The sequence below is a fragment of the Lepus europaeus genome, chromosome 4, assembly GCF_033115175.1.
Source record: "Lepus europaeus isolate LE1 chromosome 4, mLepTim1.pri, whole genome shotgun sequence".
Lineage (NCBI taxonomy): Eukaryota > Metazoa > Chordata > Mammalia > Lagomorpha > Leporidae > Lepus > Lepus europaeus.
Window position 1 is genome coordinate 65,601,988 of NC_084830.1, and position 72,089 is coordinate 65,674,076.

Sequence of the window (72,089 nt, forward strand, 5' to 3'; positions counted from 1 at the left end):
AATTTTGTATTCCCCAAAATAATTATTTCAACTTGAAATGCTAATAAAGGGCTGAATTAGATATAGCAGAAGTCAAAAAAATGAACAAGTCTCTACCTGCTAGGAATTTACACTTTTTCAGAAAAGACTTTTCAAATGAAACTTGCTATAATTATTTAGTCTGTGGATTAGAGAACCAAGCAAGAAATTCAGGCTCTGAGGAGTCAAAATGAAAATTTTTATAAACCTTTGATCCTAACAAGATACATTAACTGCCAAGTGTCTTCTCTGTAGCTAGTAACAACCTTCTTCTATAAACTGTTACTTTATTTTCTGATCAAAATGAAGTAATTGGTGAATTCTATTACCAGTAATGACAGCACAGCTTGTGTTGTGCCAATCTCCTAGTAAAAACAACTCGAAAACTTAATAAGTACAGAAAAAAGGAAAAAAAAATCTTCTATGTTTGAAGGTATTAGAGATTCACTGACACAACAGGGTTCAAGAATTAAGATTCAGAAAACCAGAAACCCACAGAGAGGTGAGCCACATATTTGATACTGAAACACACACACACACACACACACACCAGAAAATTAAAAATGTATACTTTGAAACTGAATCACATTACCAGAATTATAGATGAACACAACAAGGACATTAAAATTATTATTACCGTATTTAATATGATAAAAAAAGCTTAAGAGAGAGAAAGATTCTCAGTATAAAATGAATACATAAATCTCTAGAAACTAGATTTCTGAGATGAAAAAGACAAAAATGCTTGAACTTAATGGGAGAAAGCATTGTGGAAAAAATTTGGTTAACTTGAAGATACAGAAGTAAGAATTATGTAAAATGAAATGCAGAAATTAAGAGTAGTGATGGGCCAGTGTCATGGGTTAAGTTGCCAGTTGAGACGCTAACATCCCAAATAGAGCCCTAGATATTCTCCTGATTAGCTTCCTGCTAATGTACCTGGGAAGATAGCAGAAGTCAGTTCAGGTATTTGAGTCCTTGCCACCCATATGGGAGAGCTGGATGGATTTCTTGGGTCTGGCCCAGATCTGGCTGCTGCAACTATAACTTTGCCACAAAAACTCCAAACAAAATTTTAGTAAATTAAGTTTGTAATGTGATTGTTTCTGATGAAAAAGAAAAAAAAAATGGACTCATCATAATACATGATTTCAAGACATGGACAGAGCTATAGTAACCAAAATAACATCATATTGGCATAAAAAAAAAAAAACCAGTCATATAGACTAATGGAGCAAAAAAAAAAAATCCAGATAAACCTATACATCAGTATCCAACTGATTCATGGCAAATGCACCAACAAACAACATATAAAGGTGAAAAGACAGTGTGTTCAAGAAATAGTGTTGAGAAAACTGGATGTCCATATGAGAAGATTGAACCTTGAAATACTTCTCATCCCTATAGAATATCAAGTCAGAATTTTGAAAATCAAATATCCAAATAAGGTTTAAAAATAATAAACTACTCATTGAAAATATTAGGAAAACACTTCAAGATATGGACATTCACAATGAGTTAGATGGGAAAAACTTAGGCAACCAAAGCAAAAATTGACGAATACAATTGTATCAAACTAAGAAGCTTATGTACAGCAAAAGAAAATCAACAAAATAGAAAGACAACATACAGAAGGTGATAAAATATTTACAAAACGTTTATTTGACAAAGAATTAGTACCCAGAATATATAAGCAACTCAAAAAACTCAATAAAATAACAAACAATGCAATTAGGAAATGTGTAAAAGATCTAAATAGATATTTCTCAGAAGAAACACAATTAACCAATGAATACACAGAAAAAAAAAATGCTTACTATCACTAGTTATCAGGGGATGGCAAATCAAAATCACCTCACCAGAATTAGAATGCTTATTGACAAAAATATTTTTAAAATGCTGGTGTGGATGTAAGAAATGGAAATCTTCATGCACTTTTGGTGGACATAGGAATGCAAATTAGTACAGCCATTATGGAGAACAGTATGAAGGTTACTCCAAAATAAAAATAGATCTGCCATATGACCCAGTTGTCTCACTGTTGGTTAACATTTCAAGGAAGCAAAATCAACAAATGAAACAGATACCTAGACTCCCATATTAATTGCTGCATTGACTACAATATCCAAGATAAGAAATCAAACTTGATTCCCTTATATAGATATAAGGAAATGTGACCTCTCTCTCTCTCTCTCTCTCTCTCTCACACACACACACACACACAATGAAACACTATTTATTCATATAAAACAATGAAATTCTGATGTCTGCAACAAAATAGATGGAATTAGAAATCTTCATGTTAAAAAAAAGGTCAGAGACCTACAAGAACTTTATGTCCTATCTCATATAGAAGTTAAGACAAACTAGCCAATTTGAATTTAGAATAGTGATTTATAGATTTTTGGAAGGTTAGGAGGAGGGGATCAAGGGAGGTTGGATAACAGGTAACAAAACATATATACATAGAAGCAACAAGTTCTAATGTTCTGTACCATAGTGGAATAATTGTAGTTCACAATAAGTATCATGTACTCTGTAGAGAATGGGAAGAGAGGAACTGGTAAGTTTCAAACACAAAGAAAACGTGATACAACAGATAGTTGCCCAGTTTCATTTGTTAACACATTGTATATGTATTTGAAATATTTTTTTTACACTTCATTCCACAATAATGTACAACTATTGCATTTAGTTAAAACGTTTTAAAGAATAAATGTTTTTAAGGAAAAAAGCTTTTGTCAAACAAACTAGCCAACAAAAAGCTATCTTAATGCTAGGCATTCTTAATGAAATGAACCTAAAAATAAGCATGAAACAATACCAATATCACAAAATATCTTCCAGAAAAATTGAAAAAGCAAGTACTTTTGAATTCATTTCATGAGGTCACATTATCCTTAAACCAAAACCAATGGCATTGCCAAGTAAAGAAAACTACTGACCACTGTTTCTCATGAACTTTGACACAAAAACTCCAAACAAAATTTTATCATAGTAAATGTATAATGTGATTGTGCCTCAATATCAAGAGCTATTTATTCCAGAAATATAATTTTCATTTAGCATTTGAAAGTAAATTGAAATAATTAACTGCATAAACTGATTTATTAAGAGAAAGTTCAGGTCATCTCAATAGATACAGAAAAATTATTTGATAAAAACCAATATTCGTTCATTTTAGAAACTTTTAGTAAATTGATAATTGAAGTAAATTTCTTTACTTTGATTACTCATATAAGAATATATAGATAGATTCCTATTTAATAGTGAAGTATTTAATGCTTTCCCTATGGATTAGGAACAATACAAGAATGTCCAATCTTATTGTCTATCCAACATTGTACCAAGAGTAGAGAAAGCAGAAAAACACATATTCATGGAGATTACAGGATGGTAGAAAAGGAATAGAGCTTAGTGCTCTAGTCTAAAAAAAAAACTTTTTAATGAAATGGAGAGAGTGCAATCTCAGGGAAGAGTTAAGAAGAAAGCTGCAGTGGAAATTCCATGCAGAGGGAAGCTGTGGATCTATGCAGACGGTGTGGTTGCATAACATGAATATGGACACAACACAGGACCCAGCAGCTGAGAACCTCTGCAGGAGAGTGAGATGAAAACAAACTGTAGCAGCCCAAGTCACTGGTGATAAAGCTTCAGGGATAGCCTGGCATGAATCTGGCTTGAAACCCTATGGAAGATAGTAAACCTGCCAAGCTAGAGGAAAAACAGAGGCATGCTTCTCTCTCCCTAACTACCAGACAATGGCATTCTGTAAATAGCTGAAGGAGGGCAGGTACAATTTTTGACATATGTAATAGCTGTGCCAGCTTGTGTCCATGCTCCCAGCAACCAGCTGAGTTGAGACATCTGAATCTGACTGGGAAAACTGATAAGGGACTGGGTGCCCACGTAAAACTGTTAGCTGCCACCAGCTTCCAAGCATGTCACAGGCTCTGGAATTTAGGATGCTTGCATGAAATACCCACAGGAATCTGGCTCTAGGAACATCTGCACCTTTCTGTAGGTGGGATGGACTGGCAGGGAAGACTGGATCCTTGGTGCCCCGTGACTGTGGGAGCTTTGTGTGCTGGGACTGTGAAAACACAATGGCTTCATTAAAGGGTACAGGGTGTGGCTGGGTCTCTGGGCATTCACTGTGGGCAGCTCCATACACTTGGGGCTCCCTGATTTCCTGGGGTATGTCATTGCTGTGGGATCAAATCTCACATTGAGGATGTCACAGATCCTTTTTGTTATTCTTTTGTCAGCTTGGATGGATATTGTACCCACCTAGTGCTCAGGAAATTGGTCACCTTGGAAGAGAGGAGGTGAGTGTGAGACTTCGCTAAGAGAGCTGATCAAACCATCCCTCTGATTAAAAACAAAAGAGGAAGTTTACCACACCCAACTTTGGTTTCACTTTGTACCCTCTCCTTACAATGGAGCAATGAACAGAGCTCCCTGGCAACACACAGCACATGCCTCTGGGTATTCACCAAAAGAGCAGACACTCCATTAAGCCACAGAGGAATAGTTCGAAGGTAAAAGCAACCGTAGGGTGGGGTTGGGGAGACAACAACAACTATTCCCACAACTGTCTAAAAATAAACACATAAATTCAAGAGAAAAGAATAAGGAAGACAGCATGAAGCCTTCAAGGAACACAGCAACACTTCAATGCTAGAGTGTGAAGATGAAGAGATTGATGAAATGACAGAAATGGAATTCAAAAAACTAATCATAGAATTACTTAGAAGTAATGAGAAGAAAACTCACAAATTAAAGAAATTCCTAAGTGACAAGAATGAAAATTTTTCCCATGAAATTGAAATGTTAAGGGGAAATCAAAATGAAATATTAAAATGAAGAATTTAATAGATCAAACAACAAAGGCATGGAAAGCATTAACAGCAGACTTGGTGAGGCAGAAGAAAGCATATCCAAGTTAGAAGAAAAATCTGGAAATTTTACAGTCAGATTAAAAAAAAAGTAAAAGAAATTAGAAAAATTAAAAGTGGTGTTGGAGATTTATAGAATACTATCAAATGACCCAACTTATGGGTCTTAGGAGTTTCTAAAGGTATAGAGAGAATGGATTAGAAGGTCTTTTTAGTGAAATTATTACAGAAAACTTCCCCAATTTAGAGAAAGAAAGAAACTTCCAAGTGCAGAAAACAGATATAATTCCTCAACAAATTCAAAACCATGAAATCATACCATTCATTCTCTCTGACCACAATGGAATGAAGCTGGAAATCAACAACTCAATTATCTCTAGATATGGAGACTGAGCAACATGCTCCCAGTGGATCACAAAAGAAATCAAAAGATAAATCAAAAAAATTCTGGACACGAATGATGACAATGATACAATATATATATTTTTTCCAGTGAAAGACAATATATATATATATATATATATTTGGAGGTAGAAATAGTTACAAAAATACTGACATTTCTAAAGCATTAGCATATTTGTTACAAACAATCACCAACTAATCCCCATTCAGAAAACTGCTTTGTAAAACGATTATTCAACATCTTCAGGACTACATATTTGTGGCTTTTTACAAAATTTCATGTGTGAGCATCTGGAGAGTTCAGTTAGTGGCAAAAAAGTTGTCCATACTATGAGAAATGCAATATGGAAATTATAAAAAGGTATAAATGTTCATAAACCCCATGGTCATCATAATGTAAATGTCCTTGAGTGCACCAAGTTGATATTTCCTTATCACTTAGGAATCTGCAGTTCTGATTCACAGGCCCATTGATGTTTTTAGTAATGTGGCTATATCTGCTGGCAATGATACAATATATTAAAACTTATGGGATATAGTAAAAGCAGTATTAGGAGGAAAATTTCCAGAAATTGATGCCTACATCAAAAATTGGAAAGGCACCAAATAAATGAGCTAAATGCATCTCAAAGTCATAGAAAAAAACAACAAATCAACCCCAAAATTAGTAGGAGAAAATACATAATGAAAATTAGTGGAAAAATAAGCAAAACTGAAAAAAAATTAAAAACATCAGCAAAACGAAGAGCTAGGTTTTTTTGAAAAAATAAACAAATTTGATAAACAATTGGCCCAACTAATTTAAAAAAAGAGAGAGTGAGAGAAGATCCAAATTAATAAAATTAGAGATGGAAAAGGAAATATAACAACAGATACCACAGAGATAAAAAAGAATCATGAGGAATTACTACAAAGAGCTGTATGTCAACACATCTGGAAACCTAGAAATCAATAGATTCCTAGATTCCTGGAAACATACAACCTACCTAAATTGATTCATGAAGACATAGAAAACCTAACCAGACCAATAACCAAGACAAATTGAATCAATAATAAAGACCCTCTCAACAACCCCAAAATGGACCACATGGCTTCACTGCTGAATTCCACCAGACATTTAAAGAAAAACTAATTCTTCTCAAGCTATTCAACACAATTGAAAGGAAGGGAATCCTACCAAACTCCTGCTATGAAGCCACCATCACCTTAATTCCTGAACCTGAAAAAGATACAAAAGAGCAGGCCAAATTCCCTGATGAACATAGACACAAAAATCCTCAACAACATACTAGCTAATTGAATCCAACAACACATGAGAAAGATCAATCACGCAGATCAAGTGAGATTTATCCCTGGTATGCAGGGATGATTCAACATTTGCAAATCAATTAATGTGATACACTACATTAATAAACTGAAAAATAAAAGCCATCAGATTATTTCAATAGATGCAGAGAAAGCATCTGGTAAAATACAACATCCTTTCATAATGAAAACCTTAAGCAAATTGAGTATAGGAGTCACATTGTACAACACAATCTAGGCAATTTATGACGAACACACAACCAGCATCTTATTGAATGGGGAATAGCTGGAAGTATTCCCACTAAGAACCAGAGCCAGACAAGGGTGCCAACTCTTACCATTGCTATTCAATATAGTCCTAGAAGGTCTAGCCAAAGCTACTAGGAAAGAAAAAAAAATCAATATGATACAAATTGGGCAGGAGGAAATCAAAATATCCCTATTTGCAGATGACATGATTCTATATATAGGGGATCCAAAAGTCTCCACTAAGAAGCTATTGGAACTCAAAAAGAGTTTAATAAAGCAGAAGTATATAAAATTAACACAAAAAATTAATAGCATTTGTAAATACAGACAGCACCATGGCTGAGAAAGAACTCCTAAGAACAATCTCAATCACAATAGCTGCAAAAAAATTAAATCCCTTGGAATAAATTTAACCAAGGACCTCAATGACCTCTACAAGGAAAATTACAAAATATTAAAGAAATAGAAGAAGATATCAAAAAATGGAAAAACCTTCCATGTTCATGGATTGGGAGAATCAATATTATTAAAATGTCCATACTACTGAAAACAATTTACAGATTCAATGTGATACCAATGAAATTCCAAGGATATTCTCAGATATAGAAAATCAGTGCTCGGGGCCAGTGCCATGACTCACTTGGTTAATCCTCCTCCTGTGGTACTGTCATCCCATGTGGGCACCGGGTTCAAGTCCTGGTTGCTCCTCTTCCAGTCCAGCTCTCTGCTGTGGCCCAGGAGGGCAGTGGAGGATAGCCCTAGTGCTTGGGTGCCTGCACCCGCATGGGAGACCAGGAAGAAGCACCTGGCTCCTGGCTTCAGATCAGCACAGCGCCGGCTGTAGCAGCCACTTGGGGACCTTTCAGCCATTTTGAGAGACCTTTCTCTCTGTCTCTCTCTCTCTCTCTCTCTCACTGTCTATAACTCTACCTGTAAAATAAATAAATAAAAAAGAAAACCAATGCTGAAATTCATATGGAAGGCTCCAGTACTGTGGCGTAGCGGGTAAAGCTGCTGCCTGCAGTGCTGGTATTCCATATGTGCAGGGGTTCGAGTCCCAGCTGCCCCACTTCTGATCCAGCTCTCTGCTATGTCCTGTGAAAGCAGTAGAAGATGGCTCAAGTCCTTGGGCCCTGAACCCATGTGGGAGACCTGGAAAAATCTCCTGGCTCCTGGCTTTGGGTAAGCATAGCTTTTGTCGTTGTGTCCATCTGGGGCATGAACCAGTGGATGGAAGACCTCTCTCTCTCTCTTTCTCTCTCTCTCTCTGTCTCTGCCTCTGTGTAACTCTGACTTTGAGATAAATCAATAAGTCTTTAAAAAGGAAATTCATGTAAACACAAGAGAACTCAGATAGCTAAAACAATCTTACACAGCAAAAAAGCTGGAGACATCACATTACCAGATTTCAAGACATACTACAGGACAGTTATAATCAAAATGGCCTAGTACTGGCACAAAAACAAATGTGTAGACCAAAGGAACAGAATAGAAACTCCAGAAATTAATCCATGCATCTACAACTAGCTTATGTTTGACAGAGGAGCTAAAATCAATCCATGGACAGTCCCTTCAACAAATGGAGCTGGAAAAAATGGATCTCCACATGCATAAGTATAAAGCAAGAACCCTACCTTACACCTTACACAAAAATCCACTCAAAGTGGATGAAAGGCCTAAATCTACAACCCAATACCATCAAATTATTAGAGAACATTGAGGAAACCCTGCAAGGCAATGACATAGGAGGGGCAAGCACTGTGGCACAGCGGGTTAACACCATGGCCTGAAGCGCCAGCATCCCATATGGGTGCCAGTTCAAGACCTGGTTGCTCCACTTCCCATCCAGCTTGCTGCTATGGCCTGGGATAGCAGTAGAAGGTGGCCCAAGTCCTTGGGCCCTTGCATCTGCGTGGGAGACCCAGAGGAAGCTCCTGGCTCCTGGCTTCAGGTTGGCACAGTTTCAGTCGTTGTGGCTAGTTGGGGAGTAAATCATTGGATGGAAGACCTCTCTCCCTCTCTCTGCCTCTCCTCTCTCCCTGTAACTCTGACTTTCAAAGTAAAATTTATAAATCTTTAAAAACAAATAACATGGGAAAAGACTTCTTGGAAAAGACCCCAGAAGCACAAGATATCAAAACCAAAATTGACAAATGAGATTACATCAAACTGAGAAGCTTCTGTAGTACAAATAAAGTACTCAACAAAATAAACAGGCAACTGACAGAATGGGAGAAAGTATTTGTGAAATACACAACTGATAAAGAATTTATATCCAGTATCCAGAATCTACAATGAGCTGAAGAAACTCAGCAACAAAAAATAATCCAGCTATAAAATGGGCAAAGGACTTGAACAGTTTTCAAAAGAGAAAATCCAAATGGCCAACAGATACATGAAACAATGCTAAGGATCTCTAACCACCACGTAAATACAAATCAAAGCCACAATGAAGTTTCACCTCACCTCTGTTAGCTGTCATAGACATCAATAGACAACAAAAACTGGTTAGGATGTAGCAAGAAAGGTACCTTAATCCACTGTTGGTGGGAATCTAAACTGGAACAGCCACTGTGGAAGACAGTATGGATGGCTACATATTAGTAACAATCAGAAGTTGAAATTTTTATAACATAATTTTAATACTATAAAAATATTAAATATTGTTAGAAAACATGACTATAATTTGTCACTAAAAAGATTCTATAAAGTTGTGTTTTTGTAAGTAGTAATAGATGATTCTAAATTAAAAAAATAGCCCAGACAACTTTTTGTTAAATAAGAATGAAGTCCAAATACTAAGATACCTGATATCAAGAGCTACTACAGAAGTGTAGCAAGCAAGACACTGTAATCTTAGCTACAGACATAAAAAACAGACCAATGAACAAACTCACATAGTTGATTGATTTTGAGAAGTCTACAAATACAATTTTATCCAGTGCAATAAGGCAAGAAAAATGAAATTTATGAATATTGAAATGAAAGAGTAAAACTACCCTTATTCAAATGTATATATTGTATGAAAAACTTTTGTCAGAAATATTATTGCAATGAATAAGTAAATGTATCTATATTGCAGTATGCAATATAGATTTTTCCTTTAAATAAGACTTAAATATGTGTATAACCATATCATGTTTTGAGATTGAAGCTATAATATTCTCAGTATAACAAATCTCACCAAATTCTGTTTTTTTTTTTAAAAAAAAGATTTGTTTATTTATTTATTTGAAAAGCAGAGTGACAGAGAGGCAGAGGCAGAGGCAGAGAGAAAGAGAGAGAGAGAGAGAGAGAGAAAGAGAGAGGTGTTCCATCCTTTGGTTCATTACCCAAATTTCCACAATGGCCTGAGCAGGGCCTATCCAAAGCCAGGAGCCAGGAGCTTCATCCATGTCTCCCACTGGAGTGCAGGAGCCCAAGAACTAGGGCTATCCCTACTGCTTCCCCAGAGAACTGGACTGGAAGTGAAGCAGCTGGGACTTGAACTGGCACTGATATGGCATGCCGAGAACATTGGCGGCAGCTTTACCCGCTACATCACAGCACCAGCCCCACCAAATTCAAAGAAATCTAATATAATTCCAATTGATTTTATATATGCTGGAAAGTTAATTCAAAAATGTATATGGAAATGAAAAGGATATAGAATCTAGTTTAGAAAACGCAAGTTTAAGAACAAAACTGTAGTTTTTACAATGCCAGCTATAAAGCATTTTAAAATTACAGCAATTTATGTAGTGGCACTACTACATTTAGTAACATGATTTATGACAGCCAGGGCCACAATTCAATGAAGGGAAATGATCACATTTTCAATAAATTGTGGTGGGTCAATTGAAATTCCATATGGAAATATGAAAAAAGAACCCAGACACTACATTACACTGTACACAGAAATTAATTCTAGATAGATCATATAATAGTCATAAATGTAAGATCTAAAACAAAAAACAAAACTTTAAATGGAGAACAGAATATTTTCTTTAATTTAGCGTAAGTAATAAGGAGTATACTACAGTATTATCATCAACCTAACAAGTAAATTGTTTTTACATGAAATACACATTGAAAGGGGAAGACAATACAGAGTTAGTGAATATATTTGCAATATATATATTCAACAATATATTCTAGAGTATGTAAAATCTTGTAAGTTTTTGAAAGACAAAATAAGATTGTTAAAATATTGAAAAGTACTTTATAAAAGAGAGTATGCAAACTTTAGTAGTCATAAAAACATACTTTTAAAACATTGGTTGTCAATAAAATAACACAACCATAATGCTGTATCACTACATACCTGTCAGAATAGCAACAGAATACCAATTTTGTCTAAGATGTGAAGCAACTGAAACTCTCACATTTTTGTAAGAGTGTTGATTGTAGCCCACTTTCAAAAATGGTATAGACAGTAATTACTGTATCTTAATATGTACTTATCTTATGATCAAGTACTTTCCCTCCTAGCTAAAATCTGAATAGAAGCGAGTGTATACACTTATTCCATAGAATTTTACTACCAAGAGAAAGACAGTAGAAATAATTCAAATGTGTATCAAGGACACAATGGAAAAATAAGTCCTGGAAATTTATGGATTATATTCTACTTGTTCATTTTTTGGGGTATGAAATTTGTGGGAAAAATAGTGGCTTTCTGGAATATTGAAACTTATATTCTTGATCTGGATGATGGTTACAAAATTGTATATACAGGATGCATATCCCTTACCAAAATGCTTGGGACTAGAAATGTTTGGTATTTTGGACTTTTTTGAATATTTGCATCTGCATAATGAGATAACTTGGGAATAGGGCTCAAGTTTGAAAAGAAATTCATTTATATTTCATAATACTTTATATCTGTAGACCAAAGGTAATTTTATGTGATATTTTTAGTGTTTCTACATTTTACTGCAATTCATTTTCACCTGAGGCCAGATTTTTAAATCTCAAAAAATTTCAAATTTTGGAGTTTTGCCAATTTTGGATTTTCAGATTAGGAATGTTCAACCTATATACATAGAATTCAATTAGACTTATTCACCTTATTCAATGTTATTGGTATATATCCAAGAAAAGTCTTATCCAAGAAAAATATAAGAGAATATTGAAAGCAACCTTAAATGTTTATCACTGGAAAAACAAAAATATTCTTGCATATTTTAAATGTGTAGTAAATATAAAAATAGATGGGAATTGTGTGTATCAGAAACATGAATGTAGGCCATAAAGATGTGAGTTTGACAGCTGCAGAAGAATATCTGTGCTGTGATAGCACTTGTAATACCACTTAAATAAAAGGGCCATGCTATACTGAATTACACACTTGCATAATAAAAGCATAAAGCAATGAATAGTAAGCGACATGATCAAATTTACATTTTGGAATGCTATTTTGAGGAGACTTAGAGGATGAATATTGCATAGGACAGATTACTAAAAAGAACTGGAAAGAAACATTGAAAGATTGTTCTACTAGAAAATTTGATGAGAAAGAGATAGATGATAAGAGCTTACTCAAAAGAAATGGAAAGAAAAACTCAAAAAATATTTCAGGCACAGATCAATAGATCTGTTAATCCATTTGAAATGGAAGGCAAGAAAAGAAGTAATGTATATTTATGAAATACAAATATTTTGTATATGCAGCACAATGCCATATGTTTTACATATGCTATGCCATTTAATCCTGATAATAGCCATGTGTGATACACATATTTATTTCTATTTTACAAATAAAAAAAAATGAGATTCTTGTGGCTTATTTAATTTGCCCAAGGTCAGATGGCAAGGAAATGGAGATGCCCGATTTGAATCCAGGTGTGTTTGATTCAAAGGTCATACTCTTTTCATTTCAGAGTGAATCCTAATACATCACATAGCATTTGAACATTTTGTTTTGGTGAATAGTGATGCCTTTAACTAAAATAGGAAATTCAAAAAAGTAGCAGCTTCCATATAAAAAGAGGAATTTAGTGTTTAGGCATTTAATAAATTTGCTAACATAACAATTTGGAAGAAGTTGAAAATAAAACTCTAGAGCTGTATTGTCCATTATAACAACTGCTGGTCATATACATTTACATTTATACTAATTAAAATTAAAGCTAAAATTATAGATTTTTTTTTTTTTTTGGACAGGCAGTTAGGCAGTGAGAGAGAGAGAGTCAGAGCGAAAGGTCTTCCTTCTGTTGTGGGTTTTTTTTTTTTTTTAAAGATTTATTTATTTGAAAGTCAGAGTTACACAGAGAGAGAAGCAGAGACAGAGAGAGAGAGATGTCTTCCATCTGCTGGTTCATTTCCAGTTGTCCACATGGGCTGGAGCTGCACTGATCTGAAGCCAGGAGCCAGGAGTTTCCTCCTGGTCTCCCATATGGGTGCAGGGGCCCAAGGACTTGGACCATCTTCTACTGCTTTCCCAGGTCACAACAGAGAACTAGATCAAAAATGGAGTAGCCAGGACACAAACCAGCTCCCATATGGGATGCTGGCACTGCAGGCCGTGGCTTTCATCTGCTACACCACAGCACCAGCCCCCAGATGTTTTTTCATAGTAGCCACATTTCAAAGATTTCAATAGCCATACGTGAAGAATGGTTACCATATTAGATAGCAGATATGAATATATTCAACATATTAAAAGTTTTTGTTATTTATAGAAGGTGAACAAATTTCATGCATTTCATATATTCAATTTTAGGAACATAGTGATACTTCTCACCCTACGCTCCCTCCTGCCCATGTTCCCCCCCTCCCTCCTCCTTCCTTTCTCATTTTTTTTTAAATTTTTACAATGACATACTCTCATAATTTATTTGAAAGGCAGAGAAACAGAGACGGAAGGAGAGGCAGAGAAAGAGATCTGCCATCCTCTGGTTCACTTCCCAGATGGCTGCAACAGCCCTGTCTGGACCTGTAAGAAAGCAGGAGCCACGGACATTTTGGTCTCCTGTATGCATGGCAGCATCCCAAGTATTTGATCCTTCTGCTGCTCACCTCAGCACATTATATGGGAGTTGGGTAATAAACAAAGCACCCAGAGATAAAACTGACACTCTGTTTTTAGATGGCAGTGTCCTGAGTGGCAGTTTAATCTGCTGCACCACAATGCCGATCCTAATGTACAACATTTTCACTATCATAGAGGTCTGTCAGATAGTGCTGGTATAGAACTTAAATTCTGCAGTTATCAGAGCATTAGACTAGAATGTAATATTATGAAAAGTTATAATTACACTACCATCTACCATTCATTATTTATAAGCTCTGTCACCACCAAAATTGCTATACGAGTTATCTCAATTTGATTTTCATTATAACCCTACGTTATAAGTCCATACAATAGTTATCTTCATTAAGCATTTGCACACTTTACGGCTCAGAGAACCACTTTCTCTGAGTTATACAGAAGTAAACAGCAGCCTCAGAATTCAGAGGATGTCTGATTACAAGCCTTGACCATATTAAGGTGATAAGTACAATGAAAGAATGTGAAGAACATAAAAAAACAAGAGGGTATGCCAACTTTTTCTTGTATTTTGTATTTACATAACGTGAACAAATTTCATGTATTTCATATATTCAGATTTAGGAGCATAGTGATACTTCCCACCTTAACTTCCCTCCCGTCCACACTCAGCCTCCCTACTCCTTCCTTTCTTACTCTTCCGTTTTATTTATTTATTTATTTATTTATTATTTAATTATTCAATTTAATTAATAAAACACTTTCAGTTTATTAACTGAAACTAAGTAAAGAATTCAATAAATAGTAAGATGAAAAAAATGTCAATTTTTCTCATATATATTACATTTTTTTGTATTCTATTAATTACCACAGTTCAGGGAAAACATATTTGCCTTTTGGGGACTGGGTTATTTCACCAAGTATAATGGTTTCTAGTTGCATCCATTTTGTTGCAAAAGACAGGATTTCATTCTTTTTTTAAGCTAAGTAGGATTCCGTAGTGTATATACACCACATTTTCTTTGTCCAGTCATCAGCTGATGGACATATGTGTGGATCCCATATCTTAGGTATTGTGAATTGTGCTGCAATAAACGTGGGGGTGCAGATCACTCTCATTTGATTTGAGTAAATTCACAGGAGTAGGATGGCTGAGTAATATGTTAGATCTATGTTCAGATTTCTGAGGAACGTCGATTCTATCTTCCACAATGGCTTTACTAGTTTACATTCTCCAATAACAGTGAGATTACATCAACTTCAAGGAAAGCATGTAGGAACAATAGCCTATATTATAAACATGCTCAAGCTGAGTTGCCCCAAATGGTAGAGTTACAAATGTGCCAGGGGATTCCAATACAATCCCATCAAGGTGGTATGTACCAATGGTACATGGCAGATGTCCTAAAAAACACTCTTGCCTCAGAATCAGCCCTTAAGGCATTTGGATATGGCTGAAGAGCCCATGAGAGTATTATAGGCATGGAAAGCCAAGACACTCTGGGAAAAAAAAAAAAAAAAAGAAGACCTAAATGAAAGATCTCTGCGAGTGAGATCCCAGTAGAAAGAATGGGCCATCAAAAAAGGAGGTACCTTTCTCTGAAGGGAAGAGAGAACTTCCACTTTGACTATGACCTTGTCTAAATAAGATCAAAGTTGGTGAACTCAAAAGGCTTCCATAGCCTTGGCAACTCATGACAAGAGCCTAGGGAGATTACTGACGCCTTAAACAAGAGTGTCAATTTGTTAAGTCTGTCCTTAATGTGTTGTCCAATGTGAAGTAATGCTATAACAAGTACTCAAACAGTATTTTACACTTTATGTTCTGTGTGGTTGCAAACTGATGAAATCTTTACTTAATATATACTAAATTGATCTTCTGTATATAAAGATAATTGAAAATGAATCAATGTGAATGGAATGGGAGAGGGAGTGGGAGAAGGGAGGGTTGTGGGTGGGAGGGAAGTTATGGGGGGAAAAAGCCATTGTAATCCATAAACTGTACTTTCGAAATTTATATTTACTAAATAAAAGTTAAAAAATAAATATAAATAAGTAACTAAAGGAGACTAATACGAATAAAACAAAACAATAAATTCTTTTTTATTTTTTGATGAGGAGATGGTCCTCAATTCAAGCATTACAGAGGGTTCAAGTTGGTATTAGATAGAGCATGAGTCATTGCATTTGATATTCAAGGATCTGAATTGACCTTGGCAAGAGTCCACCAGTAAAAGTCAGAGCAAGCTTATAGCATATATGGTATACCCTAAGAAGTTTGTCCTGAAGTAAGAAAGAGAAGGTGTCTTCGATAACAAGGACATTGGAAGACAGCTTTTTTTTTTTTAATGCATGGAAATACAAGTTGAAATCTGTAGAAAATAAGAGGACTAACCATTAAATATGGAGCTAATTATTACTATAGGTTATGTGGGGAACTAGAATTGGCAACAATAGGAGAGCTGAGTTAGGAAGAGAATAAACACATCAAATTTAGGGCAAAGGTGGAAAGTGTGGGTATGCTAGAAAGATAAGGTTTTGTTTTTTATGAATGTATTCTCAGTGATTTTTACATGGAGAGTCTCTTTGTAGGGCATTTAGCAACTGTCTCTCCATTATATAATCTGTAATAAATCTTCCCTGTCCTTTCCCAAAAGGACATTTATACATCCTCTGCTTGCTTACAGCACAGAGGAGCATCCTAGTTACTTTTACAATACTAGCAATAAATATTATTTTAATGAAGGAATAAATGATTTTTAGTGGATAAAGATTGGATTTTATTATTTGTCACTTCCATGATGTAAAGCAGGTAATGAAGAATTCTCTTTGTCTCATCTCACCACAACACTCTTATGTTAGGCCAAGAACTAAAGCGGAATGAGAAAGGGCACATTTCAAGTGGGATAGCATTCATTTGGCCAGAGAAAAGCTAAGTTAATTTGTGATCCTAGGTTATGTTAATATTACCCAAGTTAAGGCAAATAATATTTTAAAATGGAAAAACAGGGGCTGGTATTTGGATGACATTTTTATTATATTGACCTCACCTTTTTTTCTCAATAAATTCATTGTTTTTGTTTCTTGTCCTTTTCTCTCCCTTACAAAGAAGCATGAAAAGCTATGAAATAATTCTTCCTTTATAGGCTCCTAAATAAACAATATCTAAATGTCTGAATTTTTATTTCTTTTTCAGGATCTAAAGGGTAGATTTCATGTTCTTTGTTTTTTACAATAAGAAAAAGAAATCAAATCTAACTTTTTCATAAAAAAAAAACTCTTCTACTTACTTTCAAGAAAAATCAATTTTCATTCACTGTTACTTAATCAAGAATAGTCAAACTTTTCAATGTAACCTTACATTATTCTTAAAATGTGAGAAACAAGTTTAAAAAGTTAGATGTTCTTGATACTATCATATCTAAATAAATAATGTAAACCACTCTAAATTTACAGGTATATCTTTATTTAATAGTAATAACACCTTCAAATTTTTATAATTCTTATGAACGGAAATGCTCCATATGTTGCTCAACAATTGGGATACAGTCTGAGAAACATGTCAATAGGAGATTTTGCTGTGTGATTCAACATAGAGCACAGTTACACAAAACTAGATGGTGTAAATCAATCAGTTGATGTGGTCCCTTTATGTAATCAAGATATAAACATGAGATATTACAGGCTGCTGCAGGCATAACACTGAATGTGGTTTTAGAGTAAACTATTTTGTAAGTAGGAATCCACTCTAAAATATTATAAAAAGTTTAGTATAGTAAGTACCTAAACTAATAACACTCATTTATTGTCATTGCAAGTATGTGCTGTACATAATTGGACGTTATATACTTTTACATGGTGAACAGCCCTTGGGTTTGCTTACATCGGCATCACCATAAACATGTGAGTATTGCCCTGTTCCACAATATTACAACAGTTTCAAAATCATTAAGCTATTTGACAACGATCTTGAACAATGTGGGTAGGTCTCATCTAATCTGTTGGGGGACCTGATTGAACCAATGTCTTGCTCTTTTTGAGTTAGGACACCCAACTTTTCCTGGTGTTGGACATCAGAATTCCTGGTTCTCAGCCCTTTCAACTCCATAACATACATCAGCATCCTCCTTCCATGATTCTTAGACTCTCGGGCTCAGATAGGGAGTTACACAATTAGCTCCACTGGTGCTCAAGCCTGTAGAGTTGGATTAAGCTACCCACTGTCTTTACTGCATCTCCACATCCTGGGGGACAGATCACAGAACCTCTTGGCCTCCATAATGAGGTGAGCCTATTCCTATAAGTCCTCTCTTCTATATCCATATCTAGATCTATCTATATCCTATTGGTTCTGTTTTCTGGTGAATTCTAACAACATTGAACCAATTAATGTCTCTGGGATAAGATGTTTACAGATAATCTACTTCAATCTCTTTCTTTCATATGACTGGTGTAAGATACATAGGTGTTTTGTTTTTAAGATTTATTTGAATAGCAGAGTTATAGAGAGGGGGAGAGAGAGAAAGAGAGAGAGAGAATATTCCATCTGCTGGTTCAAATGGCCGCAATAGCCAGGCCTGGCTCAGATCGGAACCAGGAGCAAGGAATTTCTTCTGGGTCTCTGATGTGAGTGCAAGGCCCAAGCGCTTGGGCCATCTCCTGCTGCCTTCCCACGTGCATTACAGGGAGCTGGGTCAGAAGGAGATCAGCTGGGACTTGAATCAGCCCCTGCTGAGTAGTTTGTTGAAATGTCCTACAGGCAGTTGATTGCTCTGTAAACCTGGGTCTTTGCGTGACACTTGTCACAGAGTCCCATGTCCACATATGAAATCTAATAGACTATTTAATGGGTGATTGTTACTAATAATTTTTTTCTAAAATGGTCATGAGTTGTTGTAGTTTATTTTTAGCCATATCTTTCTTGATTGAAATCCTCTTTTGCCCTTAAAATATGAGAGGTTTTTGAAGATGTATTCATTTATTTTGAAAGAGTTGCCGAGGGAGAGGGAGAACATACATGGGGCAAGGGGGAGATCTTTCATCCACAGACTGACTCTCCAGATGGCTGCATTGGCCAGTGCTATGCCAGGGCATAACCAGGAGCCAGGAGCTGCATCTGCATCTCCCACATGGGTGGCAGTGGCTCAAGTTCTTGGGCCATCTTCTGCTCTTCCCAGGCTATTAGCAGGGAGCTGGATTCGAAGTGGAGTAGCTGGGTCACAAACCAACACACATATGGAATGCCAGCGTTGCAGACAGTGGCTTTACCCACTATACCATGATGCCAGGTCATTTAGGCTTCATTTCTGGCTGGGTGAAAGTTAAAAATTCAAATCTAAACCTCTAAAGAACAGAGCATATTATCTGACAATCTAAAAGTGCTGAGAAAAAGTATCAAATTCAAGTCACCCTGGCAGGAGGAGTTTGGTAAAAGAAATAAGGTATCATCTGAAATCTCCAAAGAGCTTTGCTTTAAGAACAGAGCAAACCAAAAACAATAGAATCATAGCCTACTTTCATAATTCATAATCTGATTAAGCAGAACAGCTCACATACCCATCTGCCTAGTGAAGAAAATGATGAGCCCTCTCCAGAGGAAAGTACGTTATTTGGACCCTCTACTTTTTTATACAGAACATGTGGCATTCAATGAAAATTACAACTCAATTGCATGTCTTATTATTCAATAAAAATGTCAAAAGACGAGACTAACTTTCTCTAATGTAAGAGCAAAACAAGCGATGAAAAAATAGGGGTTATCAAAAGGAATTTTCAAATAATGATTGGTATATTCAAAAATTGGAGGTTAATAGGGATTTTTTTTAAATGGAAAAATTTACCAGATAAGTAGAAACTATTAAAAAATCAAAGGAAAATTCTAGAACTGAAAAAAAAAGTAATTGAAATTGAGAACTCCATATATGACGTTAACAGAAATTAAGACAAATAAAGTTAAATTTAAAGATGGGTCAATATAAAATATGCATATTACAAACAGGGAGAAAAATGGGAAATAGAGAAAAAGATATATAGAGGATAATGTCAATTGGTCTGTGTATATTGTATGTATGGTTAGATAGATGATAGATGATAGAGAGATAGATAGATAGATGATAGATTCCAAGAGGAGGGTAGAGAAATGAGTTAGAATCATTATCTGAAAAATAAATCAGTGATTTTGAAGACTAATGAAATATATAAACCACAGATAAACTGGATAAAAACAAAAAACAACACACAACCATAGCTAATCTGTTGAAACATAAAAACAGAAAATGCCAAAGAAAAATGAGAAATGATGAGACTGAAAGCTGACTTTTCACCAAAAACAATGAAAGGCAGGAAAAAAATGATACATTTAAAGCAATGAAACCAATAACTGCTAATATAGCACTATATACTCTGTGAAAATATGTTAAAAAAAGAAAATAAAGACACATTCAAGAAAACCACAACTGTGAGAAACCATCGTTAAAAAGAATCTTCACTCTAAAGAACAATGATCTCAGAGAAAAAAAAATCTATAACACAGAGCATAAGATATTTTGATTTTAAAAAAATAATGATACTATTTCCTACAGTTTAAAATATAGGAGAACAAACAGGCATATAACAATCACAATCCCTGAGCTCAGAAATGCAAAATATAGAAATTAAATAACTAGAGCTGAAATATTCTAAGGAAAAGCAACATTGGGAAAGCAGTAAAATAACAAGGTTCACAAGGGCTGTCACTGTGGTGCGGAGGATCAAGCTGCCATCTGTGAGGCTCCCATCCCATATGAGAGCACTGGTTCATTCCCTGCCACTGTGCCTATGGAAACAGCAGAAGATGGCCCAAGTACTTGGACCTGCAGGAGACTCAGATGGAGTTCCAAGCTCCTGGCTTCCACGTGGTATAGCCCAGGCTGTTGAGGCCACTTGGCGAATGAACAAGCAGGTGGATAATCTCTCTCTCTCTCTCTCCCTCTACTTTACAAATAAATGAAAATGAATCTTTAAAAAGCTTCCTGATTCTTCATGAGTCACAAATGCATGCTTAACATAAAAGATAAGCTTTAAAATAATAATAAAAATACATATAAGTGGCATGCTAATAGAAGAAAAGCACAGAATGCTGTATTTGTGTGTGTAAAACACAAAAAGAGCAAGAAAACAGACATAAAGGAGCATAAAAAAGATGGGGAAAATACAAATCAAATAGCAAGATCACTGCTGTTAATCCAAATATATTGATGACTGTTGGTACATTTATTAACTATTCCAAATAAAAAATAAAGATTGCCTTACTAGATAAAATTCAACTTTTCAATACTGACAAAAACATGTTAATTATAGTTATAGATCCTGGTTATTAATAATTATGTATTAAATATGATTGACATAGAAATATAATAGACACTGGTGACTAGTCATTTAGATAATTTTAGAGAAAGATAACTTACAGAAAAGAAACATAGAGAGTAAAAATAGACGTTTTTCAAGATGTATTTATTTATTTGAAAGAAAGAATTACAGAGAGTGAAAGAGGGGCAGAGAGAGAGAAAAAGAAGAAGGAGAAAGAAGAAAAAGAGAAAGAGAGAGAGAGAGAGATCTTCCACCTTCTGGTTCATTCCATATGCATAGTAGGGGCTCAAGTACTCCAGCCATCTTTTGCTTCTTTTCCAGGAGTATTAACAGGCAACTGGACTGAAGAGGTGCAGCCCCAGGACTTGGACTGACTAATATATGGGATGCCAAGCATTGCAAGTGGTGGCTTAACCCACTGTGCCACAATACCCAGCCCCAAGAGAACGTTTCATAATGATCTTTCATCCACCAGGAAGATATCAAAGTCGAAAATCCATATGCAACATATAACAGTTCCATAGTAGATGAAAAAATAATAGAGATTCCTAAGAGGGAAATAGACAAATCTACAATCAACTACAGCTTACTTGACAGCTAATAGAATAACTTTAAAAATAAAACATACAAAGTAATTACAGAAAATCAGAAAACTCTATCATCAACTGTCCTACTTGAATTGTACAGAAAATATATTAATTTGGAGTACACATTGGCTAGCTAGAAACATTAACATATGCAAACTTGATTACTATGTGTCTTACTGTAAATCTCATCAAATATCAAAGATTAAAAACTCATAGAATGTGAAACATGGTGTAATCAGGACGAAGTGAATAATAGCTTGTAAATAGCTTTTTAAAATGAGAAATTCACAACCTCTAAAAAACTTTCTAGATTAAAAAAGAAATCAGATCATAAATTACAAAATATTTTGAACTGTATGTTAAAAAGTATAAGCCATGACAAACTTGTAAGAAGTAGCAATGATAATACTGAGACCACCTAAAGTAGGTGGCAAACCACAAATTAGGACATTCAACCTTCACCTGTTTTTGATGGAAGTGTAAGTACTAACCTTTTTACAAATGAGTATTTGTAATTGTCTTGACAACAGGGAACAGTTGTTTTGAACTCTAATTAATCAAAATATTATCTCCATTAAAATCTTCATTCTCAGATTAGGTGCTTCACCTGGTAGTTGAGATGCTTGCATTCCATATTGGAGTGCCTGGGTTCAAGTCCTTTCTCTGCTGCCAACTCCAGCTTCCTGCTAATGTGCACACTGGGAAGCAGAAGTTGACGGTTCAAGTAGTTAAGTCCATGACAACTACAAAGAAGATCTGGATTAAGGTCCTGGCTCCTAATTTTGTCATGACCCAGACCCAGTATTTGTGGGCATTTAGGAAATGAACTATTTTTGTCCATTTCTCTCCCTCTGGGTCTCTCAAATATATAAAATTCAGAGGGCCCAGGGCGGGCGCCATGGCTCACTTGGTTGATCCGCCACCTGTGGCGCCAGTATCCCATATGGGCACTGGGTTCTAGTTCCAGTTGCTCCTCTTCCAATCCAGCTCTCTGCTGTGGCCCAGAAGGGCAGTGGAGGATGGTCCAAGTGCTTGGGCCCCTGCACCTGCATGGGAGACCAGGAAGAAGCATCTGGCTCCTGGCTTCGGATCGGTGCGGTGCCGGCGATAGTGGCCATTTGGGGAGTGAACCAACGGAAGGAAGACCTTTTTCTCTGTCTCTCTCTCTTTCACTGTCTATAACTCTACCTGTCAAATAATAATAAAAAAAATTGGAGGCCCTGCATTGTGGCACAGTGGATTATGCCACTGCCTGCATTGCAGGCATCCCATGTGAGTGCTGGTTTTAGTCCAATTGCTCCACTTCCTTTCTAGCTTCCTGATAACATGCCTGGGAACACAGCAGAAGGTGCCCCTGAACTTGGGTGCCTCCTACCCATGTGGGAGACCCAGATGGTGTTCTAGGCTCCTTTTGTGGCCTTGTCCAGCCTTGGCCATTGCAGCAATTTGGAGAGTAAACCAGTAGATAGAAGATTTCTCTCTATTTCTCTTTCTCTTTCTGCAACTGTTAAAAAACAATAGGTAAAATTTTTAAAAGTTTTAAAAAATTCCATTCTCTTTAGCTGACTTCTATTACCAAAGTTGTACTCAATTAATACAATACTTTGAAGTTCATCTATAAGAGTATTAAGAAAATCTATTTTCTCTTTTGTTATTAAAGTACACTTATAATATTCTTGATATTGCTGCTTGAGTTGAAAAGCCTGAAATATTTATTATTTGGTCTTTTGCAAGGAGTTTGCTTACTATGGATTTCAGAAAACAGAATCTAAGCTTCTAGAAAATATACAGTGTGACTTTCCTGAACTTACCTTGCAAAAGAACTTTTCCTAATATAACCCCAGGAAAAAGTACTCTAAAATGGAGATAAAGAACTCGATGGTCTTTGTTTTTTATTTGAGAGGCATTGAGACAGAGACACATAGACAGGAGAAAGAGCTCCCAACCACGGGTTTACTCACCAAGTGTCCACAACAGCAGGGAATGTGCAGGAGCAAAGAACAAAATCAGGTTCTCCCAGGTGGGCTGCAGTAACTCAATGGTGATTTGCCCCTGCTTCCCAGGGTCTCCATTAGCAGGAAGCTGCAGTCAAGAGCCAGAGCTGTATATTAAACTCAGGCACTCTAATATGGGACATCATTGTCTTAACAACTGAGCTAAACATCTGCTCCTATGCTCTCACTAATTTTAATTAATAAAACAATTAGTTTAGATTTATCTTTTAATTGGAACTCCCTAAATCAATGCTGATATGGGTTTCTTATCATATGATAACCAAAAGCTACAGTAATAGTGTTTTCTTTAAATTAGGAAAAAGATTTCAGAACAGGTTTTAAGAAAATGCACTGAACAAAATATTATGAAAGTGGATAAAATCATAGAACATTCACGACACTCAGAAAGTGTTGTTATGCTCTGGGAAGTATAAGTTTAAAAGGTCAATGCTATAACCAAATTTGCCCTATACATTTCCCAAAAGATTTTTTAATGAAGCAAATTCTAAGTTATATAGTTTAACACCAAATAGTTATTCCAGTTTTTCTGAGCTTCAAGTTACTTTCACATACACAACCACTCCAACTTGGTTGAAGGCCTGGCATGCAAGAATTATGCAAAAGATGGTACCTGATTTTGAGATTCATTGATAAAAGAGGAACTCATTAGGACTCAGATCACACTTCCATTTTTTCACCAAGTAGTAGTTGTATGCCTGTTATCCTCAGCAGATGGTGGACTTGTAGAAGAAACATCTGCATTTTATTTTTTTGCCAGTGCACATCATATATATTTAAAAAGCACAGGTAAATTCATATGATGGTATCTTATGCTATGCAATTTATATATGAATGCTATATAAGGAAATAATAAGTAACTATTAATATTATTAATGTTCCAAGTCTTATCACAAAGTCTAGTATATTTCAATTAGTCAATGATATTTGTCATGAAATTTGTTATTAGCATAGTATAGCAAACTATTTTTCCTTTTTATATATTGATTATTAATGCACTGTAAGAGTTCCCCTAAGACTGTATGTATATAAATGCAGGCAATGTGGAAATCTCCAGTAGAACTTTCACATGGTATGTTTATACTTAATAATGACACTAAGTATAATCTAAAAGTTACTACTCTGGGGCTGGTGCTGTGGCGCAGCGGGTTAACACCCTGGCCTGAAGCGCCGGCATCCCATACGGGCACCGGTTCTAGTCCCGGCTGCTCCTCTTCCGATCCAGCTCTCTGCTATGGGTTGGCAAAGCAGTGGGAGATGGCCCAAGTCTCTGGGCCCCTGCACCCACATTGGGTACCCGGAGAAAGCTCCTGGCTCCTGGTTTTGGATCAGCGCAGCTCCGGCCATTGCAGCCAATTGGGGAGTGAACCTTTGGATGGAAGACCTCTCTCTCTCTCTCTCTCTCTCTCTCTCTTTTTCTCTGCCTCTCCTCTCTCTGTGTAACTCTGGCTTTCAAATAAATAAATAAATCTTAAAAAAAGTTACTGCTTTGACATTTTTCTTATGGTGTTATGGTAAAGTTGATAAATTTAAGAGTTCATATAGTTATTTTTATTTTTCTTTATGTGAACTTTGTAATTTATAAAGTTGAAATTTGAATCCATGAAATTTGGAGATTTATACAAAAGAAAAATGTAAACACTTAATTAAAAGCACCATTGAAAAATGATTAGCTTTCACATCATCAATACTGTGAAGAAACTTTGTACATCCTTAGTCCATTCTCCAAGAGTCAGTTAAATAATACTTTACTTTATTATGCTTTTGTTGTAGTTTGAGAAAAGTCAACAGGTGTAGTTGTTTGGCATAACAGATAAGATGCCGCTTGGTACACCCACTTCCTATAACAGAGTGCCTAGCTTCAAGTTCTAGCTCTTTCCCAATTCCAGCTTCAGACTAATGTGTACCTTGATATGTAGCAGTGATGGCTCAATTAGTTGAGTCACTGATGTGGGAGACCTTGATTGAGTTCCTGGCTTCTAATCCATATTCAGCTTTTGTGGGCCTTTGAGGTTTGAACCAATGGGTGGGAGCTCCTTCACTCTGTCGATCTCTCTAAAAGGAGAATCAGCATTCCTATTTTATCACTCTTTTCTTGATGCCCGTAGTAATCATTGTTATATGGAAGATGCTTACAGTATTTGTTGACGCTGAAGCCTATAATAATCAATTTACTATTATTGTACAGAACTCTTTTCAGGAACTTGGTACTGAAAAGCTTTCTAAGGGTGAAAAAAAGATTTTTAATAGTCTTGATCATATTACATTTTATGATTTGCACATTTAAGTTAAATATACATTCATTAAAAATGCATTTACATTCTACAGCTGAAACAGACTATATGTGAATTAGAGATGTGTTCCTGCCTCTGCTTCAACCCTACCTACCAAAGAGGTTTTTGCTGCTCATGATTACCTGGTATCAAAAGACAGTTTAATGTAACCTTCTGCCATTACCTTATTTAAGTTATCTCATTTCTTTGCACTTCAATGTCTTCATCAGCAAGAAAGAAATTTCTAGATGAGTTCCATGCATCGAGTACCAAATGAAATATTACTGTTGATGGCACTTAATGAAATTGTATATGTTAAAGTTTTAATTATCATGCTATCAATTGCATTGGCCCAGCATCAGATTTATTTCTTAATTATGGTTTTTCTGAGTTGTTTTATCATTGAAAGGTGAGGCTGTTTAATAGTTGACATTTTAAAGTAGATCGTTTGATAGCCTAAGTCTAAGTAGATGAGACTCACAGTTTTAAGACTAAAAAAAGTTTCAAATATATGTAATTTATTTGCAGAATAAACAAAGGATCTCCTCTAAATTTGATTTATATTTGATAATGATGGGTGACCATCGGGAATACTGTGGTACTCTACAAAATCTCCTCTTCAGGAATAAACAGCTATCTCCCAGGTGCTAGAAATACCTATCAATGGCTGAGAGCTCCTCACTAGGAATTGTAAAAAATTATGTCCCCTTTCAGGAGACAAAGCTCCCTTTTATGAAACTATAGAGGCTCGGCCTCTTTTCTTCAATTTGAGACTTCAGAATTCCACCAGGGTTTGTTTGGATAATGTCTTGTGGCTATTGAGATTGGAGTTAGCTGATCAGCTTCTCCCCATGACAACCCTTTGCATCCCTGCCTCTCTGTATCTCCCAAGAGTGACCCCTATAAACCTTCATAGAACTTTTCATTGCAGAATCTTGTTTCAAGGGAATATAAATTCAAGATGGTTGATTTTGTAAAGATATCATTGTGAGTAATTAGGTTTAACTTGGTTTCAAAACACCATTTATTATGTCATTTGAAAAAAGAAAAACAGAAAAAAATTATTTGCATGTTTATGATGTGCAATTTTTTATGTGATGGTTGCATCTTGAAAAATCTCCTGCACCAAATAGAAATATGAATGCCAGCAGGATTCAGGACCAATACCTGGAGAAACATGGCACTTTGAGGACTTTCAAAGTAAACCATTATGGAAACTTTTCAAAATTAAAGGAGACTCTCTGGTCCAGATTTAAAATATTTTGATATATAATTTTACTGCATAAAGTGCATTTCCCTTGCAAAATTCATCACAAATAGAAATAGATAACTGTATTTTATTTATGTCTGTCTCCTTAGTTTGATGTAAGCTCTGTAAGGAAAGGAATGTTTTTGTCTGTTTGGTTTCCTGCTATATCCCTCCAGGGTTTTTAAAGGGGCCTGGCACATAGCAAGGGTCAATGAATATATGTATACTATTTTAAGAAGCAATATTTGCAAATGTATATATTTCTCACAGTCATTGAATAAGGTGCTATAATTTATCTAATGATATCAATAACTTAGTAGCAAATGCATTTTATAGATATTCAGATAAACAAGCATAACTGTATTGTATAGATATTAATGAGAAAAAATGTGGGTTAGCTAGTTTTAAGAAAATATCTAATTCACCTGCACTTATAGAAATATTCAGTTTTCTACTGATTTTCTACTCAAACTAGGCAGAACGTATTTGCAGTTAGCAGCTCATGCATGAACTGAATTCTATAATTATCAGGATCTAGACTATCTTTAGGTAAATGATAAATGTTAGACTCATCTGTATTAAAAACTTTTTAGTCATTTACTAGTATTACTGATTTGTTAATATTATTGACAAGTAATATATGGAGGATTTATATCTTGACTATATTTTTTTAAAAAATATGATATGGTTATTTATTTTTCATTTTTTTTAAACTTTTATTTAATGAATATAAATTTCCAAAGTATAGCTTATGGGTTACAATGGCTTCCCCCCTCCCATAACTTCCCTCCCGCCCGCAACCCTCCCTTTTCCCGCTCCCTTTCCCCTTCCATTCATGTAAAGATTCATTTTCAATTCTCTTTGTATACAGAAGATCAGTTTAGTATATATTAGGTAAAGATTTCAACATTTTGCCCATATAGCAACATAAAGTGAAAAAACTACCATTGGATTACTAATTATAGCATTAAATAGCAATGTACAGCACATTAAAGACAGAGATCCTACATAATTTTTTTTTCAAATTAATTTTCTATGCCATTTCCATTTTAACACCAGGTTGTTTTTTTTCATTTCCAATTCTCTTTATATACAGAAGATCACTTCAGTATATAATTAGTAAAGACCTCATCAGTTTGTGCCCACACAGAAACGCAAAGTATAAAAATACTGTTTCAGTACTAGTTATAGCATCACTTCGCTTTAAATTTTATAAAATTAAAAATTAATTTCTTAGATTTAGATTAAATTAAGATCTTAGATTTCTTGGATTTTTCTCTGCAATTTTTATTGTGAGTTTTTAATTCTTAGCTTTATACTGTAAAACACCACAGTATATTTAGAGTACAGTATAAAGAATAAACATTCTTTATTATCAGAATGTCTCAAGTCTTACTGTAACTTAATTAGTATTTCCTTAATTCAACTCCAAAGGTAAAGAAGGAAATGTGAAATTATAACTCATGGAAATATATGGATAATGTCAGAGTATATATATATATATATATATATATGAACAAGCTCAATATGTTTTGTCGAAACATTTACTATGGCCTGCTTTATGGCATAATTGATTAAGCTGTAGCCTGAAACCCAAATCCCATATGGGTGCATGTTCAGGTCTTGGTGTCTCTAATTCTGATCCAACTTCCTGCTAATGCATCTGGGAAAGCAACAGAAGATAGCCCAAGTGAATGGACCCCTATACCCACGTGGAAGATCCAGATGAAGCTCCTGGCTCCTAGCTTGGGCTTGGCCCAGCTTTGGCTATTGTCATTTGAGGAGTCAACCAGCAGATGAAAAAATCTTTCTAATTTCTCTCTCTTCTCTCTCTGCCTTTCTAATTAACAAATCTTTTAAAAAATTTCCTGGTAAGATCATTTAAAAAGAGAAAAAAATAAAACCTGATACCTTAAAATGAAACAGAAACAGGAAACCTTACAACTGAGTGAATCGACATTTCCATTTCTGGAAAAATTAAGTATTAATTAGATATGCTTTGTGGTGACAACAACCTGGGGTTTGGCATATATTTGGTTTGAAGAGCAAACATCTGTCAACAATCACAGGATGAATACTCCTGCACACTAGAAGCTGAGAATGTACAGAGAAGACAGATGATCCTTGTCCTTGAAGAACTTACTAAATGAATCTTTGATTGTAGCAATTGAGGAGGAAGACTAAGACTAGAGAAGCATATGCAATTTTTATTTTTTTTTCTAAGGGACACATATGAGGTTATTAAAGTCAAATGCAACATAATTGAAAAACTAGTGACCTTGAAGTTAGAAATCCTGGATTAGAACTATAACATCAGCCTTGTGACTTTAGTGGGGTTCAGTCATCTCTCTTAATGCTGTGTTCAGTTGGAAAATGATGGCACCAGGATTATATTGCATAATATATGAAAGCTTTCAATAACATTATTTTAAGACATATTGAGTGCTTAATTTAACAAATGTCCAGTTGTGTATATAATATGTACTCAATTATTCTAGAAATATAATAGATGAAATCAATGTTCGTAGAAAGTAGTTGACAAGATGAGTCTGAATTGAACTTGTCCCGTACAACTGTCAGGTTGATAATTCTGTTTTTAGGTAGGATTAATTTCTTGTACTAACCATTGCATTATTTTTTTTTCTATGCTGTGCAGAAAAATATATTGAGAAGTACCTGATTAAAATTTTCTTTTTTTCTGAAGATTTATTTATTTATTTTGAAAGCCAGCATTACAGAGAGAAAAGGAAAGACAGAGACAGAGAGAGATCATCTGCTAGTTCACTCCCTAGATAGATGGCTTCAATGACTAGTGCTGGACTAGGTGGAAGCTGGGTCTCCTATTGAGGGTACCATGGGCCCAAGCACTTACGCATCTTCCACGACCATTAGCAGGGAGCTGAATAGGAAGTGAGCAGCCAGGACATGAACCAACTCCCATATGGAATTCTGGCATTGCAGGTAATGGCTTCACCTGCTGCTACACCACAATGCTAGAACAAGAGATTTTATTTCTAAAGAGAAGAAATGAAAACTAAAGACAATTAAACCAAATGCATAAAATTCAAAAATTAAAATTTTTCAAGAGTTCAATTTCTCAAAGCCTTCTAGCAGCAATTTAAAGGGAAAATACATATAACTGAAATTATAATGAGCCCTGTCTTGGTGGTTTTCTGGGAATGTGGGTAATATTACAACATGACTTAAACTTACTAAGTTAATGTGGAGATCATGGAATTTTCATTTTAATTAGCTTTAAATATGTAATATTTTTAAATTGTATCTCATTTATGTAATTGTGTTCCATTTATCTTCATTCAATTACTATTTATAATATTTTAGCATTTAAACTATAACCAGGAAATTTCTTTTTCCTTCAAAATCTCCATTCGTACATTCATACATCTGGGCAAAATATTCTGGCTTTATAGCCAGAGACCCAATGAACAAAGCAAATAAGTTTGAAAGAGAGTGTTTAAATAATTCAACCATTTATCATTAGATGACAAATATCACACTTCATATGGAGACAATAATTCAGACCTATCTCAGGAAATTTGAGAACAAGCCTAAAGCATAGAACTGCATGCTTACAAAATATGAAGCAGCTCTACTGATATATATGGAATGAGGCTGGTATGTGTATGTGTAGACTTCAATTTCTAAGTCTCCTCTTCCTGTACTCTTCGATGATTGGCCTAAAACACATACTCAGTCTCAGAAAATAATAGAGCAGTGTAGGGAAAGGCAATTAGATTGTAAGTAGAACCACGTTCAGAATAGGAAGCAGATGCATCCTTTGAGAAAAACAAAAAGAATGTGAACTCTTGTCAGCAGCAAATTAATCAATTTCTTTCTTCTTACAAGGGTTATGTTAAAACTATACCTAACATAGTTTGCACAATAGTAAATTTGAAGAGACTGCAGATTTAAAAGGAATACTTCTAGACAATACTAAGAGAACCAGATTTTCTTTTTCTCTCAAGATTCATAACATTGCAAATATGATGTTGCTGGGCTTTGGAGAAAAAGCCTGTCTGTTTGAGGGCTAATGGCAGGCAATAATCCATGTGTTGTTGAAATTTACAAAAAATACATCTGTGGGAGTATACAGACACTACATTCATTTATCCACTTAGAAAGGTACAAGTAAAGGCAATGCCCTTTAAATACACTTGTATGTTTATTCTTGTGTCTGTCATATTCCAATGCAGAAATCAATGGTAATGTTATTGTTATTAGAAAATGTATAGCGTACTTTACCTGACAACAAACAATTTGTAGGTGGTTAATGTCTACCAATTAATTATTGAGAACCACAGCTATGTCAGGTACAGTTTATGCCCTCTCCAAAGCTGACTGTCATAACATTCCAATAAGAAAGACATGTTATCTCCAAATTACAGATGAAAATACTGAGTCTTATAAATTAAGTAATTTGTTCAAGGTAGTGATCGCTTATAAGGATGCAAACGCAGGGCAGTCTGCCTCCACAGTTTGTCATCAAGTGCCTCTCAACTACTTGAAGTCTTTCTCCATGGTTTCTAAAGAAAAGAAGTCATTTGTTCAGTGTATTAATTTTAATCCTTTTTAATAACCCATACATATTATTTACAGGTGAGTCTAGGAAAAGCCATTTAAGAGTATTTCCTATATTAATAATAAAAAAGAACATTCTTCGTTCATCTTTTGTCTACTTTCCATATGAGTAGTTGAGTGCTCTGTTCATTTATCTGATCAGAACTAAGAACATCTGAGTCTAGACATCTAAGAGCCTCTTTTGTGTAAGCCAGCATTTCTCCTGAGCTCAGTCAAGCTCAGTTTTGAGTATGACTGGGTAATTTGCATGCTCTGGCATTTAAAAAGGGGGAAAATTAACTATGTGATAACATTCATTTCAGAAAAAATAAATAATTCTTTGGAGAAATGAATCTACATTAACAAGTACTTTATCTTACTACTCAGCGATTTTGATTCCTCAGGGCCACTTATTAATTATCTAAAAGGAACATAATACACTACATTTTACCTAAGCAGAATTTACTTCTTACATGTGCAAAAATCTATTTTAACCTAGAGAACAGAATAATGTGTTTGAAAAAATCACCTGAGGGTAAGAATTGTTTTGTGCTTTACATTTTTGCTGTTTATCTTCTAAACTTCAGGTCTCACACTCAGACTCTATCAAACACAGCAGAAATACAGAATTCTTTTCTAATGATATATTTTAAAAACTCAAATTTAATTTAACAAAACTTTTAGTTAGAAGAATATCCCAGACTAATCAGAAGAATTGTGTCCTCATTGTTGATCTATCCCTAGATCTACAGTAGTTCACAAAATATCCTTACTTGATTTCTTCTGAAACTTAAAAAAAGGAAAGTAAACAGACCCTGTTTTAAGGCTAAATCAATAATCCATATTAATTTTCTACTTGGGTAATAAGAAGTAAAATTCCTATATATATACTAACTCATATATGTATATATGAGACTAGAATACAATAGAAATCCACATACAATTTGTTGTTTGATTTTCTTTCAGCCTCAATGTCTCCTTTTCTTCATTTAATGTATGCTAGTGTAAGTGTTGTATAACGATGGGAACAGTACTGTGGACTGTTTGCTTGTCAGGAAGGATAGAATTGAGTTTAAAAGTAGCTTTAGATTTCTATTTACATAAAAAATTAAGGTATTCCAAAGGCAGGTGTTTGGCGTAGTGGTTAAAATGCCCATGTGCTACACTGGAGTGCCTGTACTTGATGATCATTGTTGGATCCTGACTACAGCTTCCTGCTAATGCAGGTTCTGAGACACAGCTCAAGTAGCTGGGTCCCTGTCACCTGCGTGGCAGACCTGGGTTAGGTACCTGGCTTTCACCTTTGGTCCCAGATACTGCAGGTATTTGGAGGGTGAAGTAGTGGATGCAGATTTTTTCTGTGTGTCTCTCTTTGCCTCTGTCTCTCATTCTCTCTCTCTCTCTCTCTCTCTCTCTCTCTCTGTATGTGTGTGTGTGTGCTTGTCTTTTTCTGCCCTTTGCTTATAAAATAAATAAAATTTAAAAATGAAGTCATTCTGTAGGAAGTACTCTTCTCCAATAATAACTTCTGTAAAGCATAAAAAGTGAACATGATTCTCTCTGAGCACAAGCATGTTGAAGTCAGAGTAGAGGAGACATTACAAATACAAAGTAACTCATTCATTCCTGTGACAGGGGGAGGATTTTATTCACAAATTAATTTTGTTTATCAATAAAATGCTATTCACAATAAACATTAGACTAGAAGTGTTAACTAATATGTTAGCGTGAAAAACCAATCAAGAAAAAGCAATGTATATTTATTAAAGTGCATGATATGAGATTAAAAATGAGTTTTTTAAAACACTTTTAGAGAAAAAAATGAGTCCCATCTTTTAAGATAATAAAGGCAGCACAGATCTTTTAACATTTCAATAAAGCAAGGCCCATGTTACCTGTTTACTCTCAAACAGTAAAGGCTAATAATTTTATACAACTATTCTGCCTTTTTAAATATTCCTATTCCCTTTTTCTGTCAGTGGGGTGCTCATCCTTTATTTTTTTTAAAGATTTATTTACTTATTTGAAAGTGAGAGTTACACAGAGAGGAGAGGCAGAGAAAGAGAGAGGTCTTCCATCCCCTGGTTCACTACCCAGATGGCTGCAACAGCCAGAGCTGTGCTGATCTGAACCAGGAGCCAGATGCTTCTTCCAGGTCTCCCACGTGGATGCAGGGGTCCAAGGACTTGGGCCATCCTCTACTGCTTTCCCAGGCCATAGCAGAGAGCTTGATCAGAAGAGGAGCAGCCAGGACTAGAACTGGAGCCCATATGGGATGCCTGTGCTTCAGGCCAGGGCTTTAACCCACTGCACCACAGCGCAGGCCCCTCATTCTTTTACAAAACACATCATGGGGCCCGCGCTGTGGCACAGGGGGTTAATGCCCTGGTCTTAAGTGCTGGCATCCCATAAGGACTCTGGTTCCAGACACGGGTGCTCCACTTCCTATCCAGCTCTCTGCTGTGGCCTGGGAAAGCAGTAGAAGATGGCCCAAGTCCTTGGGCCCCTGCACCCATGTGGGAGACACAGAAGAAGCTCCTGGCTCCTGGCTTCAGATTGGCACAGTGCAGGCCGCTGATGGCCTATTGGAGAGTGAAGCAGTGGATGGGAGACCTCTCTCTCTCTCTCTCTCTCTCTGCCTCTCCTCTCTTTGTGTAACTCTGCCTTTCAAATAAATAAATAAATCTTTTTTTAAAAAAAAATCATGTCTGCATTGCAATCTGAGAAGTGGCAACTTTAGCAGTTGGTGTTTTGGCATAGTGGAATAAGTTGCCACTTGTCACACTGGCTGTCTTTTAAATAAATAAAAATAAATAAATAAATCTTTAAAATGTAGGAACCGGGGGTTGGTGCTGTGGTGTAGAGTATTAACCCACCACCTGCAGCACCAGCATCCCATATGGACACTGATTCAAGTGTAGGTGCTTCACTTCCAATCCAGCTCCCTTCTAATGTGTCTGGGGAAGCCACAGAGAATGATGGCCCAAGTGTTTGGGCCCTTACACCCATGTGCAAGACCCAGAAGAGGCTCCTGGCTCCTGGCTTCAGATTGCTCAGCTCCAGACATTGTGGCCATTTTTCTCCTTGTGTATCTCTGCCTTTCAGAAAAAAATAAATAATTAAATCTTTATAAAAAAGTAGCAACTTTAGTCAGTATGATGGAATGGAATGACTCCTCTTTTCTTATAGTTTCCCATCTCAGTAGTACAGGTTCTCTGTAAATCCCTTCTCAATAACAAAATTCCAGAATACTCAATTCAATTACCAGGCACACTGCATTTCAGTTTTAGTGTCAATTTACTGATGTCATTTGCACACACGCAATTATTTCCACAGTTAGCTTCACTCATGTAATTACTGTGCTCTTTTCTTACTTTTGCCTTGTTCTTTTTGTTTCCTTTTCATGGTTTCCTATTGGGAAAAGCAAGTTTTAGTTTTTAGCCACCTCTAATTCTTCTTACTAGTCTTAATATAAATTTTATATTTTGAAAACATTCATGATTATCATTTTACTCCTGAAGAAAATTATAGTCAACTTTCTTATACATACGATTTATACATACTTTTTATATATATGTACGGCTTTATACAAAAACTTATGCATACATTCAGTACTTGTCTTTCTATGTTCGGTTTATTGCATTTAATATAATAAGTGTCAGTTTTATGTAATTTATCATGATGACAGGATTTTGTCATTTTTGTATTTTGTCATTTTTACATCTCAGTAATATTACATTGTATATGTATAGCACATTTTCTTTATCCATTCATCCATTAATGGGCAGCCATGTTATTTCCATTTTTTTACTATTGTGAGTAGTGCTGTAGCAAATATGGAGGTACAGATGTCCCTCTGATTTCATTTCCTTTAGATGGTATACCCAATAGTGGGGTTGCTGGGTCATATGATAGTTCTATTTCTATTGTTTTTAGGAATCTCCATACTGCTTTCCACATGGCTATATTAATTTACATTCACATATATTTTCACCTACATTGGTTATCTTTTGTCTATTCTATAATAGTCAACCTAATTGGAGTAGGTGATACGTCATGATCCCATAGAAGTAAAAAATAGAATGGAAGTTACCAGAGGCCAAGGAGAATAGAGGAAGAGAGGAATGGTAAAGGTTGATTAGCAGGTACAAATTATAGCTAGGTAGGAGGAAGAAGTTTCTGTACCCTATTGCAGAGTACGGTGACTATAGATAATGATAATGTACTGTATACCATTCCTTTTTTTTAAAAGATTTATTTTATTTATTTGAAAGATAGTTACAGAGAGAACTAGAGACAGAGAGATAGGTCTTCCATCTGCTGGTTCACTCCCCAGATGGCCACGATGGCCGGAGCTGTGCCAATCTGAAGACAGGAGCTTTTCCAGGTCTCCCACGTGGATGCAGAGGCCCAATTACTTGGACCATATTCTACTGCTTTCCCAGGCCATAGCAGAGAGCTTGATCAGAAGAGGAGCAGCCGGGACTAGAACAGGCGCCCATATGGGATGCCAGTGCTTCAGGCCAGGGCTTTAACCTGCTGTGCCACAGCGCTGGCCCCACCATTCCTTTTTAAAAGGCTAGAAGAAAAGATTCTAAATATTTTAACCATGAAGAAGTGACAAACATTTGAGAGAGAGATGGTATCTGATTTGGACATTGAACAAATCATGCGTAAAACATCATAAGATACCCCATTTACATGCATACTTTTATGTATCAGCTAAAACAAGAAATAAAATTAGAGAAACCTCAAGAGAGTAAGTATGACAATTTTCTCCCAAAAACTTCATAGAATCTCAATTGTGTTAAATGTCAAATAAATATGTAGACAACAACTTCCAAAGCTAAGGTAATTCTTAAGCTTCTACAATTGCAATGGCTGCTTTATTAAAACTACATTAGTGTAGTTGTATATGGCATGCATGTTTTGAAATAAATAAGCAAATAGATTAAGCCCATCATTAAATTCAAAATGTTTTTAATTGTATCATTCTTATCCATTGACCAGAATTGTTTGATTTGTCATTAAAGTTTTATTCTAGTATTATAATGGATATTCTGTAATCTCCTACTTGTGTTTAGACTTTATTTTTGTAGTATTAGTATAATGCATGAATCTTGAAGTGAATGCTGTGACTCTAGAATCTACTATTTTTTTTTTAAGATTTATTTACTTATTTGAAAGTCAATGTTACATAGAGAGAAAAGGAGGAGCAGAGAGAGAGAGAGAGAGAGAGGTCTTCTACCCGCTGGTTCACTCTCCAATTGGCCACAATGGCTGGAGCTGCGCATGCCTATCCAAAGCCAGGAAATTCTTCTGGGTCTCCCACACGGGTGCAGGGGCCCAAGAACCTGAGCCATCTTCCATTGCTTTCCCAGGCCATAGCAGAGAGCTGGATCAGAAGTGGAGCAGCTGGGACTCCAACCAGCGCCCATATGGGATCCTGGCACTGAGGCGGTGGCTTTACCTGCCATGCCACAACGCCAGCCCCCAGAATCTATTATTAACAGATATTTGGCATTGTCTCCACTCATCAACTCAGTTTTCTTTATTCACTATGAATCTGTAATATTAAATTGCTATAGTTTATTAAATGGCCGTGCATTTAAATTTGAGGGTCCATTTACATAAGTTAAATTTCAGATATGGATACACAAGAAAATTCTTTATTCACTTCAGGCCAAAGTTTACTTATCTGAAAAGTGATGATAATGATAATTATTTTAATCAACTTATATGCACACAACAAGAAACAATGCATGTTAAAAATAGTATAAATGGATAAAACATCAGTTAGTGGGGATGGGGAATGGCTGGCCCACGGGCTATATGAAGCCTACCAAATCATTTGGTCTGGCTCTGGCAATGAAAACGCAGGTGGGGCTTGAAATTCAATAAATCTTTAGCAAGCTAATTTTTAAGTTGATAATTTTGTATGGCCAACTAATGATGCTATAAATATCTCAATGTATCTTGACAGAAAAAAATTCCTCTCCCCTGGTGTAGAGTATGGCACATACCATACCCTATATTGAGTTCACTAAGTGACAAGCATTATCTTTAATTATCATGTAATTTTAATTCTCATTAGAACCTCTCTTGTTCACTCATTTCACTTTAGTCCATACTTAACTTAAATATAGCCTCTTCTACAAAATATGGTTACTTGCTTATTCAAATGTCTTCAGTATATTTTTTGCTTCCACACTCAGATTCATTAATGGGTAACATAAGATTTTCTTATGACATTTCACCTTTTCAAGATTATATTTTGTTAACTTATTCTTGTATCCTCTGACCTGTAATTTCTAGAAGCAAGTAATTGTGATACCCTGGATGAATATCTACAGTTATGTATGTGATTGATTTTCTCTTACTTTTGAAGAATTTGAATAGTTCTGAGACCTTTGACCCAGCTTGGGTAGTAATCAATTAATGCTCAAGTAAGTTTAGGATTGGAAGAAAATAGGTACATTTCTGGGCTAATTAATAAAAAGACATATCAGGCTGTAGATTGAGGGAGAGGAAACACAAAGCAAACAAACAAAAATTTATAGGCTATATAAATTAGTTATATAATTAGTTATATTAGTGACTAAATACATAGCTTCAACAAATGGATGGGTTAGTCAATATGTTGTAGAAACATGCATTCTTGACTATGCCTGACTATGTAGATTAAGTACAAAGACTTTCTAAGGTCTGAATTTGTTGTTTTATTCCCTTTAAATAGGATTTATTTATTTATTTAGTATTTGAAAGGCACAGTTACATAGAGTGAGGGAGAGACAGATAGACAGATTTTCCATCTGCTTCTCAATCCCCAAATGGTCACAGCAGCGAGGGCTGGGCCAGACTGAAGCAAGGAGCCAGGAGCTTTATCTGAGTCTCCCTCATGGGTGGCAGGGACCCAAGCACTTGGGTCATCTTCCACTGCCCTCCTAGGAGCATTAGCAGGGAGCTTTATCAGAAGTGGAGCAGCAAAGACAAGAACTGGCACCCATATGGCATGCCTGTGTTGCAAGTGGTGGCTATGCAAGTGCTATGCCACAACTTCTGCTTCCCTTGTTTTATTCTTTAAGATTATTTTTAAATTTATAATATTAAAGCAATTGGCTGCTGAGTAGATATTATGAATTCTCTTGAGATACTGTCCAGGAAATTATGCTAGACCATCCTGGACTTACCTGTTGCCTTAATTCAAATCAAGAACAACCCAGACATATGATGGTCTCTACTAGCTTTAATTTTTTTTAATTTTATTTAATGAATATAAATTTCCAGTGTACAGCTTATAGATTACAATGGCTTCCCTCTCCCATAACTTCCCTCCCACCCGCAACCCTCCCCTCTCCCGCTCCCTCTCCCCTTCCATTTGCATCAAGATTCCTTTTCAATTCTCTTTATATACAGAATATCAATTTAGTATAAAGATTTCAACAGTTTGCACCCACATAGAAACAGCTTTAATTTTTATCTAGCTAAGTGTCCTATGAATGAAATGAAAAGAAGGTGGTCAGATGGTGTAGCAAAGTAACTCTACTTCAAGTCTCCAGGAAAGTAAAAAAATTCTGTAGCAATCTTGATGGAGGACAGCACACTGTTAACATGAAAGTTAGATTAATTTAGCTTTCCCAGGAGCATAAAAAACACAAAAAGAAAATGCCTTTGGTGTTTATGTGAGATAATGAAGAGTCTCTAATATTTCAATCATTGCTACAAGTGGATCTACATGATCAAGAGAAAAAAAGGTGAGTCAAAAGAATGGCAAGATTAGGGAAAAATTCTACCAAACTTGAAAAAAAGGAAAGCTAGATGCCTGAAAATGAAAATGAAATTATGATGTGGACATGTATTAAAATATATTCTTAGTCACTACTCTAAGATTTTTAGGGCTTTTATATTATAAGCTTATAAGGTCCTCTTTATCAGTCTTCAGTAAGCAAGTAAATCATAAAACCCAAAGGAGTGGATTCTTGAGCAAAAGATGTTCCCAGAACTAAAAGAAGCTATGTCATTCAAATGCTTCTACGTCATTAATAACCAAGTATTTATTAGTAAGATGAAAAACAGTAACATACATTAAATATATAATCTATGTAACGATTTTATCTGAACTACATTTTCTGACTCCCACTAGAATATAATCCCATTGAGGGCAGGAACACCGTTGCTTTATTCATTGTTTATACCCAAGGCTTAGAGCAGGGTAAGGTGCATAGTTGGACAGGAGGAAATAGTTTTTGAAACCCAGTTATCTTTGTCCATTCAAGGCTAAATATCTTGAGAGTTTAATTTTCCTAACACCCGCCGTAGAATAAGCTGCTTTCTCATATTTGTTTCAATGATTTTATCAGTTTTTTACAGTCTTGCTCATGTTGCTGTAAACCTTCCTCTTAACCATTAAATCAGAACATTTTATTGAAAGAATGATTCTCATTTTCCTGATTTGCCCTCAAGTTTTCTCTCCATAATTATCTATCACTCACATTTGTTTTTTTTTTTCTCAGATATAAAGGAAATCCCTCTAAGTTTAAGAGTACTTCAAAGAGTTCATGGAAAACTGAATTAAAAGTTAATTTTATTGCAAAATAATTTCAAATTCCCCATAATTGTTCATAATAAGAATTTCCCATGCATTTTGATGACTTCTTATATATTACTGTACATTTTGTAAATGTGTGCTATATTTTTTCTTACCCTACAAATTCCTACTCTCTCTGTTGTATACTTCTTATCTTTTTTCTGTCCTTTAATGAAAGTTTGTGGTACACCAGGACATAGTCCTCCAATCTGCCTTGTACTACAGTTATTTATTTATTTGAAAGAATGTCAGGGAGAGAGAAAGATGGAGACAGGAAGAAAGACTGATAGAGAGAGGGACACATACACACACACACACACACACGGAGAGAGAGAGAGAATTTTTTCCTATGGTTTACTTCCCAAATTGTAGCAATATCCAAGGCTGGGCTGGGGACTGAAGCCAGGAGGCAAGAACTCCAGCTAGGTCTCCCATGTGGGCGGCAGGTATGCAAGTACCTGGACCATCATATGCTCTGTCTTCCCAGGCACTTTAGTTTGGAGCTGGATTGAAATGGAGCAGCTGGGAATGGAAATGGTACTCAGACAAGAAATGTTGGCATTGCATGCAACAGCCTAACCTGCTTTTTCACAATGCTAGCCCAGTTGTATATATTTTTAGCATACAAAGTGATACTGTCATATGTATATATATAAACTATGGACCAACTAAATCATTTTAATTAGCATATTCGTCACCTCAAATGCCATTTTTTTTTGTGGTGAAAACATTTGAAGTTGACTCTTTTCACAGTTTAGAAAGATTATAATGCATGATTATCAAGCATAATTGGCATGATATACAATAAATTTCAAAAATCTTTCAGACTGAACCCTTTTTAATCTACCCTTCACTCTCTTTTCCATTTTTCCTCTATCAAATATTTAAAATATAACTTTAAGCTTACCTATCTTAGTAATTTTCTATGTAGCATTTCCTTTAATGCACATCTATCTCACTAAATCTTCCGTTTACCCAATTGATTTCTCCCATTGTTAGAGTCTCTGAAGCTATATATAAGTTAGGGGTTAAGGATTAGTACCACATTTTTGTAAAAGTCAACTTAGGCCAGCAACTAAGCATCTGCCCTCAAAATAATTTACAATATATTGAACTAGACACATAGTAAAATTCATTCTCTTCATCCATTACTATGCTAATATCTAACAAAAGATGTCCATGGATACAACAGTTTGGGAAGAAAATGAACACAAAGTCATCCATTGGGGAAATGGAACTTTGTTATTATATCAAAAGGTATAATAAGGTGAGGTAAACACTCAAACAGAGCATTCTTAGGTGCCATAAAGACATAGAGCATGTAATATCATTCAGTCTGAAATGAGTGAGAAGGCCACCATGGCGAGAAGTTAAACTAAAAAGTCATTTTTAAGAATGAATAGACATAAGACAGGGAAAAAGTAAGAGAAAAGGATGAGAGAGTGGAACTATCTCTTCTCTGTGAACACATCTACATTCTTGTTCACAACACTTCACAATCTCTCTGTTACTCCTAAAAAGAATATAAATAGTTTAAGTTAAAGAAATCCCTAATGTAGTTTCAACCTGATTTTCCAGACATTAAAATATTCCCTACAAAATGAGTCACTTCCATTTCTTTGATCAAACATATACATCTCATCATTTTGATGTTGTTCTTGAGTCTTTTTGTTAATGAAAAATATTCTGTCAAATATTTACACATTTGAAAAGTATAGGTCTCGGGCTGGTGCTGTGGCACAGTGGGTTAAAGCACTGGCCTGAAGCATTGGCATACCATATGGACACCAATTCAAGTCCCGGCTACTCCTCTTCAATCCAGCTCTCTGCTACGGCCTGGGAAAGCAATGGAAGATGGCTCAAGTCCTTGGGCCCCTGCACCCATGTGGGAGATCTGGAAGAAGCTCCTGGCTCCTGGCTTAGGATCAGCTCAGCTCCCACCATTGTAGCCATCTGGGCCTGAACCAACGGATGGAAGACCTCTCTCTCTGTCTGTTTCTCTATCTCTCTGTAACTCTGTCTTTCAAATAAATAAAATAAATCTTAAAAAAAGCATAAATCCCAATTATTGCCTTTTTAGCTTTTTTTTCTGGGAGAGAGTTCACTAATTGCTTTTGTACCACTAAAATTTTCCTTTACACATAAAGGAAACATCAAATATTACCTAGATACGTAAACATCTATCTCTATGACTTTGCACCCTTATTGGTTTATGAATGTATGGTGAAGAAATATATCTGAGCTATCTTCTGTGTCCCTCAAAACATAAATAATCAATGCCTTTACAACATACCTTTTCAATAAATTGAGGATACACACACACACACACACAGGGAGAGAGAGAGCGAGAGCTTTATCAGTAAAATTTCCTAAGAAATAGAGTTCCAGTCATTTTGTTTTAGTTAAGAAAGTAATTCAAAGTTTTAGCCATTGACTTCCATGGTTTCATAAAATTCTTAGTTAATTGCCTCTTCACTGATCCAGCACCCAGCACTCTCCTCAAAACAAATTGCAATTGAGAGATTCAAAAGTCAAGGGTTTTCAGGGAATCTCAAATTATCTCATATAAGTTTTACAAAAGAATACTAACTGTGCCAAGGTAAAAAAAAAATACTGCCTATCACTCTAGAAAGACAATTTCCTATGCTATTCAAGTTAAATCAGCTTTCTCTTGAAGGAACTCAAAGTATTTGAAACAAAGAAAGTCTATGGTACGTGAGGACTTAATAGTCACCAAGCTTTCATTCTAGTAGGCAAACAGAGAAAAAGATCCTTGTGATCATACCTGAGAAAAACTAGACTGAATGTTTTAGAAAGTAGAGTCATGTACTTTAGTTCTAGGAATTAATATTTTAGGTATTATTTAATCTATAAGAACAAAGAAGAAGTCTGCATATGTACTGAGTTTTGCTGGTGACCTTTTATAAAATTGCTTCATCAAGTCTATGAACATTAGGACTGTAAATTTAGTTTTAGTTTTTATAGTGGTATGATTTGTTCTTCCCAAATGCTGTCTTTATGCCCAAGTGCCCACCTTAGGCCAGAGAGCAGGTTTATTTTACAATGCTAAATATCTAAAAGACAACATGGAAGTTAATAAAATTTTCAAGTTACAAATATCGCAATAGGCATGTGTTTCCATTCATAAAGTATGTCTTGAACACACAAACTATTCTTTGTCATCTGGCTCTGCCCATTTTGAAATTATTCTCTGCTGTTAATTAAAAGTGACTACAATTTGATTAATCTCAAACATGTGTCACATATAAACAATGTGGAGAACTGCATTCAATTATTTCCCAGTTAGAGAATGCATAGTGCTCATAGAAAGGAGCCAAACAGAGTTTTTAAAACAATGTGAAATCTAATCTTATCACACTGAGAATAGGTGTTGTCAATATAATGTATTCCAGTTCAGTTCAAGTGTTAAAGCCATAAAAGAAGCTAACTTCATGCAGTTTCTGAGACTGAAAATACAGAAATTAAGTAAGCTTTTCTCTCCTGTTCTTTTATTTCTGAAACTCTCATTTCTGGAATATATTTCTTTTCCCTGAGAATTGACCCAATCCTGTTCTCTGTTCTGCTTTTCCTTAACTCTTTGGGCAAAAAGCTTCCTGATGTCTGCAAACTCACAGTAGACAAAAACACATAGACTTAGCTTATAGAAAGGTAAGTTCCAACTAACAGAAGAAAATGGTTTATTTAGTCATTTAAATTATCATTATTATTATATGTACTAAAAATTCATTTTTCAAAGTATTGATTAATTTCTACAAATGTACTAAGCCTTAAATAGTATAACATGAAAAGTTATTTGATAAGGTAGTTGTCTTAATGATTCCATTCAGATATTTTCTGTTGAACCTTCTAACAAAAGTGTTTTTCCCCTATTATACACCCTGCAGTAATAAGTGAAATATAATCCTAATTAATTTTTCCTACAGCTGTATATAAATCAATAACTGCAACATCCCAAAGGAAACACACACTGTGCAGTCCTCCAGGTTCCTAATGAATGCAAATAGAATGACCTTTTTTCTGACAACTATGAATATTGTTTCACAATTTTACCAGTAAAGTTGCTGCCATCAGCAATTCATACAGTAAACATGGAGACTACAATAGTTGTAAGTAACCATTCATTATGGCAAGAAGGGAATGGAATAAACTAACCCTAAGTTATCAACTTTTAAGCCCAGAGCCTCAGTTTTATATTTCATTTTGATATGAAAATTCTCTCTTAAAAATAACCAATCTCAATTTCCGTTTTGCTTCTCTGGTACAGAAGAAAATAGCTTAAAATAATTCAACTGTTTAAGTCATTTACTGAAGAGTTCAATTTATAAATATTTCTATTAATATAGTCTCAAAGTTCATCAGTCAGTGGTATTGCAAAGATTTAAATAGGACACTGAAATTACTAGGAAGCTGTGTTGATAGTACATCAGAACTACCTAGTGTAACAATCTGAATGGGAAATTCTACTGTCATGATACAATACTATTCATGTAATAAGATTATGAATGGATTTAGAGGCTTTGAAAACAGGTAGTGATGTAAAGATGACACCAATGGGAATCTGAGAAAAGGTAAGAAATAATTAAATCACATTATTGCCCACTTTGATGAATCAGTTTGTTCCACAACACAATAAAGCTACTTATACTTATGACAAATCACATTGTTTCCCACAAAACTTCAGTGTAGTCATGAAGATGTCTCATTCAATAGAAATTTAAATCAAATTTTATAAGCAAAGTAGTTAAAAATGCTAAATCTAATTCTACTTTTCATAGATCTAGACACTCAAAATTCCCATTGGTGTTCACTAAAGCCAAGAATGTAGTAAGCCAGAAGACTGCAAAACTCTCATTAAAAATAGGGTTCTCCGGCCGGCGCCGTGGCTTAACAGGCTAATCCTCCGCCTTGCGGTGCCGGCACACCGGGTTCTAGTCCCGGTCGGGGCACCGATCCTGTCCCGGTTGCCCCTCTTCCAGGCCAGCTCTCTGCTGTGGCCAGGGAGTGCAGTGGAGGATGGCCCAAGTGTTTGGGCTCTGCACCCCATGGGAGACCAGGAGAAGCACCTGGCTCCTGCCATCGGAACAGCGCGGTGCGCGGGCCGCAGCGCGCTACCGCGGCGGCCATTGGAGGGTGAACCAACAGCAAAGGAAGACCTTTCTCTCTGTCTCTCTCTCTCTCACTGTTCACTCTGCCTGTCAAAAATAAAAAAAAATAAAAAAATTAAAAATAGGGTTCTCCAAATCCCAACACATTTCAAAATGAAGTCCTGACATGAATATTCCTTTCCCACACAATTCCACAAAGTGTTTCTTCCACCGTCTGTTTTATAATTAATTTTTATACCTCTGCACAAGGCTGGAGACTACCATTACATAATTCTTTGATATCTTCAATGTGCATTAGTGACTTGAGTTTATGTATAATATAATAGAGAACTAATGCACTACTATTTTATTGTAAACCCAACTTCCTACATTTTCATATGCTAGAGCTGTTTTATGCTACTAGAATAATTTCTTGAAACAGTCAAGAGAGCATTTCTGTAACTTATTTGGCAGTATCATTCATAGATGGCACTTTTTAGCTGTATTAAACAATCTCCACTTGATGACATCTCTTGAAGATGTCTATACTCTCGCACCTGTAATGCTTTCATGTTCAAAATGAATTCCTGCTACATCTCACTCAATATTGATCTTTAGGGCATTTCTCCCAATTCTTTTCCCAGTGTGGTCACTGCACAGTATCAGAGTTCAATAGGAAGATCAGCTGCTCATCCACTTTTTACTAAAGCAATTTGTATTATGGATTTATTTTAGCAGTCTACAGTGGCAGTTGCTGTTTTTACTATTTAAATGCTTTGATTATCTGACCTTGCTTACTTTATCTTTCTAAGTGCTATGCATGGGCTTTAAAATTGATCAATAAGTAGGGATTCCTCCACAGGATTATATTGAAATCAATCTCAATTCAGGCTTTTTATATTTTATGTTTATTACTTGATCTGTATTAATTGTGCTCCTTATTTTGATAAATAAATTTAAATCACATACTTGATTACACAGACAAGTGCTTTCTTAAAGGACCACAGAAGTTATAAAAGTAACCTGCATTCTTTATATAGTATTTTAATATTATTTTAATGTGAATAAAATATTAACTCCCAGATATTTTATAAATAACTTTGCACTACTAAAAATAAATTTCATTAGCATTAAAAACATGATATATATGATATAATTGGATATATATCATACATATATACAAGTAACAAATGTCTTGAAACACACTCATATGTCACATTAATTATAATAGTTTTGAAACTTCAACAAGTACTGTCTTTAATTAGAAATGATGCAAAATAGTGCTTTTAAAGCCTTTTCCACAATAAATTTATGCTCCACAGAAGAAAATTCAGACCAAATTCTTAATAGCTATATTTTTGAAAATCAGTAGAAAGCAAACTACAAGCTAATTGAATTCTGTGAAAAAATTAATATTCAATAAAATGAGAAAAATATATCAGTGTCACACTAATATGAAGGAATGTGTTACCCAATTTTTCATTTTGAATTAAATGAGAAGTAAATTATAAACTAAAAATGCTTTGAAAACTTTTAAATCAAATCTATGAATTTCTAGGACTGAAACTGCATGTTAATTTTCAATCATCATCAACAAAAGTGATATCCTAAAATTAAATAAATCAGGCATAAAGTTCATCTTATATGAATTATCTTAACTGTGAAGAACTTTGTTGCTAAATTTTTTATCTAATTCAATATTATTTCATATTTTCTGGGCTTGTTTAGTGACATGAATCTTCTAAGTTTTACCTTTGGAAAAATTTATTTGAATGAATTTTTCAAAGTCAAAAATAAAAGAAATACACAGATGAGAGAAGAGAAAAATCAGAAATCAGTGTAAAGTTTTCCAAAAAATCCTATTTTCAACTCTGATTTAATTTCTAGATATCGCCTTTTATATAAAATTGCAATGAAATGTCTTCACATACATAAACTAAAGGAAAGCTCTGCAGTTTTCTCCAGTGACAAAAATGTGACATCATAAGTAACTTGTTATAGAAAAACTTATGATTATACATAAAATGCTTGTGACTTTTTCAGCTATATATATGTATCATATTTTGACTGCAAAAATTAAAAGAAAACTTTCCTAAGACTACTGAAATATTCCATATGTCCAATAGGAACATATTCATATTTTCCTACACTGAAATTCTGCCAAAATGACTTAATATCTAATAATTTTCATTTCAAACTATATTATATTCTTTTTTGCAATTATTTTTCTTCTGCTAATCATGTAAGATATAAAATATAAATAAGAAAAAATAAAGGCATCATAAGATAATTCATTTGATTCTCACATGCATGAATTTATAGTTGGACAACTAAGATTCCTAAGCACAAAAAGAATGAGAAAATAAGAAGTTTAATTACCAAATAGTTGTCATAATGATATTTCCCCAAACTGTTATAACCAGAGCATTCCTTTCTACTGTTTGTGGTAGAGTAGCACTTGAAATAAATCATTTTCCAGAAAGTTATGCATCTCTGCAGAACACAGTCCTGGCAAAACATGTCCATACTTTTTTCCTCAAGTGGGTAAATGTTAAGGGAGAAGAATCCAAGTTTCATGATGCAGCAACACAAAGCTGGGAAGTGAAAATTATGTTGCTGCGGAGTCTTGAAAATATGACTGTAAAAGTTAATCAATAAAATGTCTATTCCTGTCTATTCACCAGAGGCCCCAGCTGCATAGCTTCACTCAATCGATACTACAAATTATTACGATTTCCAGGTTCCCACTGGACATTCAGAACAAATCTTTCAAGTGTAACAGGCTTATACTGAGTGGATGGTTTGTGTTCTCTACATTTAGTTCAAAAAGAGGAGGGGAAGAATAAAATCTAAATCCTGTGTGCTCCTCTAAATTTCAAAAACAGGGTTACTTTTTCATATTTGAAAAAAAGTTTTCCCTTTAATTACTTAATTAGATTTTTGCATGATTCTTTTTAAATTATTTTATGGTTAGTTAAGAAATGACTTACCTAGTAATAGATTTCAGTAATATAAGAGCCTGGCTGACTCTAAGTGAATATCCCAAAGTCAATTAATGAATCACATAATGATTGGTCAAAAACAACTTAGATACACTGTCCCTGTTAGAAAAATAACTATAAGATCCTCACATGTGCTTAAAGTGCAGTATATCCCTTAAAATGTTATTTCTAGTTATTTTTCAATGGCAAATACAGTTACATTTTTAAAATCACATTTGAGGTTTTTAGTTCTTTCTTTTTTGTAAAATAAAAAATTCCTTAATTTCAGAAATGAGTTTCTCTTATGAGAAAAAAAAAAAAAATCCCAGACTGTCATGTTCCAGAGAGATTTATGATGTCCCCAGCAAAATTCTACTGTGATTGCAAGCTCTACAAACTATTTAAGTCTTGAACCATAAGTTTATGCTCTACACATTCACACTCCACCACTTAGTCAGAATCCAGACTTTTCCATGTAAGTGATGGTTGGCTAAAGGAACTAACCATAATGCTGGAATGTTATGACATTTGCCTTTCGACTAGCTGGTATAGGCCACACTCTCTGGCATTGTCAATACCAAGTTGACTGGTTAATTTGGTCGACTCATATCATCTGTTGATTGTGTAAATGAAAAAAAAGGCAATTTTTTATTTACTAAGCCCCAAAATATTTGATTTTGTTTCAAACTCAAACAGTGTTGAATATTTTTCATGTTTAGATACACATATATAGCCTGTAGGCAGATCCTGTGACAGTGTAGTGTTAAGGATGCTTTTTAAAAGAAAATTGCACATATTTCTATCAAGAAACCATCATAGTTTGATTATGGTCATTTTAAGTCTCTTTAAAATTAAACGTTGTCTTATGACATAATAATGATTTTAACTTCTAAGATATTTAACTGCAAACCATTAGAAGTAGACTTAAAAACGAAAACTAATGCTGTAATTTTAGCTACTCTTAAACCTTAACTGATATTTATAGATCTCACTAGTACTTTCACATTAATAAAGAACATTCTACTTAATTTCATGATAAAAGTATATTATAATATAAAATACATAAATAAAGATCAAACACATAAAACAAGTTTGATAATTCACTGTATTTTACTGGATGAATCCTTGTATGATTTATTTACTTATAAAATCCAATATTGGAAACAGATTCTCAGTTTCAGCTCAAAAATAATATTTTGTGTAAGTGTGCTGAAAATGTATGTCTTTACATGACAACTAAATATGGAAAAACCTGGGCAGTACATTAATAAAATTAAGTTGACAACAAATACTACCGTTAGCTTTATATTAGTGCTTACAATAGTTTTTCATATTTGTTCTCTCAACATACCTTAAGCATATCATTCCCCTAATAATAAACCTATTTTAAACATTTATAATATTTACAAAAATAATACATCACTTTGGTTATCCCAAAAAAAACTGATTTTAGTCCTTGATATCAATTTCTGCATTTTAATATCTGCTTTTATATTTTCTGAATTCAGTCAATAGCAGAGTGTATCTGAGTATTAATTGTATTAGTTTGGACTGTAGAGTTATTTCGAGTGTCTTGGATTAAATCTTTGAATTGAAAACCAGAAATAAATTCCTCATGAACAGATTTCAAAAATATTATCTTAAAATTAATAGCTTTTCAAATTATAAATTAAAACTTACTTTTGCACTTATCATGTACAATGTTTTGAAATCCTATTAATAGATACATCTATCTAGATATACAATAAGTAATGTTAGGTTAGAATTTGGCCCATGAAAATCAGTTAATACCAAATGCAAACTGTCCTCAGTACTGTGTTCAAAATTATGAATGACAGGAGAACAAAAAGTTTAGATGTGTGTGCTTCATCTAGTTGTGATTACTCAATTTAACCAAAGTTCAGTGAGTAAAGTGTAATTCTTGACACATGGTGGGGTGGGGAGAGACTGCACAGGGGAAGGGGAGAAGGAAAGAGAGAAGGGTTCATGTGGGTTATACTACTTTCATAATTATATTTTTATAACAGACCAAGAAAACGACAGAAAGTATAGAACACCTAATTATAAGAACTCTCAAAAAGAAATGCTTTAACATTTATTTGAAAAATAAATGACAAAATCTGAAAACATTATAATAGGTATAATCATTACATAAATATCTAGATGATCAAAACAGAAATTAATACCAGAAGATGTTTTACTGAGGACAGTTTTCATGACTTTTCAAAACTAGCACAGATTTTAATTTCCTTTCTTCAGAGTTTCTCACTTGCCTCAATTGTCTGACCAAAAGTCTACTCCAAATGTCTCTCAATTTAATAGTGTCTTGCTTAGAGCAGCTACTTTAACAATAAAGAAAGGCAACAAGAGCCATATGTAACCTTTGGACTCCAAAAGGAGAAAGATGAGAATGCCATTGGCAGATAGGTGCTGCAGAAATACAGTGTATTCTTTCTTTCTCTTGCATCCACCTTGAACATTTCTTGATAGTTAACATGAAAGTTGAGCACCACATCATTATTTAGAATCTGGAACAGGACTGTTAAAATTTTCAACATGTGCCATTTTAGTTAGAGAACAGAGCAAATGTAAAGTTTTTCTCTTTTAGATCCAACAGTGTAGTGTATAAGCTAGTACATACGCTTATAACCTTTTGCAAGACACAGAGAGCTAAATATTTAGCAACCAAAGTCAAAAGGATGGACTTGATTTCAGTATGTAAAGTAAAACTTTCTGAAATACTAAAAAAAAAATAACTCACTTGTAATCATTTTTTTCTTCTTCAGAAGCAATAATCCCTTCTGTCACTGTCTTCAGCTCTGCCTGGGGTTTTCTACTGTTCTGTTCTTGGCGAACTGTTTCTGCTATTTGCTCAGTTAGCTGCTCTTGAGTAGCTTTCAAGCTGGATTCCATTAGAAGAAGTTTTTCATCTTGACTGGCAAGTTCTTGGGCTGAAAGATAAAACAAGGAAATTTACTTTTAAAAAACCAAGCTAATGTGTTTTGTTTTCCTTTTTTTCGGGGGGGGGGTTGCTTAAATTTAATGCAATGCAACTTTGTAGAAGATTTAAACAGATCCTTGTCAAAATACAAGTTCATGCATCAATCCTCAGATTCCTTTATTTAAAGCACAAGTAAACAAAGGTAGGCATGAGGGAACACAAGATGCAAGTCAGCAATCTTAAGTTTGTAAACATTTGATTTAAAAAATTATATGCCTTAATCAGACAATAATTTGCTGAGTTTATATGTGAAACTTGTATTGCTATATAACTATATTAAAAAGAATAACATTGATAAATAGTATTTCTGTACTTTATTTAGCATAGGCTTCAGGTATATACATATAAATATAGATATACATAGAAGAAAAACTATGACAACTGCAAATTTTGCCAAAATGGTTATTTTCCAATGCTGCATTTTCATGTACAGTATTTATGAAATTTAAGTAGTTTTTCAAGGTCATCCAATAGATGGCACTCTTTCATTAGACCATCACAGACTTAGGAAGTACGCTTCAAGCTCTCAAAAAATAAGTGATTTAAGACAAAGACATTTTCCTTTGTTCTTTGTTGACTGTATTCCTATAGATATATATCTGTACATTTTGTTCACAGAATCTCCTTTATAAAGGTGTTTATCTGTTTTTGTAAAATTCTATTACCTCAAATACATACCATCAAATGTAAATGCTATCAATTATTTTATTTTAACTATATTTTGGATATGTATAAACTTTATGTTATATAGTATATTTTGAGATACTAAGAAGTCAAATTGGATTTTTAATGCATTACACTATATTTTATGAAAATCAGTAATTTCAATCTTGCAGTCTAAATCAAAGAAAAAAAAAAGGAAATACTTTTAGGATCCCCAAATCAACAGAAATAGCTAAAGAAAGAGGCATATGTTTTTAAAATAACATTTTTCCTTTTAATGATTCTGATTTTATGTTAAAAATAGTGTTTCTTATGCTTCCATAAAGTTGTGAACAAAGATGTAACACTCTTACATCAGCTCTGTCTTTTAAAGGCAACATTCTAAAGAAGCTACTCTGTATAAATATCCTGCATTTATCACTTTGAAGTCAAGTGGTGTGCCCCCCAAAAGCAAATCTAAAATTATCTGATTATCAGTTTCTCATTTATAGATTATGAATTACAAAGTGTTTATATTTCAATAAATATGTGCATACATGTTTTCATTGTTTGCTTGAAATGCTCAAAATGACCAGTTTTATCCCACAAAAAAAAATTATATCTTTTACCATTTTTATAGCTTAAACCTGCTATATATTAACAGTTTAAATTTGTGCCTCAGGAAACCACAGAGCTAACGCAAACAGCTAAATATTTAACAAGGAAGAATGCATCACCCAGAGCTCATCTTTATTAAATTCTGAATACATCAGAATCTCCCTTGAACAAATGAATTAAATGTTTAATAATTTCAACACATGTTAAAGTGTAGGAAAAGAGTCCAATAAGGAACTTGCAAATTTGCTTTCAGAATTAAAACAAAAATTTTTCAAACTTAAAAACGGTGTAAAAGCATTAATTTCTCTGTTTTTGATCAATCAGAAAATGTAACCAAATGGAAAAAAGGTCAATATTTTTACAATAATATAATGTTAACATTGTTACTGAAGTTACGGGCAGTTTAAGTGAAACATTTCATTGTATATGATTTTTCTCTTTTCACAATCTGTATTTATTTTTTAGAAAGAGAACAACATGAAAACTTTTAATATGAATTTTGATGGGAAATTTCAGACATTAAAATTAAGAGATCTTTTAGTTAAAATGACTTTGGAAAATAATGTCACATACAAATAAAAATGGTACAGGAAGTCTCCTTTTTTGAAGAATCTACTTATGCCAATAGAGTGACTTCAAGATTACTTGAGACAACTTGTAGCATACATACAAAAAGAAATTTTTATCTACACTGAATGATGTGAATTTTCTATGAAGTTTTGCCATTTCAAAATGACTATGAGATTTATGTGTCACAGATCTCCTGAGTCTACTCGGATTCATTAGGTGCTGGTTAGAATCGGGTAAATTATTTTAAGTTTACCTATGCCTTGGACTTGAGCCTGAGTTGATCCCCAGCCAGAGGCGCTCACAGCTGCATGCTTTATTTACAATCCCTTTGTCAGACTTACAACTGCCCCAGGCTATAACATAGTGTACCTAATGTTCAAACTGGCAGGTAATCTTATGTCAAACATACTTCTTTGATTTAAAGTGATCAATAGATCCTTGTAAAGAGGTAATTTCTCTGATGTTTCCACCTTGCCTTTCTTACAGGTGATTCACACAAAAGCCTGCTTATATGATGTACGAACAATAAACAGAAAGCTATAATCATGTTTTTTCAGATGTTTCCGGTGCACAACGATTTTGGATCGATACACTGTGTAATACAATTATCTGCAATGATCTGGTTGTATTGAAAAAGAATTTGCAGGAGACCTCTAGGGGGTTTTATCCAGAAACATGTATCTGGCAACCTTGTGAATAGTGGAAGGAAAAATTAAGGAGTTGACAAAGGTTGTCTATTATGCAGCCAATAATTTCATTAATATTCTATTTCATAAAAGTATTACAACACAAAGTTCAGTCAAACAATAACTCACAGGTAATAATAATGGTAATAATGTCCATTACTTCACTCTATTTATTTATATGGAAAATAAACCCTTTAATAAATATATGGACATTAATCACAGAGATTCAGTGTTGTATATTATGTAAGATAAGTTACAGTCAATATTATTTATGATAGTAATACAAACTTTTATTTTGATCTTATCTAATTTATGTAAATATGTGTGTCTGTGATACACTTTGATGTCTTTTTAACTCTTTTACTAGAATGGTAAAATTCTAGGCTAGATCTTAATTTGAATTGTACAACACTACAAGCCCTTCATTTTATGCTTTTCCTTTTCAAATGAGTACTTCAACATCAGTTAGAGTTAACCTGCAGTCTGACTCTAGGAGATGTTGAACACATTTATGCGAATCTCTGCATGTGGAAACAAGTCAGTTTTGTTTGTATCCTTCTCCCAAAGATGCTGGCTCCTTGCAGCATCTACCTCAAAGTCTGAAAAGATCCACATTTCCTATTTGTAGCCTGTAATCATATAGCCTCAGTGTGAGGTTAGAAAGATTCACATTCTTCTGAACCTCATAGTGTGGAGTACACTGCTGCTTCTCACAAAGCCCTGTTCCATGCAGATTGTGCATGGCCATTTGGCTGCTGCAGACCTGCATTGGTGAAGGTGATCGCTCTTTCCACCTACTTTTGTCCCTGCAACATAGAGTAGGTTCCTGCTGTCAGTCTTCTGACCATGGTCATGGCCCTTCAATTCACAGGCTTCGATAGCGATGGTTCTGTGTGCAGGTAGGAGACCAGGTTTTGCCTTTCTTGGAAAGTCCTATCTTTTGCATATAGCCTGTAAAGACAAAAAAAAAATGCAATTGTGCCTTTTATGAAGAACTTTTTGTGTTGCATTCCACTATTTTGAACTATAGGATACTAGAGATCATGTAACCCCCCCATTAGCAACTGGAACAAGTATATCCATCTCTTCTAAGAGCAAATATTAAAAGACCCTTAAAAAGATTTCAGGGGCCAACATTGTGGTGTAACCTTAGGTAAGCCAGAGACTGTTCATGCCCCAACAGCTCCACTTCCAATCCAGCTCGCTGCAGGAAAGCAGCAGAGGATGGCCCAAGTACCTGGGCCCCACCACACACGTAAGAGTTGAGGAAGAAGCTCTAGGCTCCTGGCTTCAGCATGGCCGAGCCCTGGCTATTGCAGCCATTTGGAGAGTGAACCAGTGGAAGGAAGAAATCTCTATTTCTCCCTGTGTCTCTCCCTCTCTATCTGTAACTCTAATTTTCAAGTAAATAAATAAATCTTTAAAAAAATTTCAGTGGGAAGTGAAGGGGATTCACCATCAGCCTAAATACAGTGCCAATCAATACATAAATGTTCAAAGCCAAATTAAAATATTTTCCATAATTATTAGGGAAAGAAAGAGGAAACTAGTTGTATGAAGTGACTTCGTTCTCTTTAAAACAGAAAGAATAATGAATACAAAAATGGTATTTAATCCCTTTGAGTTAACACCTATACAGCTCTTTCATTTAGCTCAAAAGCAAACTACATTAATGTGACACACAGGGAAATCCTTCCACCATAAAGATAATTATGATACCCTCCTAATGACTTCTCCACACCACTTACACTAATTAGCTTTATAAGAATACTATGTTTGTCATTTTCTTTTTCAATTTTATTATCTTTCTAATGCTCCCTGTCCCAGCTTTAAAAAAAAAATTTCTGTGAGGAAAGGCATTAAATACAATCAAAAGATTAAAAAGACACACAAATATACTTCTTTAAAAGAAATCTTGATAACAATCCTGGTGTTATTTTCATATCCATCAATATGGTAACCCCAGCTTCTTTTTTTTTATTGGCTCCCTGCCCCACCTTGACTCTCTATCGTGCTCCATCATGCTTCTTTTAATCTGAATATTTAGTGTTCTTTCATGTCTTAATTACAGCAAATTGCGGCACAGTTGGCACCATTTCTTGAAATTAATCCCAGAGTACTTTGTTTCTGTCAAGCAGTCAAAGCCTTGGAGAATAATAGTAAATGTTATTGCAGATCTAAATTTAAATGACTGTCTATGTATTTAACTTAAGCCTTTAATTATTCGTGCCGAACTGTTTTTGGTTCAAATGTTAAACATTATTCATTGAGAATGTAAAATTATTGGAGACAGCTTAAAACCTGCAGATATGTTTGGCTATAATTTTAACACAACAATTATTTATATTAACATATTTTCTCAGGTGTACAAAACTTAGAAAATGGGCATGTGATATCTTCTTATGGATATGTACTTCATTAAGTTCCATTACTTCTGTCATTATTAATAAAGGTGTGGATTTAGGCCTATTCAATTCCAAATGGCTTTTCCCTAATGAATTGTTAAACTGTAAACCAGTGTCAAGAATGTCTTGGTATTACTGTTGTCAGTGGTTTTTAAGTAGATCAGAGATAATGAAGGACTATAAAAGTTTTTACACCTACTAACCATATATCTTTTTCCTTTTTTTTCCCAGAAAAAAATTTAACGATTCTAGAACTCTTAACAGTCAGTTCTTTCATTCTTCAATTTTGAGCAGGCTGTACAAATATTTAGTTCTTAAAAAAAGTGGTACTTTATAAAAGAAGCTTGGAAAGTTTAAGTTAAAGAATTTACTCTTCACAATTTATGAATTTGTGCTTAAAAATTAGGAATTAGAAGAGTCTGGGACATAGAATACATAATTGCTGAACAGATTTCAAATAATTGAATTTATCATTAATTTGATAAAAGGGGGACCACTATTTTTACTTTAAAAAACAAGAAAAATTATATACATTTCCAAGGACATATAGACTGCAATTAATCAGAGATGGAATCTATATATCTCAGCAGTCTATTCTAGAATCCCCATCTGGAGTTGCACATCGTGTAAACATGGACATTGTCCTATTAATCCATCTGTGGGTTGCCAGAATATAGTGCAGAGTGCCTTATAGAGCATTCTGTATATGATAAACACTAGTGAAATGAATTGGATAGATATTGTTAATTTCACCCATCGCGTGTGTAATTTGTCTCACTAAGAAAAAATGTGTCATTAGCTTTGCTTGTGATACACAAAGTGAATATGGAAGGATTTTCACTTAGGGTTTTGGCAGATTTATCATCAAGCCACCTAAAAATAATTTGATAAGTAGACAATTTTATTTAATCTCTATATGAAACAATGCCAATTCTATTACCAGCACTTAAGGTAGATGGTAACTTAGAAACAAGTACAAATGGATTAAAAAATATTAATTAATAATTCAGACAAAGATATACAGAGTAATAAATTTCCAGTTCTGGGTATTCAATAGCAAGGTGATTTGTGAATAGATATCCATTTCTCTAGTATCTCACAATCTCATTCTTTCTGATAACAAAGTTTCCTGGCAGCTGCAAAGATCCTTCAAGCTGTGCTCTCTACTGTTCTAACAGAGCAGCTTCCTCAATGCAGTTCTGGGGAGTGGCTATCACATCCACACACAATGACCATCAGTTCTTTTCTTATTCTTCAATTGCAAGAACAGCTTTCTCCCCTCCACCTGCATCAGTGATCAGCTGCTTCAGATTTTTCTTCCTCTGGATTCTCTTCACATTTTTACACTTTCACTGATGTTTGTATTCTATTTAAAATCATGGTTAAAATGAGAAATTAATGTACATGATTCCAGATATATTCTGTTCATTATATTCTCTAAACATTAGTATAGACCCACTTAGAAAAAAACAAACAAGCATGTCTCTCTGGTAGTAGAGCTAATGTAAATGTAGAAACTCAGGAATATCAAAGTGAAACCAATTATCTTAGCCCAGATTCATTTCACGTATGCTGTTTATACATCTTAGAAAATCAAGGAGCTGTCCTATTTTTGCAAAAAATCTAAAAGCAGGACTTCTGCACTCATTTTATAACATGAAGATACTGTTTTTAAGAATTATTCCAACTTATTGAAGCAATTTAATATCTTATTTTATAACCAATTATCAGACATGCCATTACATTTAAAAGTTTTATTGAATGTTACAAAAATATGTAATTTAAGTGGTGTTGTTTCATTCCTACTTTAAATCTGTGAAATATTAGTATCCTATTTTATAGGCAAAGAAACTCAGAAACTAAACACAAAATCTTTTGCTCTTTCTATTATTTTACATCATTGTTTTTCTTCAGTAGAGGATTTCATGATACACATTAATGGATTAATATTAATATTTAAATTGAAAGTTTGAACATGTATTGCATAGAATACATGTGATGATAATGATAGTATTATCCTCAAAGTAAATCAAAAATCAATTCACACCATGAATCTAAAAGAATCTGTCACTAAGTGAAATCCTCTCTTAAGTTTTACCATTGTGATTTGAACTCTTTACTATCAACAAAATAATCCTCTTATTTTGTGTAGAAATTAAAATCCTTGCTTAGTGACAGAAAACAAGTCTCTGTCTCTATCTCTCAGATGAGGATGGATTTTTTTGTTTGTTTGTTTGCTTTCAGAGAATACTACAGTGCAGGGTAGAGAACTCCCTCAACACCAGAAATGCAAACAGAGTTACCTGTATTTTTTTTCTTCTTCTATGAATTGTCAAGTTGACTATGTTTGGTGGGATTATTGGGCAGGAGATAAGTAGAAGTGGAAATATGCTTAAAAACAGGGATAATTCAAAGAAAACTAAAGAACTGGGTTATTACATAGTAAGTATTTGTTTTGTCTATCATAAAGTAGCATCAGGGAAAACACAGACAGCACAAACATCATAAAGTATAATTATGGGATGCCAGACTACAGACAAAAAGCACCAAAAATACATAGAGAAAGAAACCCTAGGTAGTGAACACCAAGTACAAGAAAAAAGAATGTTTTCTCTAAAAACTCATTTTACACAGGGCCCAAGTTGGGACTCACTGCTGCTTAATATATAATAAATTTAGAAAATCGGGATTTTGCTCAGTCCTATCATTAGCAACTTACATCAGAATTACTGGTTATTGGGATTCAAAAAATCTTGTTCTGTAACTATTACTCTGCACAATGTACCAGAACTTGGAAATTCATTTAAGTTCTTTGTTTTGTATTCAGTAGCCCTAGCTCTGCTCCTGACATACAGCATATGCTCATAAATGCATGTTGAATTTGATTAAGGACTTCAGAAGCAGTAACGAAAGTGATAGTTACATGTTCGACACACCAAATTTATACATTTGGAGAACAATATTAATAAAGAGATTGTGTTATAAAAACTGACAAATTTATTAATTTGAAATTTTGTGTAATGAAAATTAAGGAGTAAATTACTTATAGTATACAATACTGGGGAAATGAACAGGGAATATGGTGAATTTTGGAATATTAGAGTGCTATTTTGAATCTAAGAAACCAATGTAAACATTGATCACATACATCACAAAAACCAAAGAACTTGCAAGTCTTTTAAAAGAAAATGTGAAACCTCATGGCCTAGCTTAAGACTTCAAAAATGATATTTTTAGTGTGTCTTTGAAAAAGTATCTGTGGGGCCAGTGCTTGTGGCATAGTAGGTTAAGCCTCCACCTTCAGTGCCAGCATCCTATATAGGCACATGTTCTGGTCCAGCTGCTCCTCTTCTGATCCACCTCTCTGCTAATGGCCTGAGAAAACAGTGGATTATGTCCGAAGTGCCTGGGCCCCTTCACTCAGGAGGGAGACCTGGAAGAAAACCTTGGCCCCTGGCTTTGGATTAGCCCAGCTCCAGCTATTGCAGCCATTTGGAGAGTGAATCAACAGATGGAAGACCTCTCTTGGTAACTGCCTCTCAAAAGAAAAAAAAAAACAAAAGACAAAAAACAAAAAACTCTAAACCTTAACTGGCAAACCTCAGTACAAGACTTGATATTCTTAATTAAAGGATGCTATGGACATTACAAAATACTTTAACAGATAAAATAAATATTAAAAAGTATCTATCTGTTATTTATATTCAGTTTATGACATTATCTTCTTCAGCAGTACTAAACCTCATTGAAATTTCTGTGTCAACTTACCATGTTTTAAAATAGTCAACATATTATCTATGCCAAAATTTAATATATCACTATTGTGAAATAGAACTCAGAACACTTGCAAGGAGACTTAAATTTCTATCAAACCTTCAAAATGTATTAACTGTATAAATTTAATTAATCTACTACTTCTCTATGATACTCAGTTTGTTCACTTGTAAAATAAGAACAAAAGAGTCATCTCAGAATTGTTGAAAGATAAAAATAACTCGTGTATCTGGTATGTACCTGAAGCAGTAAGCAACCAATTCAGAAAGCCATCAGTATTAGTAGAGTCATTATTCTGTTTACCTTGAGTTAATTTAAATCTAAGGAATTACTAAAACTATTAAATTTAAAATCAGTATATTTTAAAATCTAATTGTTTTTCTGAAAGGTATTTTTATCCTTAGGGGTCTATAAGGATTTCTTTTGAAAGATTTCTTCTGCAATTATATGATAAATATCCCCAAGTTTTAATCCATTCTGGCTGCTATAACATAATATTATATACTAGGGTATTTATTTTGGAGTCTCAAAAATCCAAGATAAAACTGTGAGAACATTCAGAATTTGGGACAGTCTTGTTCATAGAGGGCAGTCTTTCTACTATTCTTCACCAGGATCACTCTGGGGTCTCTTTTATCTTTTAAATTATTTTAATTGTGGATATTAATGGGATGAATTAAAACATTTTAAATAAATGTATACAATGTGTACTGATCAATCAGGGTGATTGACATCTTTTTGTCATTTCTTTATGATGGTAACCTTCAACCCGCTCCTTTATTTGCTCAGAAAATCTATAACAGGTAATAGGAACTTATTCCTTCTTTCTAACTGTGACTTGGTGCCTGTTATCCAACCTCCCTGTAACTCGCCTACTCCAACCCTTCCCAGTATCTAGCCATCACTATCCTATGTTCAGATACAAAATCTACAATGGATCAAAGATCTAAGTACAGGACCTGAAACTACCAAACCAAGGAGAAAAAACAGGGGAAACACTTAATGTGGGGAAGGAATGTTTTGGTTAAGAACCCACCCTGAAAGTAAAAATAGACAAATGGAATTATATCAAACTAAGAAGCTTCTACATAACAAAGGAAACAAAATGAAGAGACTACTGACAGAATGGGAGAAAATCTTTGCAAGTTATTCTTCAAAAACAAAATATTAATATCCATAATAAATAAGAAACTCAAAAACTCAACAACATGAAAACAGAGGAAAAAAGAGAGAAAAAGACAGCAAGAAATATTGATGGGATACAATAATGAGAATTCAGGATTAGAGAGAATAAGATTAATACACAAAGGAGGCAGAATATCCACAAGGGAAGAATAGCTGACAAAAATCAGCCAAAAAACCACTCCTTAACTGAGATTGGTAGGCTCCCATTGAGTAATCTGCTTACTTTATCCAATCTATGCAAGTCTCTCACCCTCTCCATGTAAAATGGGTATCTGGTAGCACACAACTGATATAAAATTGGAGCATAGCCCAGTAAGTGGTATTAAATTTTCATGCTTTCCTAGAACATTTTAGATGGACCGTGGGCAGTTTTGTACTTGTGGTAAATGCAATCTTAAATTAGTATATTTTCTAACTGTTAACGTGCTGAGCACCATTGCAACTTCACTGAATTTAAGAAAATCAGTTAGGATACTGCTAGAAGAAGCTCTGTGGTACGGTGTTAAGAAAGTGATAATCAATTATATTGTTCTCTAGAATTAAGCCAACGAAATGTTTAAGGAAGGGTTAGTACAAAGTCATAATTAACATTTGTTTCTAGTAGTTATAAATAAAAGAAACATGTTATCTGCTGTCACTGAGAATCACTATAAAAATTATTACCATATCATTCAGTTTTGTTAGATGCTGAAAGTTGTTTTGGTAAGCATTAACAGGAGCTAGTAGTTTGAACAAATTTCTTCCCATTTAAAATATGGCTGCAGGTTCATGTTGTTATAGATAAAGCTTAAAATTTTAATTTCAGGCCTTTACTGTTTTCTATCTTCAATGATTTGTTTCAACATTATTATTAATTATAAATAAATTATTTATTAATTATAAATTAAATTAACTTTAATTTATAATTGGATAACATTAATTATAAATAAAACACATAGGTCACCTTGTTTATCTCCATTATGCATTAAATCCTAATTGTGCTGGTTTTCTGTTAATGATGAGAATGCACTAAGAAACTGCTTCCTTCAACGTCAGGGCTGGTTCAGGTTGTCCCTGTATTTGGCAGAATCTTTCTCCACTCTTACTTGCTCCCTCCAAATCCATCTTTGCCATCACCATCCCTCAACCAACTTGCTCAAATTTTCTCAGAATGTTCTCCCTACCTCATTCATTGGATGATGTACAGATACTTTGGCATAGCTTCATGGATCCCATATAATTTTAAAAGATTTAAAATAATTATAAATAAAACACATAGGTCACCTTGTCTGTCTTACATCAGTCTGTCACCTACAAGCATGGGAAATTCTGATATGTTCAGCATTGTATTTTCTGTCCTTAATGACTGCCTGGCAAAAGCTTGCAATCACTAGCTTTGTTTACAATAGGCAAATAAGAGATTAAATAAAGAAATAGACTCCACTGTAATGAATTCATTGGGATAGTGTTACACTGAGCAGCTTGTTTATCATTCAACTATGATGTAGATCTGGAAAGTTTATATTATTATCTTCCTTTCTCTTTGGAGAAATTCCTTCCACCATTCTTTAAAGCAGGTCAGCTGGTGACAAGTTCTTTTAATTTTCCTTCTTTTGAGCATGCATTCATTCTTGAAGAATATTTTTGCTGGTTCTTTCATTTCAGCACTTGAAAAATGACATGTACTTTCTTCTGATTCCATAGTTTCAGATGAGGAATCTGCAGTCATTCCAATTTTTGTTCCATTATAGGCAATGTGTTATTTCTTTTTAGCTACAATCTAGAATTTTTGTCTTTAGTCCCCAGAAGTTTAATTATGATGTGTTACATGTGGAATTCTTTAGTGTTGTTCTATTTGGATATCTCTCAGCAATTTAATACTAGAAGTTTATGCATTCCAACTTGGGGAATTTCTTTCTTTCTTTAAAAATTATGTATTTATTTGAAAGGCAGAGTTACAGAGAAAGGGAGAGATAGGGACAGAGAAAGTGAGATCTCCTATTCACTTGTTCATACCCCACATGGTCTTAACAGTCAAAGTTGGGCAAGGCCAAAGCCAGGAACAAGGAGCTTCTCCCAGGTCACCCAGGTGGCAAGAGTCCAATCACTTGAGCCATCTTTTGCTGCCTTCTCAGGAATGTTAACAAGGAGCTGGATCCAAAGTGGAGCAACAAGGACCCGAACATGTGCCCATATGGAATTCTGGGGTTTCAGGCAACAGCTTAATCAATAATGTCACAATGTTGGCCCCAATTTGGGGCATTTTTAAGCCATTATTTCTTTGAATAGTTTTTCTACTCCATGCTCTTTCATCTTCTTCAGAGATAAGATAACACAGATGTTAGATCTTTTGTTTTGGGTCCACAGGTCTTTGAACCTCTGTTAACTTATGTTTTCACTTACTGTTAAGATTTAATAATTTCGGGGGCCAGCGTTGTGGCGCAGTGGGTTAAAGCCCTGGCCTGAAGCATTAGCATCCCATATGGGTGCCAATTCTAGTCCCAGCTGCTCCTCTTCTGAACCAGCTCTCTGTTATGGCCTGGGATAGCACTAGAAAATGGCCCAAGGTTTTGGGCCCCTGCACTCACATGGAGACCCAGAAGACTCCCTGCACCTGCGTGGGAGACCTGGAAGAAGCTCCTGGCTCCTGGCTTCAGATCGGCGCAGCTCCGGCCGTTGCGGCCATCTGCGGAGTGAACCAACGGATGGAAGACCCCTCTCTCTCTCTCTCTCTCTCTCTCTCTCTGCCTCTCCTCTCTCTGTATAACTTTGACTTTCAAATAAATAAAATAAATCTTTTAAAAAAGATTTAATAATTCCTTTTGCTCTACTGATATCATCAAGTTGGTGATTCTTTACTATCTCCAATGTACCACTGAGCCAGTTCAGTGAGATTTTAAATTTTTAATACTTTTCAGTTCCATAGGGTCACATTGCTTTGAAAAAAGTTTCATCAGTTGGGTACTTACCCTCATGTTAAAGATAGCCAATCCCATATCTAAGTACTGGAATTCGATTTTTGGCTCCAGCTCCTGATTAAGTTTTTCATAAATGCAGACCCTGGAAGGTAGCAGTGATGGCTCAAGTAATTGGGTTCCTGTCATTCATGTGGAACAATCTGAATTACTTATGAAGTGAAATACTTGATGTGCCTCTCAAAAAATAAATTTATAAAAATATTTCAATTTACATTTTTGTAGAGATTTTCTGTTTTTTCAGTTATTACTAGAATTTATCATTGTACTTTGAAGCAAATTTATGATTTTTGCTATAAAATTCTTGTCAAATGATTTCAACATCTGAGTTATATCAATGTTGGCATTTTTGCTTGTCTTTCATATTGAATTTGTAATTGTTCTGGTTCTGAAAATGATGCGTGATTTTGAGTTGTGTCCTGAACTTCTGAGATCTATTGGGACATCTTGTATCCTATTTAATTTTTTGGTGCAGATAGTCATCTTGTTTCACTGTACCACACACATCTGGCTGGAGATGGATGTTCAACTAACCACTGGGCCCCATTTACACCATTCTTGAAAAAGTGGAAACAAGAATTGTACCACCTCATTATTGCTGTGCATGAGTGGAAGTTCAGCTCCCTGCTGATTCCACCTGACACTACTCCAGGGAGGAACAAATAGTGTCAAATAGTACTGTTGACACCACTTCACTGTGCCTCATTGCTGACAGTGGGGCTGAAGATTTATCACTAAGTAGACATCACTTATGCTGGAGAACATGGGGAGAAAGGGTACTGATTAACAACACCTTGCACTGAATTCCTGCTACACTTCTGCCTTTTTGTTTAAATGTTCAGCTTTTTGCTTGGCCCTTCTATGAACATTCTGATTGGATAATTGAAGACCCACTGCTGCTGCCAAGAAAGATTTAGAAATTTGGCTTCATGTACAAGACTCATGATCCCCAGGAGCAGGGAGGGGATATTTTCCCCATAGATGTTGGTTAGAGTAGAAATGATATTGCCAAAAATGTTAACAATTCTAATAGGTCACCTTTTCCTGACCCATTTACTAGGGAGGTAGGCTTGTCTTGATTTTCTTTTTTCCCTTTTGTGGGAGAGCCTTACAGCCTTCTTCAATGCCCTGTCCTGCACATATGAGAAACAGAGATAACCCAGGGAATTCACCATCTTTTTATTACTCAAGTTCCATAATCCTCAACCAGTCTATTTTTCCCCATTACTCACAGCCTATCTATGTCTTCTTACTGCATTGTGTAAAAAATTTTGAGAAATAAAAAGAAGTACTAGGAAAGAAAGAGGTTTTTCCATTTCCGTGCAAACCAAAAACCTCCATAAATACTATTTTAGTGTGTTCCTCAGTTCCTGTTATATTTTGCCACTTGAAAATTTGGAAAAGTTATAGGATTAAGAATCATGTGAGGTGAATTTATTATGACTCAGCCTCAAATTGTGGTCATGGATAAGACCCAGGTGAAGAAAGTGATTTCTAAGAAGAAAAAAGAGTTTAAAACTTGTTTCATTCCTAACTTGATTCTTTCACATTCATTATATAAGGTACTTTAGTAATTATATGTATTGTACTCATTACACATATATAATTTATACATTATATTCCAAGTACTAGGTTGTTCGAAATGCCTAGGGAAAAAATAAATGTTAAAATAAAAAAAAAACAGGAATATAGAAACTAATGAAATTATATAATAAAGAAGTGGACCTATATATCAAAAAATTCTCATGCTAATTGCTAGCAAATAGAGGTTGGTGAGTTGTTGAAATACATTTGTAAGTTTTTCAACTCCTAGGCAAGATATACAAGTAAAAGAAGATAATCTAATTTACCGATTGTATATTGTGCAAGTTATTTCTATACTAATAATGTAGGTATTATGTGTCAGGTAAGAGAGTTGAGAGCAAAGTTGCCATCTTCTCAAGCATCAGTCTGGGTACCATTTCACACTTTGCCTTTGTCATCTTGACTGCCATAGAAAATGTCAACTTCTGTACTCTGAAATAAATCTCTCTCTCTCTCTCTCTCTCCACCTTTTCCCCTCCCCTTATCTATGTATCTAATTATCTAGCTATCTACCTATCTATCTAATGACCTGCATGCAAATACTAATCAGTAAAAGTAGACTTTTTAAAGAATATTAATGGGTTTACCTATGGCTCAGACAGGGTCCAAGCTTTATTGAGAACATTATAGAAAGGCCGAGATACCTTGACTCCAAAGATCTGTAACAAAGAGATGCATGGTTCGTGTCACTCAAGTGTAGTCTGGTTTCCACAGCACCCTGTTTCTGAATGTGATTGGAACTACAGAGGCAACGGGTAAAGGTGGCTATAACAGAACAACATTAAGGAAGTAGAGGCTAATCATATATCAATAAATTACATATTGAAGGAATAGTTATATATTAACACTATATATATATACACATATGAATATATTTGTGATTTTTACCCATATACGTTTTATATACACATACCCATATACCGTCATCTTATCTCTTTCTGTCTATATCTATATTACTCCATATATCTATATATGAAATGAAAACATTGTAGGCATTCTAAAGTTTGTACACTCATAAAAATGTACTTGTAAATAACATGGCAAATGAATATATTGATAGCCATATTTTTCCTTTATTTTGTGAGGATTAAAGGACTTGTGCTCCTGAAAGTTTGCATTAATAAAATGTTATTTGTTGTTGTCATTGATGTTTTCTAAAAATGGACGCAAAATAGAAATTTTACTTAGCACATTAACTCTTTGTTATAAAAATGATTTCATATTGAGTAATGGAAATAAGTTTGTGTGAGGAATCAGCTAGATGATTATCGATTTTTTCATTACCACTTATTAGTTGAATGACTCTAAGCAAGTTAGAAAATCTCCCTGAGTGTCACATTTCTCTATGGAAATGTTTTTTTGTGGGTGTGTGGCAGAATAAATTATCTCTACAATCCTTTCTAGTTCTAAAGTTTTTCAAAACAGAACTTCACAATTTGCATATCAATTCTTTTTAGGTATCAGAAATGAAATATCACACAATTTAGTTAAATAAGAGTCTATATTTAAAAACAGAAAGAATGAGGATTTAACACTATCTTACCGAGTGAATTATGCTTTTCTTGGTGACACTACATTTATAATAAAATTACTTCCTTGGTCCTGGCTTTATGTGTCGGCTGCAGCTGTGCCTTCTCTGAGCCCTCTCTGCTGTGGTGGGTGGCCTGCTGTTTTGCGCTGGGATGTCTCAGATAGGCTCTTGCTAATACTTAAGACCTATCTCTCAAACTTGAGCCTTATCTCTCTAATGAACGCCTGTTCACCATCAGAGCTAAGTGCCCAGGGAGAACCAAACCTCTTGATCCTTGCTTTATGAACATCTACTTACTGGATCTCAGGGTCAGAATCTCTGTGATGTAGTCACTCTGGTATTGTACTCTCTCCAGGAATCTCGGGTTCAAACAGCCCCTGCAGCCACTAACTGCTATGGTGATAGATGGCCTCAAGCTGATTTGGCTGTTCCAGACCTCAGGAATATGAATTCCTCTAAGTCTGGACTTGCTACTTCACTGTTCCACAGCCACAGTATCCCTTCTGCTCCCGCTAGGCAGTCTTCCTCTAATTAGATGCTTTCTCAACAACTTGACTCACACCTTATCTAGGCCTTTTTACTCTTGCCCAAGCAAGGCCCAAGGAGCACTACCTCATTTCTAGTTCCCTTTTATTGCACTTATTCCAATTTCATTCCCTCTTTCAATAAGAACAGAAAATGGACAATGCAGTGGCATTTTTTCTCCCAGTCAGGACAGGCATTTGCCTCCATTAGTAAGATAATCAGATGCTGGCTATTGTCCTCAGAAAAGAATCTGAATGTGCCCCTTATCTTAAAAGCCTGTGTAAGTCTTATAGGAGAGCAGAAGTTTTAAAAAATATTCAAGGAAGTGGTTGGATAATAGCCTTATGAAAAAAAGGATAGTCAAATGCAACAGATTGATTAAGAAAGGAGACAGGAAAGAAAAGAAAGAGAAAGTTGTCAGTTCTCTGCTTTAGACATACTAGTTTCAGTATATCCTACTCTGGATTTGACTACCGACTTAACACCTTCTTAAAATATCTATTCATCTAATCTGAAGAAAATGTTGCATTCAAATACTACATTAATATCTTTCTTTAATCTGTGGTTGTTAATATAAAACTACCAGCATATGCAATGCATCTAATACAAAACTCAACCATATTCGTAGTTGGTTTAATATAGAACTGATGGACCAAATACTCACTTCTGGTCTCAGAAAACTTCTGCCCTTTCTCACAAATGTAAAATCAAATTGAAGCAAACTATTAAAAGAACACAGAGTGAATATAGTACAGGATCTTCCTGAGAATACTTAAAATGTGACATGGAGAACCAGTCATTCGTCAGGACAGTGATTCATAACACCTCAGAGTTACCTGTGCATATTAGACAGTCCATGACCACGAGTGAATAAATATCAAAGGCCATTAAATAATATTTCAATGATAAAATGTTGATTGAATGTACTAGAGTAGTGAGATTCAGAGAGGCCACAAAACAAATGTGTCTGTGGAAGACTACTCAATCTTGGTTAGGATGCTTCAGGGTACTGTTTGCCAATATTTAATTTAATGATTTTTATAAACTGATAATCATAGATGATTTTGGTCTGAAGTTTGTTTTCTTTCTGAGAGGGTGCCAAGGCAGACAGAGTGTATCTTTTATCATTGTGTTAATATTCTGTGACCTTCACTTAAAAATCAGAAATTTCTTTTCTCTATGCTTCAGAAGATTTTAAAAAGCTTTAAAATTACAGTAGGCCTTAGTTAGCCAGGATTTTGCTTGCTGCAGTTTTAGTTGTACATGATCAGTCTGAAAATATTAAATGAAAAATTCCAGAAAGACAATTCATATATTTTAAATTGTACATCGTTGTAAATGGCATGATGAAGTCTCGTGCTCTTACTCCATCCTACCCCAGACGCAATCCCTCTACTGGACATCACCATACTATGTAGGCTGCCTGCTGACACTTAGCAGCCATCTTGATTGTCTGATCACCAGTTTTGGTGACATCTCCATGCTTGGGTTCTAGTAACACTTATTTTACTTACTAAAGTACAAGAAGAGTGACTTTGGCAATTTGGATATGCCAAAAAGTGCTTTGTATGAATGAAAAGGAAAAGTACAAAAAGATATTTTAAGAGAAAGATGGCATTCATATAAGTTTTATTACAACACATTCTTATAATTATTGCTAATATTACTTAGTGCTGTTAATCTCTTACAGTACCTAATAAATAAATTAAATTTATCATGGGTATGTACATATATAAAAGATAGTATGTACATATATAAAAGATAAAAGGTGTCTGCAGAATGGTTAAAAAAATCTATTTGCTAGTTACAAGAGACACATCTTTCCAACGAAGGTACATGCAGACTGAAAGTGAAAGGTTGGAAAAAGATATCCCATGCCAACAGAAACCAAAACACAGCTGGCGTAGCCATCTTAGTGTCAGACAAAGTAAACTTTAACACAAAAACTGATAAGAGAGAAAAAGAGGGGCACTATATAATGATTAAGGGATCGATTCAACAAGAAGATATAACTATTATTAATGTATATTAACAATATATGTTATTAATGTATATGTAATACACTTAATTACAGGGCACCGGTTTATTTAAAAGATATGTTAAGGAGCTTAAAGGGTGACTTATACTTCAATACAATAGTATTGAGGGACTTCAATACTCCACTTTTAGCAATGGACAGATCAACCAGACAGAAGATCAACAAGAAAACAGCAGATTTTTTTTTAACTTTTATTTAATGAATATAAATTTCCAAAGTACAGCTTATGGGTTACAATGGCTTATGGATTACCAAAGGGGAAACCTGTTGAAGTGAAATGGACACTATGAGAAACAGTGACTTGATCAGCTCTTGTCCTGACTGTTGATGTACAGTGTAATAGTTTATCCATTTTAGTATTTTTTTTTGTTCTATTACTATTTGTTGAACTCTGTAATTAACACACAATTATTCTTAGGTGTTTAAATTTTAACTGAAAAGTGATCCCTGTTAAATATAAAAGTGGGAATAAGAGAGGGAGGAGATGTACAATTTGGGACATGCTCAATTGGACTTGCCCCAAGTGGTGGAGTTAGAAACGTGCCAGGGGATTCCAATACAATCCCATCAAGGTGGCATGTACCAATGCCATCTCACTAGTCCAAGTGATCAATTTCAGTTCACAATTGGTCACACAGATAGGTCTAGGAGGAAACAGCAGATTAAATCGACACTACAGACAAAATGGATCTAACAGATATCTACAGAACGTTTCATCTATGCTTGAAGAATACACATTCTCAGCAGTGCATGGAACTTACTTTAGGATTGACCACATACTAGGCCATAAAGCAAGTCTCAGCAAATTCAAAAGAATAGAAATCACACCATGCATCTTCTCAGATCACAATGGAATGAAGCTGGAAATTAGCAACTCAGGAATCCCCATAGCATATGCAAACACATGGAGACTGAACAACATGCTCCTGAATGAACAGTGAGTCACAGAAGACATCAAAAGAGAAATCAAAACATTTCTGGAAGCAAATGAAGATAACAACACAACATATCAAAACTTATGGAGGGCCAGCCTCATGGCTTACTTGGTTAATCCTCCACCTGTGGCACTGGCATCCCATATGGGCACTGGGTTCTAGTCACAGTTGCTCCTATTCCAGTCCAGCTCTCTGCTGGGATAGCAGTGGAGGATGGCCCAAGTGCTTGGGCGCCTGCACACACATGGGAGACCAGGAGGAAGCACCTGACTCCTGGCTTTGCATAGGCACAGTGCCAGCCATGGAGGCCATTTGGGGAGTGAACCAACGGAAGGAACACCTTTCTCTCTGTCTTTCTCACTGTCTAACTCTATCTGTCAAATAAAAAAAAAATTATGTGATACAGCAAAAGCAGTGTTAAGAGGAAAGTTTATAGCAATAGGTTCCAAGTACTTGGATCCCTGCCACTAATATGTAAGGCATGGGATCTTGGCTTCAGCCTGGCCCAGCCTCAACTGTTGAAGGTATATTGGAAGTGAACCAGAGGATGAAAGACTTTCTCTCTCTCCCTTTTTCACTCTCTCTCTCTCTGTGTTGCCACCTCCACCCCGCCAATCTTTCCTGGTCTCTCTATCACTCTGCTTTTCAAATAAATAAATCTTTAAAAAAGAAGCTCATTAGGGAAATGTACATTAAAACTACAGTAAGATACCATTTCACCTCCACTAGAATAGCTATACAAAACAAGAACAATGACAGCAAATATTGGTAACAACTGAGACAAATGGGACCTCTCAACTATACTGGGGCAGTTTAAATGATTCAGCTACTTGGGAAAACAGTTTGGCAGTTTTCTAAAAAGCTAAACATGAAACTATTGTAAGACCCAATCCCTCTAAGCATATCCTAAAGATAACTTAAAAATATATTTCTACATAGCCAGCGCCACGGCTCACTAAGGCTAATCCTCTGCCTGCAGTGCTGGTACTCCGGGTTCTAGTCCTGGTTGGGGTGCCAGTTCTGTCCCGGTTGCTCCTCTTCCAGTCTAGCTCTCTGCTGTGGCCCAGGAAGGCAGTGGAG